Here is a 64,658-nt window from a genome sequence, read left to right as displayed (position 1 = left end):
ATTTCTGAGGTTTGTTTTAGAGTGAGAAGCTGGATATATTGGATCTCTGCAAGACAAGTTTTGTGAAGCACTTGGAAGGAAAAGGGATGGCCAACTTGATGATATGAAAGCAGAAACAGAGTAAAAATTCTTACCCTCAGTCCTTTGCTTTTCTGTGGCCTCTTTCCCTGGGATCTACCAGTGCTGGACAATTAGAAAGATCAGGCAAATCAGCCCAAGAAGAAATCAGGATGGGATTCAAACTGTATAGTTTTGATGGTGTGAGATCTATTATCGCACTGAGATGGGACCACATTCTGTTGATGATACAGAAGCTGAGTCTAAAGACTGAAAAATACTGCCCATATCTGAAATGAGCAAGACATTATTTCTGTAACTGGGAGGTAGCTGACAGACCAATGTGACATTAGCATCTTTCACTGGAAAGACAAATACAAACATGCGACCACAGTATTAAAAATCCCAGTAGCGCACAGGATGGCAGATCACCAGAAGAAGCAGCCTCTAAGATGATCACATGACCACTGAGGAGAACCAACTTACCATTTTTTAAGCATAATTCCCTGAAGAATATAGCAGGAATTTCTCCATACCTGACAGATAAAAATGTCTGTATCTTTATCTTCGCCTGCATTATATTCAAGCCGAAGAAAACTAGCAAATTAATTAACATCAGCAGCCTACCCAACAGGATCTATAAGACCCTTACATGGACTTCAGTGATGTAATTTGTAAAAACTTGCATTAGTGATGGTAATTTACACATATACAGTAACTCTTATTTGATAAGAGCAGACCATCTCCGGGGAATTAAAACTTTCAGAAATAACTCCTCTATGGAATATCAGAACTAGAATTGTCACAAAATTCATGCTTAATATGCACATTTGTTTATACAACAAGTGGCAGGACTGGTTTTGTTAACGGGAAAGCTGAACATTGAAGAACTTGAAAGACGCACAGCTTAAACAGCAGGATTTTGTACAGATAATTTTTCAGAGTTCTTTGGTGGCAACAGCTTATAGGAACTAAGAAACTCGAACCCATTCAAAGTTATAGCTTTAAAATGATCCATTATTTGAGAGCTTGACAGAGAGAACTATGAAGCACCATGCTCCAGAGGGAAGGCAAGGGTGCAACAACGTGCATTTTGTTCATTAGTCATACTGCAAGGACATAGTTCCTCCAAACAACCTGAATTTTGAATTGCCATTTTTGATAGTGAATTACAGCTGAACCTGTTCCTATGTTCACATCAGAATAGGCAGATGAACACACTGCAGATTACACTGGAGAAGATGGAAATTTATAATAAGCCTTCATTCATGTGGCAATTTATCCAACATTCTCAGGCAAGCATTTGTAAAATTTTTTGTCTTTTTACACAGAAAAGCTTAACCCACGCCAAGCAGAAATTCTTTTGTACCTTATTTCTGGACAAATTCTGCAGTCCCAGAATCTTTTCCTCATTATAAAAAGGGCTAATTTACAAACTTCATGAGGTTAACAGGGAAACTGTGATCATAGCTTCCTATTGATCAGAAAATTTTTATTAATGCTAGCCTCCAAAAAGCAGCAATAGAAAAAGAAAGCAAGCACTTGAAGAAAGTTTAAGTACGATTAAACTCTTGAGTATTGGTCAAGTGTAAAAACAAAGAGAAGGGAACTGTGATCAGGGAGTTAGTAATGAAATATTATCGAGCTTCAGGTTAAAATATGTGCAAAATACAGCATGGGTAATGGGGGTAAGAGGGAGGAGCTCAGAATCGCAACTGAAGCTGTAACTGATTCTTAGTACTTCTAGAACAGTAATGCCTTTATTCTCCCCATATCGCAAGTACGCACTAGAATAAGTTCTAGTGAACGAAGTACAAATGAGGCCTAAAAGAATGAAGACAAACTTCTTTTAAAAAGTTTCCTTGTGAATACAGGTAAAAAAATCGCAAGGAGCTGTAACCCCAGTTAAACAAGTTTCCACTTGTCAGCAAAGCAGTCAAATACATTCAGCTCCTAGCTCACTGCAAATGGAAAGTAAAGTCTGTTTAAATGCCTTCACGTTTACAAAAAAAATTGTAATTATTCCAGAACAACTATCAAAAAATGTTTTGTAAGATTACATTGTCAACACACTACTTTAAAATATAATTACCAAAAGCTGCAGCTGCATTTTGAAGTAGCATCTCAGAAATAGATCACCTTTTTAATTTTTCTTCTGCTTTCTTACTTGTGTAAACATGTAGGAGTATTACCTTCCAAATTTCTTATGAAGTCTGAGTTGTCCCCAGGTCACTACTCAAGACAACCGCAGGTCCTTGCAGCCAACAGATTTCCATCAGTGTGTGTGCACGGATAGGAGCGATAGAATCGGACATGGTGCAATATGGCTCAGGAGCATGCAGCTCTGTTACCTTTGAAGAGAACTCCGCTAGCCTGAGGAATCGTCGCAAAAGCGTCTTTCCTGCTTTTTAAAACTGGAGGCAACCCCCTTGCTTTAATGGAATCTATTTGTCTTCACTATACCCCTCTAGTTCAAAAGCTGAAGAGATGCAGCAAATGCTTCGCTCTTATGACTCAGCTAACTTATCACCACATTAAGTTTTGCTTTTTATTCATTTCCAGTTTCCTGACTGTAGTCACAGCATTCTAAGTTGTTGCAAGCAATGGTATCAGAGCTGCTTTTTAAAATTATGGTACATTTTTAGCCACACAAAGCGAGTGCTCACACACTGCTTTTGTCTCACCATTTCTCAGTTCTGTGGCATATGCACATTTACTCCATCCCATTTCATTCTTGAATTCTCATCCAATTTCCTTCCTTCAAACTGTTTTAAACTTTTTTTTTTTTTTTTTAAATAATGCCATGTTTGAAGCCCTGGTGATCTAGTGGAAATACAGCTGTCTGACCTGAAACTGAAGACTGCAACCTCAATGATCCATTTTCTTTACCTAGGCTTGGAAGGGGATGAATTCCTTCTAGAGATGCTCTGAAAATATGAGAACTAGAGACAGAAATGCACTAGTATCTCTTGAGGCATATTATTTGAAGCAGTCACCAAGTTTGTGGAGTCTGCAGTTGATCCCTTTACTTCTTTTGAGTTTCTCATATCCAAATATGTTTTAACATGATGCAAATTTAACATTAAAAAGTAGACCATTTTATTAGAGCTGATACCACTTTGGAACACTAGCTAGTTCAGGTGCCTGACACTGGTGCATTATTTAATCTTTTTAATCCTACCTTACTTTCTTTTAAAAAAGCTAGTGAAAGGATTCACACACCATATCCTTTCACTACAAGGAGTGTATAGTTTAGAGAAATGAGATGACAGGAAAGATTTACAATAAACAACATATCTCCCCACTTTCAGCTGGACTTTTAGCCTACCCAAATAACTTCTACAAGTGTGTGAAGATGCCATTTCTGCTCAGTGTTAGTCATAACACAGTCCTCCAGATTTTTTTCTATAATTTTTAAGATAGTCGTCTTCATTCTTGCACCAAACCAATATTCAGGGTTTAAACAATTTGTTTTCCCAAGTTTCCTTCATTTTCTTTCCATTGTTACTTCTGAGATTATAGTGTAAAAACCAATGCACCCCAACAAACCCCCAAACCCTCAATAAAGAACTGTGATTGCAGCTTGCTCATTATCATCCTCAAAGAGTTTGGGAAATAGTACTTCTTATACAGTACAGATTCTGGGCCTCAGAATGTATGCAGAAGTAAGGCAAGAAACGAGACAAAAGAACAAGTAACAGATCTTAAAATATTAGATAACTTTTCTGATGAATCTTCAAGCTAGGTTTTACTCATTATCCAAAAAGGTAATTCAGGGAGCCCCAAACCTGCACTGGTACTTTCCTGTGACGTGAGCCTCTTGGAAGTCTGTCAATGAATTTCAAACACTTAAGCTGTAACGTACTCTCTCAGAAGCATCTTCTTCCATCAAGGGAAGGATAACTAGAAGTTTCCTATCATCAAGTGGCAAGTGCTTTCTACCCATACTAATCCTAATTCTTTAAAGTCTGCAAGGAGGACAGAAAATATTACAGAATAAAACTTAATCCTTATCTACACTGTTTCATCAGTCTGGTAAGCTATCTACAAATGCGTCAAAGTTAAGTAACATTGTCCAATGCACACAGAATGGTCCCAAATTCAATTACTACAAGCAAGCCACATTAAAGTTGCCTAAAAGAAATTAAGATTTACCATACAGTAAACAAATGGGTGAAAAACTGTAATTTATTGAAACTCATAACTCAAAAAATATAAGATGCTGTAGTGTACAATATGTTACACAAAGCACCCTAGGGTGCACATTCAAGTCAAGTAATAACTCCATCACCCCCCAAACCCTGGTACCCTAGTACTTGTTCCATATACAATCATGCACATTTACTCTGCAAGAGGAAGCCCCCAGCATTCTGATGTGTTAAATAGCACCAAAATCAGCATAGTCCATTTAAAAAAAAATGGGGAGCTAAATTAACTTGGCCAGTACTTTTGACAGATATTATACATTCATGGAATTAAACAGTCTAAACTAACCTAAACAGCGTGTACTGTAACAGTTTCTGTTCTAATTTGAAGTTCTCCCCATATAGCAGTAGTAGAGGCAATCTGTTCTAAGCAAAACTACTTATGTACTTCCTACACAAAGCTCATCTGCCTTTTTTGTTGGAAATAAATCTATAAGGGGTGTGGAAAACTTGGATCTTTCAAGAACAACTACTGGTCTTAAGTAATGAAGCTGTTTTAAGGCAAGGTCTCCACAGTCTGTTAATGCCTTGTCCAAGATAGCCCTCAAGTTTTCTAAAGAAGGGGCAGATGATGACTCTGAAATCAAGGGCTGGATTTCTGTTAGCTGCCCATGATTATTTTGGGGTATGATTACATTTTTTTCATTCACAAAGTTGTTTACTGGCACATCCCTTTGAGAGTCTCCCTCTTTTTGTAATATTCCATCAACTGGAAACTGTTCAGGAGACTCCCATTCCACTATCTCATCAAAATCATCATCGTCGTCATCTTTTTCCTCACTTTCCTGAATAAATTTTAAAAATGAAGACTCAAATCCCATTGGTTTATATGTCTTTAAATCAAATGGCCTGGACACTGGATGCTTCTGTAATTTGTCTTTTGTAGTATAAAGTATATTTCTTTTTGCATTTTGGTTAACTGCACTATGTTCACATCCTTCTGCATCTTTCTCTCTTGACAACTCTAACTGTAAATTGGAGAAATAAGAGCCATTTTCTCTTTCACTACTTTCAGATAAATCTCCAGTTTTACACATAACAGACTCCCTTAAGTTATGCTCTTCAAAACAGCCAATTTTTGAACTGTGGTTATATTTTAAAGTGCCTGAATACATAAAGGCACTCCTATCAAAACTCACACTACTTGCTGGACATCTTTTTTGGTCTTCATTGCTTACATCTTGATGGTCATGATCAGTGTTTGGAACGGGAGATTTTTCACTTTCCTGCACGTACTCAGAATGAGCTGATTTCTCCTCTTTAACTTTTAGGCCTTTTTTATCCAAGCCTAAAGCTGTTTCAGAGCAGGACTGTTTTTCTATCATTATGCCACATTTAACACAAACAACAAGTTTCTGAATCTGTTGCTCTATATACATATTGGTCATCTGATGTGTGCGTTTATAATGCCTCACTATACTGCTTTCCAATTTCACAACAGACAGACATCCCTGAACCATGCAAGGGTACTGGGTCTGGTTAGACTTCTCTTTGCACATTTGTAGGGCTTCCTCTTTTGTTTTGAAATGAATCAAATGCTTTTCTTTACTTTTGCTAATTCTTTTAGGCTTTTCTTTTAACTGCTTCCCATTCTGCTTGTTTATGTCAAAATTGTCTTTCAAATAATTTTGTTCATTTTTATCCTTATCAAGATTATCCTGCTCCTCTTTCTGATTTCCAAAGAGACTATCATAATATTCACTATGTCGGAAATACACATGTTGAGAGTAGTGACTGTAATTTGTGAAAATTCGATCACAGCCATTAAGGTCACAATGGATTTCAAAATCTTTGTTTATTTTTTCTTCATTGGCATGTTCTTCTATCAGGTGCTGTTTTAGCTTATTAAAGGTATAAAATACAGCAGGGCACTGGGCTTGGTTACAAGCAAATCTTGCAGATTCAGTTTCAGAAAGCACTTTTTGATCCTCTATATGTTCATTGTGGAAGTCGCTACAATGCTTAGCAAGGGCTTTAGAACATAGAAAACGCTTACCACACTCTTTGTACTTGCATGCAAATATTTTTTTACATTTGACAAGTTCCCTTTTTGTTCTTGCTTTGTCTTTTTCTAAGCAGAGCTGTTCCTTGTTATACTGGTGAACGGTCCTATAATGGCGAATCAAACCTTTCTGGTTGGTAAAAGCAGAGTTGCAACTTTTATGAATACAATGAAATGGTTTGTGGTACTTATGCAATATGTAACATAAGTTTCCTTTAGCAACTGTTCTTTTGCTTCCTCTTCCTTCCCTTGCCTCCAGTTCTTCCCTATGACTGTCCAGAGAAGTGATGTTAGATGTTTTTCTTGTTACGTTATTGTCTGTCTCTTCACTGGACTCCAAATCAGTTTCAGAACTACAGTCTTCCTTTTTAGGATGATAAAGCTGTTCAGAGTGGTCCGAATGTTCAATGAATTCAACTTTGGTTGCAGAGACAGATGCTGGAACGGTATTATGTATATCCTCTGTACATAAACCTACGTGATCAAGTTTTTCATTAGAACATACCTTGTGTGTTATCCTCTCACAGCCAATTTGATGTTTGTTTCTATAGTGAATTCGAAGGTGTGTTTTTCTTGTAAATGATCTTTGGCAAATATGACACTTAAATGGTGAGTACCGATGCTGGAACATATTTAACTGAAGAACCATTTCCTTTGAATAGTTATGCTTTTTAACATAATGCATTAAGAGAGCTTCTCTGGTCACAAATTCACAAGTACATCCTTGACATTCACAGAAAAATGGTTTAGCTGCCAGCTGAGTAAGATACTGGCTAGGTAAGTTATCTTGTTGCTCTTGAAACTGAAATTTTGAGGTAGCTTCATCTACTACTGACTCAGGGCACTTGGCATCCCTAGATGAATAGGACTGTAAAGAGCCCAAAAAAGGCTTGTGTCTTGAAGAATTCTGAATGTTAGAATTTTTTAAGCTTAGATGTTTCAAGCCTAAAAGTAGTTCCAGCATATTGTCTTCAATATTTGATACTTTAGAACTGTCATAAAAAGATGTTTCTGGGGAAGAAGGACAATTTTCTTCTTTCAGGCCATTGTTTCCTTTAGCGTTTATACTACAATACAAGCTTCCTGGAGAATCAGCATTTGTATCTGAATTATGATCTATCTCTGTACCAATGTCTCTAGGGGATTTACTGTCCTGAGTGTCATTCAGCAAATTCAGAAAGTCTTTACTTTTCATCTCCATCTTTTTTTTACCTTTGAAGTTATATGGGTGGGCCCTACGAAGATGTTTTTGCATACCTCTGGCATTTTTGTGTGTTGCACAGCATCCTTCAAAACTACAGGAAAAATTTTTTCCATCAAAGCAAACTGCCACATCAGAACATTGTTCTTTCACATCTGCTGAATGGAAGACTCCTTCCTGGGACATGAGAAAACTTGGAACTGTTTGATTGTGAGCCATTGTTTCAATCAGTAAAGGAGACACCTGGTTTTGGTTTACAGCTGTGCTGTGGTTCCCACAATGAACACTGCAATTACTTTCACTGTCTAGATCTTCACTGTCAGAGAGCGCTTCTTCCTTTATCTGTGGAATTCCCTGAGAGCTCGTAGGATCCAGGTTTTCATTCAGATTGGAGTTTTCAGATTGTTCAACCAGTTGAGACTCTGGAAGATAACTGAATTTGTCTTTTGAAACAGACTCTTCAAGTTTTACTGTTTGCTTCACTTCTCCATTTGACACTGCAATATTATGCATTGCAAGGTGGTTCTGAAATTCAGTTTTTGAATAATAAAACTTTTTGCAACCAAAAAAGTTGCATGTGTATGATGCATCTCTGAAGTGCTGTGCCTCATGATGGTAAAGTTGCCCTAAGTCACTGAATACAATATTACAGCCGTTTAGTTCACATTTATAACGAAGATCATCATGTGTTTGTTTGTGATTAAGAAGCTCATTAACTGATCCAAATCTAGCATAACAATCCATTGACACACACATATAAGGTTGAGGACCACAGTGTACTCGTTCATGCTCCCGCAAATGAAAGGATGTCATGAAGTGTCGGCGACAGAAAGCACATTTCTCTCTCCTGTTTTTCATATCCAAGTAGTGTTTTGCATTCTCATCATTGTTTTGATGTTCAGCTTTCAGATGTACACTTAAGTATTTAAATTGTTTAAATACTCTAGAACAATCTGTTCCAGGACACGGATAGATGTCTCTGTCTTGTAGCTGGCAATTTTCCAATTGGCTAAATGTGACGTATTCATGTGTGTCATTTTCAAGTTTTTCAGACAGCTGTGGCTGATGCAGCTTTTCCTGAAGTGCTGGAGAGGGGCTGCTGGAAGCTGTTATCTTTTGTGGCGATCTCTCTTTTTTCAGTATTATTTTCTTTTTAGGTCTGTGTGTTCTACTAGGTGGCATTTTAACATGTTCCATTACATGTGGTACAAAAAATTCCTTTCTCTTGAACTTTTTTGTACACACTGGACACGTATAAATACCGTCTTCCATATGCATCTTAGAATGATGTAGTATTCTAGCCTCTATACACTCCCTTTTGCAGAGCACACAAAAAAATTTGTATTGAAGCCATCTCTGGTATCTTTCTGAAGAACCAATTGGTTTTTTTACTCTTGCTTTTTCTTTTGGGTGATTTACTGAATCTTTTCCATCATAATATTTATGTTCTTTTGTTTCATCATAGTCACTTAAGAAAGTATCTAAGATGTCAGTTTCATTGACTGACATATTACAACTTGCATCATCCTCAGAATCAGAAGCTACTTTCCCTAACAATTTAAGGCAATGTCGCTTTAAAGTCTTCCAGTCCCAAAATTCAGGATCAAATGGCCAATATGCTTTTAAAGCTAACAGGAGCTCACAACGGAGTGAGTTTGGAACCAATGCATTTTCTTCATCAAATTTTTGATCTGGTTGCATATACAGCTCTTCCAACACATTAAATCCACCCAAAGTTGGCTCAAGTAAAAATTCAGTGAGCTGACATGCTCTTCTAACTTCAAGGTCTTCTGGTAAAAGGCATGCAATTGTTTTACATACAGATGTCTTCATTTCATCACTTCCGTTCGATCTGATCTGGAGGGCTCTCACACATAACAAAACAGACACAGCAAGTCCTGCTTCTTCTGCCTGTTGGGGAAAAAAAAAAAAAAAAAAAAACACACAAAGCAAAAATTACTTCTCTTTGGTAAGTATATTCTTTCTAGAACTTCTCTCTGAAGGAACTACACCTACATTCTGGAGGCTTCCTGACGATAGGAAAGATTACGAGGATAGACAGTCTCCAAGATTTTGAATGAGATTCTAGCATCCAATAAACTAGAGCCTACTACATATTCAGAACATATTTATACTGTGTTAAGTGCCTGAGTCAATTACTATATTCCGAAAAGTTGAAAATTATTTTACACAAGGAAGTTGTTCTACTTTTTGAAAGTGAGGTGATCCACCTCACATTTAGTGCACTATGTGAAGGAGTCACACTGACTACTACAGGCATCGAACCTGGATGTTGTAAAACATCTTTCCATTTAACTCCTGTCTCCCTCCATGGACTGACTCTCAGTCATAACTAAGTCAGATGTCTAAGATGAATGGTGCAAATCTTCTGCATATGCTCTTCCTGCAGCATCCACACAGGATATTAATTCAGAACGTCTGGTATACTGTGAATAGGGAAATTAACGTAAATTCACACCCTGAAAAAAAACACCTTTAACAGTACAAGCAGTATGGTAGCAGAAAAGTTTCCTGATGAAGATAACCGACATTTAAATTCCAAACATTTTCTGAGAAGTCTATTCAACTTCTTGAAATACTGCTCAATTGTATCAGGAAAACACCTACAAACATTATCCATATGCTGATTTAAAAACAAAATATATTCCAGACTTTACATGGACAAAATTGAAAGCTACCTTGTTCCAAAAGTTGACAAAAGTAAACTTTGGGGAATACAGAATTTGAACTATTGAGTTATCATTTGTAAAGACAAGTAACAGTTAAGATTTATGAATAGTGTTGAGAGATGATAAAAGAACATTTTTAATTAGTATGCATGCATAAATATGTATGTGTTAGCGGATGATGAAACTCTGCAAAGAAAGGAAAACAAACATGAAAATTGACAAATCCCCAGTTTAAGACAGCACTACACACCCATTTTTTTCCTCATATGTACATATCTTAAGACAGTGCTTTGTATTCAAAAGCCTCCTACCTCATTCACCGGGCAGAGTCTGAATAGTGCTCAATGAAAGGGACATCTACTTAACACCTCTTTTCAAGCTTGTGAAGGGTATTGTCTCAAACACCATTCAAACTTTACATCAAATAAGGTGTTATTTCAACATGATTTTCTTTCCTGAGAGAAACACTGTATTTGGACTGTAGCGTATGAACTGTGCAGACCATAACGATTCCCTCCATGAACACCTATCAGTCTATGCAAAGGGAGTTACACAAGCAAAGTTATGCAGGTTTTTATAGCATAAAGGTATTTAAATTATTTGCAGCTATACTAGTCTCTAGTGGAGGAGTTTTTACTCTGTTGTCTCTTTCAGACTAGCTTAAATACCTTTCCAGGCAACAAATAATTTTATAATGGAACAGAAGTGTCCAGAGAAATGGTGGTTCCTGTATAGGTAATACAATCTTCTTAGGTAGATAAGGCTTTATACAGACCAGTTAATTCCAGCTTACTCTTAAAGTCCTAAATCAGACAATCTACTCAGTCCTATACTAAGTTTTTTGTGCTGAACTCAAGATGTCTATGGCTTGATTTCCAGGATGTGCTGAACATCTATATAGCCAAAGAGCTTAATGTTCAGGCTCACAGGCATCGGCAGTTGAACACCAAGCTGAAACTATCTTTCCATACTTTAAACCACTGGCTAACACAACTACACCCACACCAACTCGAATGGAAGAGGTCTGAAAGAACTAAAGATCAGTTAGAAGAATTAGCAAGCTCTTATCCTTACTGTGCACAAGCTATTGGAAGTCATGCCATACTTTTTAATTCAATGGCAGTGTTAATCTGCTATACAGCACTTAAAAAGCTGCTTTCCCAAAAGAAGAAATGTTCATAGGCTCTCGCAGAAAACAGAGAGAAAGAATTGGTACGTAATTCACAGTGTATCACAGTAATATAAACATACATTGCCACACATTTTGAAAGTAGAAATAAGCCCATTTTAGAGAAAGTGGAAACAAAGATTTCTCTGTACAAAGCACTATCATTAACTGAATGGAATTCATCTTTGTCAAATCAGAGTTCCAGAATCTCCTCTATGCTGTATCAAAAGGACTATCATGCAACCTTTTCTGACCTCTACTTCTTTTGACTCTGAAGCAGGGGTTTGATACTTGCTCCTCTCCTATCAAGCCTCCCTTGGTAACTCATTTGGTTCACAGAATTAACTCCTGAAAGAGACTATAATTTATAGAATTCTAACTTCCAGACAAACAAACCTGAAGCTGCAGAGAAGTTTAATTGAAAAAAGCAACCTCATCTGTTTTCTCTGTAATCCAGTTGATGCTTTAATTCTGAATTAACTCATGTTCATGCAATGATGCAAAAACAGTATACTCCCAAATTTGCTCAGCTTAATTGGAACATTCACAAAACTGAAGTTCCTGTAGCAAATTCTACTTTACATATGCAAAACTATGATGTTTTTCAGCAAGAAATATCTGGAATCTTCGAGAAACAATGACAGTCCTAAGGGGAAAAAACTTGTACGTAATTAAACTTCCATGATCTGAGTAATACAGTTATTAGAATAGTTAAAGTCTTCCCATTACCAGCTAGCGTATTTTTCCTCAGTTTATACTTATATTAAGGAGTGCCTGATTTATTTGCTTTCATAAATGCCCTCCCAAAAATCTAGTCCCATATAGTGACTAGGCACAAGATATTTGAGTTCAGCCAATTTAACACTCAAGAGCAGCCAAAGGAAAACAGAAACATTCTACTGAACAACCATCCAGATTAAACAGAGGAATAGGGATAGCTAGCTTATAAATAGCATCCTATATTTGCCTCCTGCTAGATGGATCAATTTCAGTGTTTCCATTTCTCCTCAAACAGAGCTTCCCAGGTTTTTAAAAATTGCTGTTGAGCATCTCTTGAATCTTGCTGTGCCTATTTAGAGATAGGGATAAGAACAGAAGGTAGAAGTCCATATGTGACTGCACCACAGATTTATAGGATGAGGATATATCCTCAAAGTACAAGAATCCTTCTTTTGCAAAACACAGTCATCCTGTATTTTAAGGATAAGAAACACCACTGTTTCACATTGATTGAAGGCCACTTGAATTTGTGTCAAACTGTCATAAAACTACAGTGGGTAGGCATTTTTCAGATACTTTTTATAAGTTATTAGGCACTTAATCAGAAAGCCAGAATAATGAAATAAGCTATATTTTTCATATCAGTTCAATGAAATTACTAACAAAGCAATAAATTCATTTCAATAGTTGTGGCTGTCTTCAAGGACTCCAGACTGCAGCTTACTTACTTCAGATTGTATGACTCTTATCAGGAAAAATAAATGCTGTAGTGTTTTGGCAATAATGCCAAACTGACGGCATCTCTCCAAGAAAGAATCCAAAGAAGGATCAATTCTTCTTTGCAATTTGCTCCAGAAAAGCGTCAGCTCCCTGCAAAAGGTTGAAAGCAGATTGTAAGCACATCACAGATATGCATAATTCTTCCAGAGTCTACACAGTTTAGCTCAGAGTTGACACCACAAGAATTTAAGTGTTGTTAAAAAGCAGCACACACTTGAATCAGGTCTCCATCTCCTAGAGATGCTGCAGAGAACTGTTTTGTTGTGCCTTACTTTTAAAGAGGCATGACATCAAAACACTCCTGATCAATAATCTCCTGTTATTTAATGGGAAGAGATGCTGGCAGTGGGATTCATTTCACTTTGTGCAGATATCTACAGATAAGCTTATTGCCTCGACTCCCTCCACAGTCAAGGGAGGGCGGGGGGGAAAGCATTTGCAGACAGAAATTTAAAATAGGTAAGATGATTCACAAAATAAAGTTGCCAGCTTTCCCCCACTAGGCAAGTAGCTTAGATGCTGACACCTGCCTTCAAATGATACAACTCCCACTCAGTGCTTTAAAAGACAGCTCTAACAGAACACACTTTACAAAAAAGTGATATATACAAGCCCAGGGCTTTGTCTACTGTCTTTTAGTAGTTACATGCTTTACTGTTTGTACAATTCAAATACAGAGCTGTTCTGCTAAGCAATTTATTACATCCAGGGCAACAGAGCTGTTGCACAGTGCAATCTGTCACTTTGCATCACTTTCCCATCACAGATGAAATGCCACAAAAAAGACAAAAGCAGCAGAGTAATAGAAACTGTATCTTTTATATTAAAAGAGTTTTTCTTCTGCTCCTTCACTAGAGTAAACTTCACCTTTGCTAACTCAAGCTCTCTATACATCAAATTATACACACTGGTTTCTAGACTATGAGGTTAATCATAGCTTCTAACACCAAAAATCAAAGAGAGACCTCTAGGCAGACTGTACAATGAATAATGGCAAAATTTTTTGCTTTGAGTTATTGCAATCCTAACCTCGAACCCTAAGTCGAGTGAAAGTGAGAAAGGCCTTGTTACAGACCTCTCTTGGGATACACTTACTGCATATAATTGCCTGCGTTTACTAGGAACATGGATTAAAAAAAAAAAAAGCCTAAAAAGATGGTAACAGCCTTTCACAGTCAGAAAGGGACAGCTGAGCAGCTGGGTAGGCCTACAAGAAACTAATCCAGGAACAGTGTAATTAAAAAAAAAAATTTTTTTTTAAATCCTAAAACAGAATCGGAGAGGGAAAAGATGAATAATTTTTGACATCTAGAATATTGGTAACCTTCACTATTGCTCTTTACCCCAAAGAAACTAACAAAATATATAGTTGAACATCAGAAGAGCTAACAGGTAGAAATGTATGACAAAGTCATCTCAAGAGAGGCACAGAATTAAAAGAAAAAATGTATTAAAACTTAATGCATTACTGCAACAGAAACAAAATACACAAGTTGAAAATAACTTAAAGACATCAGTCATTTTGCATGTGTGTTCAATATGTGTAGTGAGTTGCGAATTGGAAGAGTACTGAGAGAAGAGCTTTACTCTGGATAATCCCTTATTCCTAAGAGATTCTCGCAGGGCAAAAAGTTTTCAGTGCTGTCCTATTCCTTCTCTTATCCCACCCCTTCCTTCTGCAAAACTAGAATAGTTTGTGGAAAGGCGTCCTCAAGGATGGTGATGTAGAAACATTCTCTGTATTGTCTTCACACATATGGAAAGGAAAGAAAGGACAGTTCTCAGTATTCAGGTAATTTTCTATTTCAAATTGATTTGAGGCAGGGAAGAGGGATGGGGAAGAGAAGGCACTCCAGCCACGCAGATATCAAGAAACAGTCTTATTAGTATAGCAGATCAGAGAAGTTTTTTTTTTTTTTTTTTTTTTTTAAGTTGTGCTTAGCTGAAGTTCACATTTAATATCACTTGGGTTACCCTTAAAAATTACATTATTTTATGGATGATAAATTTTCTGACTACTTGAGGGTAAGACAATCAGCTAATTCAGAGCTACTACTCAAAACATCACTTCCTAGATATAGTCCTAAAGATGGTAGATATCCCCAATGGAAAGGGAAATCTTAGAAGTAGCATTAGTATTATTTTATGATCATAAGCAGCAGTCATTGGAGAAATTTCCCGTTTTCATGAGGAGGAACGTCTACAAACTAAAGTTTGCCTTCATCTCCAGCTACAAAATGAAGCTTCACACCAGCAAAACTAGTTCATAAACATATGTATGTTTTGCTAATCTTTTCTTGCAGGTACAGATTTGAGGCTACAGGATGGGCTAAGCTAATGAAATAGATTAACCACTCCAAATACGTGAGAATAATAATAAAAGATTTAGGATAGGGTGGAGAGTTAGCACTGTGCCATCAGGCAGGTGCTACAGCAGTGAAGAGGAGAGGTAGGAAGAGAAGGAAGACTTGCCCTTTTCTAGAGTAAGAGAGTGATGTTACTGCTGAACAGAGTAGCAGCTCACCACTTGCAGAAGCATCAGCCTTGCGCTTCTCTGGTACTTGTCTGACCAGCTGGTAAGCCAATCTAGCACTAGTCTGTAGAAAGCTATACAGAGTTTTGGCTGGGTTAACTGAATGTGCTCATTACAGGTCAGATGGACCCAGATCCAAAACAAAAGAGGCAGACTTGTGCAACCAATACCACAGGAGGGGAAGAATTTTTTCCCCCTTTTTGGCAGCAAATTGTTAGGACTGGCCATTCTGCACCCAAGCTCCATCCTCATTCACAGTTAACAGTCTCAAAAGCATTCCCATTTTTCCGTTTTTCAGAGGTCTTTTCCTTTTTTGTTTAAACCAGAATACTCTATCTTAACTAGTTAAGCTAGTTCTCTTTGAAGCTGCATAAACCAAGACCTGGAGAAGGACAATGGGAATGGATGGCTAACAGTGAGCAGGACTGCATTCAACAATACTGCTTCCTTACAGCACCTGTGAAAGCTTAGCTAGGGGCTAGCTTATCAGAAAATATTTCATTGATGTATTGTGCACTTTGTCAAGTTAAGGAGAAGGAAACATTCCAAGTAATTCTGCAGGAAACAATTTTATTTCTGGATCCTACACATGGAACATTTTCAAGTACACACACTACGGCTCATCTGTTGAGCTGAATCCATAACAACATGGGCTACTGTGTAAAGGGAAGCTGACCTGCAAGCCACACTGTACCAAAGGGTCTCTGCTTTTCCTATTCCCTGCTCTCCTCCCTTAAAGACCTTTATTAAATGTTTGAGTCATCAACACTCAGTTCTGGCCTGTCAAATTACATAATGTACCAGCAGCACACCATAAGAACTGATTAAAACTTTAATCATTTATTGAATTGAAACACCATCATGCACAATTATGACTGAATATACACAAGTTACATTTTATTGTTATGAAAAAGCAAAACCAAAATGGCGTTAATGACATTGCTAGAAAAGTTAAGTAGATTCCAAATTATCAGTAGATGAAACAGCACCCTGAGTTAAATAAGCTTTCAACAGCCACCCCTGTTTTTCTAAACTAGACAGGACCTTCTTTGAAGTGAACTACCTAAAACATTGCTGTCCCTTAAAAACTGCAGCTGGTCACAGAGAGGAGATTTCTCAGCTTATGTACTCAATTTAACCAAGTATTTTAGTACATCTTTAATGCTATACCTAAACTTATTTAATGCCTGGCAAAGCTACCTCTAACATGTGATCCTCCTACATTACATTCAGCTATAGAGTGAAGCTAAATATGCATATTACAGTGGGTCCATCTAACATTTGCTGTCCTCCACATTGCCTCCTCTCAGCCAGTTCTGATGTTTATCACATTTGTGACTGAGCTTATTGAAATTACTGATGCAGAGAAAGCAACATTGCCTTAACTCTATTCCAGGCCACGCATTCAAATCAAGTCTGCAATGATTCCAGTGACCAGAGTCTGCACAGGGCTGAAGCCTCATTTTTGAGGAGATGACTGTATCTGTAGTGTGTAACCTCACCCCTAACCAGTTTGGCTGGCTGTCTGACAGAAAATCAATCCTCTAAATTAAGTTTTCTGCCATATCAGCCAGCTGAATTCATCCATCTTGTGCCTAAATAATCACTAGATCTGCATCTGCCACAAGGAAAGGGGGTGAGGATCAATACAATAAGGCCAACATATACAATAGCATTTCACCATCAGATCAGCACAACGTCCTTATTTTCAAACAACAGTACTTTTAAAGGGGGTTAGAGGCACAGCCTAGAAGTGAAAAAGTAATCTGTTGAAGGGTTCCAGATGATCAAGAAGCATTACAGCAGTTTCGTAAGAACAGAGTCCATCAGAAGATTAACTTCTCTACAGGTTCCAATGTCCTGGAGGCTTTGCTCTTAAGTGGATCAGGCCACATCAGTTATGCAGAATCCTATTGTACATAGAGTGCTATGTACAATACTAGATTTTGAATTCATACTCCTACACAATTTCAGTGTTACACAGAAGACCTCATTCTCCTTTCTGACTCCTGGGGGAAAGCAGATGGAACTGGAGCCTTGTGAAGTATGCCCACACAACAGCAGAGGTGGCAGTTGTGGCAAGGCTGGACATACCAGCACTTTAGTTTGAACCAGAACCTTAATCTGAACAACCACTAACAGTAGAAGACAATAATATGGCTTCAGTGAGAGTGACACAAGCCTGCTAACAACTTCAGTAACTAGGAACCTACTTGTGTCACTAGACTATGCTAACATTTGCACCTTTAAGCCTTCACTACTTGTCACTTATGCAAACCAATTTTAAAACTGGACATATCTATTCATCTTACAGTCACACCATGTCCTGTATAGACAGTCTTAGGTCAGGCACATCATGGACCAAACTGGCATGGAAATAAGAAACCTTCATCTCTCACGGATTTCTCCTGACCCATTACTCAGGAGAAAGTACAAGTTAGACTGAATTATGGGACATGAAAGTTTCATTAAAATTCTAACCAGTTTCAGTTCAGACTTGGTACTGCAAGCCAAAAATGTACTCTGTGGTTGTTGTCAAAGAAGAGTTATTTCTTAACTCTAAAATGCTATGTCACTGAAGTATTTTTCCCCTCATATCAACAGTTTAAAAGTCTCAGCTGCACCTGAACTCTGATTCCCTTCACTTGCACCCTAGGGATACAGCTCTTAAATAGAACTCCTTAACAAGTCTCCTTGGACAACAGCAGATCATTTAGTTCACCCTTAAGGAATGTTAGGTTTGTTTTTCGAAAAAGAACGCAATATGGATTTCAGCCTTGTATCTGTGTTGGCTTAATGAGAATCATCGCTATATGCTTTGGACATGGCTCCATTCCCTACTCTAGCCATCTCTGAAAACACATTTCAGTGGTAAAGCACAGTCAGCCTCTAAAACTTGTGTTTGGTGGACTCTCCACTGTCTGGACTCTTCCAAGAGCTCATTTCTCTCTACAAGGCATGCTTTTGCTTAAACAGTCATCCTTGGCCTGATGTAGAAGTAAATATGTAATACCCTCTGGTCTTTTTGTACAAATGACTGGACCAGGCTAAACTATCAATCATTCCTGCTGACACTTAAGTGCTATGAAAACTTTCCTTCATAGCATTAAAATGTGAAGTGAGTGAATGAACTATGCCACAGATGACAATGCAGATTTCCAAGATATATTTGAGATGTCTGATAAATTAAAGCATTACCCAGATCAGACTAAGGAAGAAACTGCACACTAGCCATGGTTCCAAGGCCACGACTACCAATCTACTCTATAAAGACCAGAAAACAGCTTCCCCAATTTCACTCTACCAGTTTGCCACCGCTGTAACAGAGATACAAAATTTACTTATCTCCAACTAGTTAAGAGGGTGGAGAAGTTTTATAGCCACAGTTTGGCTAACACATAATCCTAGCATTCTCAGGATTACAGAAGTTCCACATTCCAATCAATTGAAGTATAAAAAGACTCTCTGGAGGAAAAGAGGTTGTTATGGTAAAGAGTTTAAGGGTGCTGCCTCTGTACATTCCTACTACTTCTCTGTTAAAGAACTGAAAAAAGGGATCAAACTCTTATGGGTCTAAGTATTCAAGAGGGAAAAACCTGAGCTAAATTACAATGCACTTTGTAGATTCACAAAAGCTTAGGTGTTTAGTATCAAGAACAGGAACCCAGACCTATAGGAACTACTATATTATTGAAGCATTACCATTAATGTCATTCATACAAGTGCAGTTTGATTTAAAAAAAATTAGACAAATATGTCTGACATTCATTTGCTGACTTTAACTGCTGTATTACTGCAGCAGCTATAATGTAAGAAGGTTACAAATGAGTCCTTACTCATTTCCTCATAAGTTATTTCTCTAGAAGTACTTCAGCTTGATGTATTTCAACTTAAGGATATATCCACCACATATCCACCATAGAACTGAGCTATTCTATTTTAGTGCATAAAAGCCAGTAGGCAGTGAAGAAGAGAACAATTACAAGAAGTGGTGATACTTATTACTTACCAAGAGCAATACACATTCGCTGTTTGAAGCTGATGAGTAAGGTAGGTTGTACAAAGGATAAATGCAGTGTTTTCCTGTCCTTCAGATTCCAGATTACATATGATGTCTAGTACTTCCTTGCAATCCACCTTCGCAATCTAAAAAAGGAAGAAAAAAGGAAAGAAAAAAGGCACTTTCTTCTGAGCATTTGTACAAAAACATTTATCACATCAAAGAAAATAGCGTCAAAAAACACATTAACAAAACACTACTACTCCTTTTAATACCCAGAGTTCCTATCACAGCTTTTGGCTACAGAAGGCACTAGAAGTTCAGACCAGTTAGTTCTGATACTTCTCAGTATTACTCTTCTTTAGGACCATCTTCCATTTTGGATAGTTAAGCAAAATACATAAGGACAACACTCCAACTAAAACTACCCATTCCCCCTCTGTGATTGCAGGGCATTCCTGATTTCCTGTTGACCAGTAAAACCTAGGTCTAAAAACAGTCAGGAGGTCTCCTGAAAAAGCCAGTTTCTTGGCCTCTTTGTCCATAAGGGTTAATTTTCAACAATCACATTCCAAAGCACAAAGTTAAAAACAGAAATATTTAGAAGAGATACAGAAGTCTACGGAAGCTCTGGGAAGCCTACCTAAAGGTAAGGCTCTACATTTAACCTAAAGATTAAGAGTTTGGAGATGTACCTATCTGCGTACCAGAAGGAAGCAATAACTTGCTTATAAGCCAAGTATTCTAGACCACAAGCAGTAATTATGAAGTGCTTTTATTATCAAAACCACAGTATTTTTAGTATATATTTTCATAGGATCTATTCTACTTCACAAAATAGACTGCACTCAAGGAACATTTGCTTTAATCAGCTGTTATTACTATAATTCAAACCTCTCATTAATCATGAAAAATGATACAGAAAGAACAAGGGGAAGTTTAAAATATAGCAAATTAATTTTTTACAAACATTAATTAAACAGGGAAAACAGAAGCAGGTATATTATCCCATTTTCCATACAGGCTTTGGATTGGATTTCACTGCACAAAGTCAACATTTTCTAGGGTCCACTGACTCTTGACTTTCAACTTGAGACCTATAATGACCTTTTGCAGCAGATATTTTTAGGGCACTTCACAAGCCACAACTGCTGCAGATGTGAAAACCAGTCAGTTTATTTAGATGATTTTGGTCAGGGCTTTGTCACTGAGTCACCTCTAACAAGAGAAACTTCAAGCTTTGATTTAAAGTGACAGCACTTTGCTAACTAAGGAAACAGATGTCATCACTCCTATGTATGTTAGAGGCAGTAAGCACTTACAGTATCTGCAAATCAAGTGCCACCTCTGTCAGGCTAGGGAAGATGGAAAAATAAGCATATACCAGTGGCTACACAAAAAATTTGAGTGATGTGTTCACCACTGCACACACAGGAGAGAGCAGAACAGGCTGTCCTAGCTTGCAGATTTAAAAAAAAAAAAAAAAAAAAAAAAGGGATACAGTTGCATACCATCTCCCTCCAAAATCCTTTGCATCTTTTAACTTCCAGGGACTCAGCAAGAGCAGATTTACAGACACTCTTACAATTACACTACCCAGATTTCTCCCTGGAACAGAATTCATTTCACATATTGACTAGGATGTTTCCATTCCCTTGAACTGGGCTGACAAATAAACCATGTGATGCATTTCCCAAAGCCTGTACTCTACTTCAGATGTACCAACTCTTCCTAGTCTACCCAAGATTTCAAATCCCATCAACTCCAGAGTTACCCATCCCCACAGTTCTTAAAACTTCATTCTCTCCCCACCTCTACTTCCAAATCTTCTCCTCACAAACTATTTCCTTCTCTACCAGGGTCCTTTCCGCTTCCTCTCCTATTGACAATCCTGGTCCCAGATGAAATCTCTCTTTAACCAAGCCTCAGTCCCACAGTTACCTTGCAGTTTTCTACCCTAAGCCTATCTCCAAACTTGGAGCACTACAAGAACCTGCTCCTCACCTCAGATCTCGCTGCTTTGTTCAAATAGAGACCTGAACTGAAGAGGAAGGAACAATTATCTCCTAGACTGCTAAAAATGCAGTCACAGAGCAAATGGGGGGAAAAAAACAAAACAAACCAAACACACCACACTGCAAACTGCACTTTATGCTACAGCTATACTAGCTACCACCGTTAAACACTCTTGCCCTGTACTAACACCATACCTCACTCTTTCTTCCAGTAGGAATTTCAAGAACAGATTGCATTCAAAACTGTGTGGGTAGCACTGTAGGAGCAGAAAAAGGACTTTCAGAAAAGTCACAGCTCCAGTCTGTTAAATTTGTTGTAGGGTACTGGAATGTACTGTGTGTCTTGAAACACAGGAGATGACAGTTAATTAAGAAACTACACTCATGTAATCTCTTCAAGTTGCAGGCAATACCTTTCTTTCTTATAATCTGACCTACATTAGGTACTTACAGACATGTTCTTTCAACTTGTGCGGGAAATCTAGTTGCATACACTCCTCAAATGCATAACCAAAGCCTTTTCACAGTGTACTTTACCACTTCTCTTCATTCAATTATTCCTGTTCTATATAAACTACAAGTTGCATCAGTGCAACTTGCAACACAAATTAGGAAAACAAAAGTTAAGCGATCCCAACTTTTCTCTTTAATAACTTCCACATTTGTGCCCTGCTATCTCCTCAAATACGGCAGCAAACATTAAATAATGCAAGAAGCTGCAGGGGTCTGTTACAAGCCTGTTCTTCCAAGTCTACAACAATCTTTGTTTTTAGAAAAAAAATATCAGTGCATGCAAATATGGGATACATTTCCTCCATAGATCTCAACAAGACTTCATATTACCTCACTTATGATCTGCTTGGCCAGGCATACCATTTGACATAGGTCCACCTGCCTTAGAGAGTAGACTCAGTTTCTATAAAGTCATTAAAGAAAGTTACTCAACTTAGGCAGTATGATCAGGAGACTACTATCTACAAACTTAAAGCCTACTAACTAGGGTTTATCAGGCTACATAATGATGCAAACCCCCCTTTCAATAACCAGTTCCTCCTGGCTTAGACTTATTCTGTAACAACATCTGCGACATCTGCTATTTTGCCAGTGCACTGGTAGGGGACTGGACCAGCAGGTGCAGCAGTTAAGAACTCCAATAATTGGCACAGATGGAGCACTTAAAGCAGCCTGCAGTCACAGCAAGTTGGATTCTCTCTCCTTCCCACCTACAAATTTGATTTTTTTGACCAAACTCACTCATGTTCAGGATGGTAACTTCTGAGAAACTAACTAGGCAATTTATTCCTCTGCATTTCAAATTTGGTCTATGATCTGGCTCTTTTTAGACCTAAAGTTTTTTTTTTTTTTTTTAAACTAAAACATAAGACAAGAAATTCTAAACACACACAGCTCCAAATCAACCAACAGTATCCACAGTCAGTCACCAAGTGACAAATCAGAAACATTACTAAATTACAATGTATTTACTAAATCTGGAATTGTGTTTGGTTAGGTTCTCTATCAGAAACCTAACTGGACTGACATCTGAATAGAAGTTTAGACAAAACAGAATAAACACTAAGATATTTTAAATTCGAATTGTTGAAAAATGCTGTCATCCTCCCTATATTCTAGCGTCAAAAAGGATAACAGTTTACTCTTCAAAGTTACTTGTTTGGAACATATGACTGTAAGAGATTGATCTTGGTTTTGTCTTTCCAGTCATTTTAATTTAAATTAAAAATAAAACCAAAAACAATTAAATCATTAAATAAGAACAAGTTTTTAGGCTATAAGAATATTTCATTTCTTACATCATAACAGTTCTCCCACTGCTAACCTAAACCTTCTAGCAATTTTTAGTAGGATGTTATGTTAGTACACCTTAAAAAGGGGATACCAAACCCTACTTATCTAGGGAGACTTCCCTTCCTTTCAGGAGCTAAAAAATACACCATCAAGTGACTAAAAGCAATTTAGTTTCAGCTCAGAGACTAAGTTTCCTCTAGATGAGTTGGGACAACATGCCCTTGGGTCAGTTTGAGGCTATCAGGAAATAAATGGCCCCCAAAATGGTATAGTTACAGTTCATTGGCTTAACTTGCCAGACCATTTATGTCCATTTCAACCATCTGCTTTGTTCCTCTGTAAAAGAGGGCTACTTTCTTTTAGCGTACTACCTCATTTAGGGTAAATAATGTTACCATACCTGCAAAAATTTGAGAGTTGCTGCCTAGCTAGAAATTTAATAATAATAATAAAACATGTTTTATACCAAAAATATTTCATTAAGAATAAAGAGCTTGCAGGGCAGGGAATATACACACTAAGTTCTTGTCATCTTCCAGTCAAATTGGAAGTTAGGGAGGGAAGGGAACACTTGGTTTAACTTGACTGCAGAAACTCAACACAAATCTAGGAACACTTTTGCAAACGAACTCATGAGAAGCACCTATCCTTCTTCAGTGTTTTAACAAGCTTCACTACCATTCCTCTTTCACTCTTCTCAGTCACACAACCCAAGAATACATCCTTATTCCTCTCCTGACATTGTCTGTAGAATCTAAGAGATGACTGTTTTTAAGTTTGAGGTGTACTCGTGTGAGTGGGATTATGGGCATTAGCCTAAACTCAGACTTACTCAGGATGTTTACTCACAGATTTTTGAATGGTCTTTCCCCAAGAAAGCAGACCAGCTAATCACCTTAATATTCTAGAAGTGACCAGTTATGATTAAAACATTCAATTTTCAATTCATTGTTTTACTTTTAACTGATTGTTTCATTTGAAAATCCTTTTTATTGCTACCTTTAGCCAGCATTTGCCTTGCAGAGAAAGCCATTTGAAATTACAGAACATTCTGGGCTTCATGATTTTTGCAATAGTAAAGGATGCTATTAACTACTTATTAACTACTGTGCAGGAGAACTGCTTTAAGGAGCACTTTAATTGGCTCCAAAAAACTGGCAGATTCAAGCCAAGCTTTGTAATCAGTAAACCACAGAGCACTTCTCAGCTTTGTTACTTTGTTTCTTACAGAGGAACAGGAGATTCTTGTAAACATAGATCTTTAATTACATAGTTATATTATTATACATGTGCACTAAGATCAAGTCAAGGTACAAGAAGGTTCTAAAAAGTCCAAGAAATAACTTTTCAATATATTTAACAGAAATAGTTCACCAGCCTTAACTCTTAGGAGAACAGAAATCTGACTTCAAGTCTAACCTAGTCTTTGTAAGCTCCTTCTACAGTAGGCATTTTCAGAAGGGTTAGATGGTTGCCATTCTGGATGCCTGCTTAGGATGCAATGAATTGTATAATTCTCCTTACTCATTATAAAGACCCTCTGATGTCCAGTTCAGATAAGTGTCCTGCAGAGACCTGAAGTTAAATTGGAATATATCTGCCCCCTATATATGAAAAACATTTAAAAGTGATTGAGAGATCATCTACTTTTTTCTTTTTTTAATAACTGAAAGGCAAGTAACAGAGGAAAGGTTACAGCATCCTCTACAGAGGCCCTGGATTAATATGTAATTGCCAGTATTAATATAACTTTACTTCACATGAGCCAGGTATGGAAGGGGATGAACATACATTGTCTATTCTTCAACAAATTATTTCTCTTCAATCCTCTCCAAGCTATCTTCACTTATATTCATCCTTTTTGTAATATTTAGTTTCTTTGCTAAGCCCTGTTACACCACCTACACCATCCTACTCTGAACTTCAAATTTCACTCAATCTTGTTTCCTTTATTACAGTTAATTCGCTCTTCCCCACAGGTTTTCAGTCATGTCCATCTCCCATTCTCCAGAGCTGCCATTCTTTGAGTTCTTCATCTTTCTCCAATCTCTCTCTTCCCCCCTTTTCATTAGGCCCAACAACTCTGAGGAAGATGACAAGCAACAAAAATATTACACAAGTCTCCCCCTTCTCAAAACAGTGGTGTGTTTAAGAGTCTGTTTTCACCAATTCTGTGCAAACGATGCAATACCTCTGATCAAGCAAGTAAAGGAACCATAAAACACTAATCCCCCTATTGCCGATTATTCATGCCAGCATTCTGGCACTGTAACTCCACTGAGCTTATACTTTTATCAGTTTTGGTTACAGGTGAAGTTAACTCAATAAGCCACACTGTCCTAAGACACTGCTTTGATACCCAATGCCTTCCTTTTCCCATAAGTAGTTCGATTAAATGATCACCACAATTTGATTCAATTTATCAATCTTCATTCTAGCTTTTATACTTGAAGTAAAAACTGAAGTGTCTTCTTCTGTGTATCTAGATACAACAGATAATTGCACCTTACAATTGTTAAATGAAACTAAAAACTGAGGAGGTTGTAACTTTGATTTCTAAGCAATTGAACATTAGTATCCAACCTTGCAGCCAATAAAATCGCAGAACATGCTGCAAGTTAACCATATATCCCTAAAGAACAAGTATATCCCTCTAGTACAAGTACAACACAGACCGAGTCTGCAGTGAGCAATTAAATGCATTCATTGATCCTTCAGTGCAGCAAACTGAAGGGAATCTGGCTCAAATTGAAGAGCTTATCTGATGGTGCAGTTATCCAGATACTTATTTTTCAAAATAAGTATTTTTAAAGGGAGTTCTTTTCTTTAGTTTACATGTGAACTGCTTAAAAACACTGTAAACCAGTCTTCCAGTAACTCACTGGGAAGCACAGATATCCGAGTTGCTTTTTTTAGTATACATTATCATCCCACAGTTTCACTGAGGCTTACTCAAAATGTTCAAGTCTAACATTTAAAAGGACACCAAACACATTTAATTCTAACCTTGAGGTTAATAAAATAAGAGGTGTGAGAGATCAGGAGGCAACAGAGGCAAGAGCTGTATGACCACTGTTACGACTAATGTATTAATACAAGTCATTATTATGCAACAGAGCAAGAATGATTTGTTCAGACTGCTAAGAATGAGTTTAGGATTCTAGAGCAACTGGTTCCAAAGATTTTCAGCTCTTCTTTCTCAAGTTAGAAAGATTTGACCACTTGAAGTACTAGTATTTCTGAGTCAGAAAGGACAGCTTTCCATTTATACTTTGCTTACGAGGGGAACTTAAGTTACAAGCCTTATTTTATGTTTTCAGGCACATCTAAACTTGGATGCAAGCAATGTAATACATACTTATCTACAACAGCAGTTAATACAAAATGTTCTTTCCTACTGTAGCCTGCAGATAGGACATTTTCTCTTTTGGAACTCTGCTGCAACCGTTCTACTCTTCAGATTCAGTTCTTAGTATTGCAGAAATAAATTCCAAAATGCTTGATAAACACACATTAAAAAGGGACTATGAATTACTAACCTCCTTAATGGAGTCTTCATTAGGCAGCATAGAACACACACATGTGATGTAGGCTTGGCGAAAAGATGAAACATTTGCAATTTCTGAAGAATCTGCACACAATTTTGACAAGAAAGTAGCTTGTGGGATGCAGTTTGACTTCATCAAATGTTTTATTCGCATCTGCAGAAAGGAAGGCCCTTCTCGTGTAATCAATTTATTAGCTAGGAAAAGAAAACAGCCTTTGAGAATATACCCATTTACAGCTGACACTTAACCGAAATTGTCTCACTGTATTCACACTTTATTTCATAATAAACTCATTTAAGTATGGTCAGCTTTCTTATGAAACTCTAGGTGGGATAAAAAAATAACAGCAATAATTAGAAAATTTTCTCCCATACGAATTCAGTACAACCGAGTAGGGAGAGAACGCTAGGCTATAGAAGACAGTCACATCAAAAAATAGCATCTTTTAAAGGCAATAGGGAATTATGCCACAGCAGTGGCTAAAGGACAATGCTTACACCACATAGTGTTTTGAATAGGATACCAGTAGTTGAGCTGAACTGTATCCAAGGTTCAGTATCTTCATTTTTAATTATAGCTTCATATTCTAAAGAACCAAAACGCATTTCAAACAAAGCATTGTGTACTAATTCCAACCAAAGATTTTTCACCCAAGGTGTTAAAAACCCAAGTACTGCCAAAATATGCAAAATGAAGTTCAGAGTGAAAAATGTTCCTTTTGTGGTACTTTGAAGGAATAGTGTATGAGACATACTAGGCTTATGATCTAGATCAACCAAATACAACTAATCATTACGAGAGATGGTCAGCTAATTGAATATTACCAATATAACTTCAGAGTATTTTTTATTAGTAGCGGCAAAATTTACTTAATGAAATTCAAACACCTGGGAGCTCCTTGAGTTAGGAAATTGGAACTATCTTTATTTTAGGTCAAAAGCCAACTGAGTTAAAAATCACAGATTTAGTTTCTCTTTCTAGGTACTCAGCATGTACTTTGTCTTACTTGAAGAAATAGTATGCTTCAAGAAAGCTATGGTGCCGTTTTCTGCTTAACAAACATCTACAAAAAGGCAGCTTGATAGTAGTCTCCAGATTTGTATGCATTTCAAAAAGACAATAAAAAATTAAGGGGAAAAAGAGCTAATACATTCTTACTTATACTGGATGTAATATATCTACCAAGAAATAAACTGTCTGACAATTTGTATAAAAAATTACAAAAATTCCTGAGACATTCTGATACACACTAGAACCACTGTTCTGCAGCAGCTGTAGTCAAACAGCTACCTGTAAAGCCTGCAAGAGTCTGTATTAGTCAAAAAAGGAACGTCTACTTTGGAATGACTGTTTACTGAAAGAGCTATTGCAGAAAAAGTGATTTTCCCTATGTTACAGTATCTTGCTCCTGGATGTGAGGTGGGTAGCTGAGGAACCAGTAGTATACAAACTTTTGGAAGAGGGGATTGCATATAATACAAAACAAGAAAATTCTCAAGCTTTCTGTACTTAAGTTTTTCTCCAAACTGAAGAATGCATGTTCAAAAATACACAGCACTAGTTGGCAAAAGGCTTACAATGCACACCTAAACAGAAAAATTATTTCAGAGGCCAAGTACATACTATGCGACTGTAGTGAAGTTTACTGGTATTCTGCAGAATTTTTCTTAGTGGCCCATTAAATGTCCTTTTAAGGTTAAAATCTGTGGTACTGGTCCACACTTCACAGAAAAACTTCAGAGCAGTAAACTCTTGGCATACATGACACTGACACTTCATGTTAAAGGAACTTCAAGGGAGAAGGTTTAAAAAAAAAAGCTGTCTGACCAAGAGATAATCTGCAATAAGATCTCCAGTTGCTAGGAAACAAGCCTTCTCTCTTCCTTAAAAATTATATCCATATATCGCATTGTGCCTGAAATTTTAGTAAGGAAAACTAACAATGCTTAACTATATATTCTACTTGATGCAAGAGACTACTACCAGAACAAACCGGCCAAGAGATCACTGTTAAGGAAAAAACTATGAAAAGTCTTGCCTACTCAAAATTGAAACAGAGCAATCTATTCAGGCAAAGTATACTATTTAAGAGCATGTCAGCAGCAGTTTTTAGTGGCCGCAAGTGCTCAAAGAAGTTCTGTAATCCCAGTTTCTACAGCTCCTGACTCACAAAATAATTTTTTTTTCCAGAAAATTTTTTCAAATCACAAGAAATAGGAGAAATTGACATCTCTTATTCACCTGCTCTAAGAATGATTCAGATTCTTCTCCACCCCCATTACACAGCTAGACAAATACTCAGCAATAGCTCAAATGAAGTTTCTACCAACATGTTGGGGCAAACCAGTCAAGACATGGGAAGTGTTTTAAGAATACCTGTATGTACATGCAAACTTTTGTTTCAACACTCACACCTTTATTTTTAAAGCACAGATATGAGACTTACTAATGAAATATAGAAGGTGTACTCACTGCTGGTATGGACAAGAGGGTTCCGCTTGCTGAAACCTTCAGGAGTGACTAGTAAGCACTTTTCCCCTCATACCCCTGCATTGAGAAAACTGCTCCTCCATGCCTAAGGAAGTGTGTACAGAATGTTGCAAGAGACAGACAAGCTCTAGTCCCCAGTCAAGCAAGATGCAAGTGAGTTAGGTAGGAGGAAAGCTCATGTATCAGGCTCTAGGAGTTCATTTTATCTTAGCAACTAGTTTTCCTCTAAACTGTCTACTCATCCAGCAATCTGCTTGCACCAGCCTTCCCTTCCCTGAAAACACAACAAAAGCTGATTTTGCTGGCTATTCCTCAGAACAGCTGTTCTTCCCTTCTTACTTAATTTTGTACCCATCCGTACCGTTAGTTTCCAAACATGCCCATGAACAGATTTTTTTGCCTCTTGGAGACCTATGACTGTGCTTTATTTCTGTTGAATGTTCTGTCCCATTGCTCTACTGAGCATCTCAGTACTGAAATAGCTTACTATAAAATTAATGCCAAGAAACCTAGCAACACGTCCCTCTACCAAATCCTTTGGAATGGTAAAAAGTCAGCACAGTTTCAGGTTCTAAAAGGCTCTCTAATCGCAAGACTAGACAGTAAGGATATAAGAATTCCCTCCACCCAAAACTCCTGGAGCATAAGATGAATTTGAGAGACAATATTACAAGTACCAACTACATAAAGTCTGAATGGCACTAAGACATGAAGACACTCCATAGTCACTTCAAAAACTGCTCAAGAAAGAAACAGCATCTTGGGTGAGCATTTCCACTGAGAGTACCTCTGGAATAGGAAAACCCTCTTCTAAGTGCAATGAAGTATGCTAAATATGCCCAAATGGCACTGAGAAGCTGGAAAAGCTCTCAGCCAAAATCTGCCTAGTTTGTGTACTGTACAATAGCAATGTGGTAGAAAGATATCCCAACTCTCCTATAAACCAACAATAGGTCAGTTCCTTTTCAGGGTCATACATATGTGTGTGTATACACACACATACGTTGTATGTATACACACACAACTTTTAATCTAACCAAGACAGACTTTAACATTTCAAGTTTTCAAGATCTTTGATCAAACTGAGCATTTGATCATCATTAGCATGAGCTACCCTTTCTCAAGGTCTGGTGGGCACATTGAACTATTCTCAGATTTGGTTTACCAGTGGCCCATGGCAGCAGAAACAGTTTTTAAACATACACCATACATAAAAGCCAAAAGATAGTTTCTTTGAATAGTTCCTAAGTTTTAGAGGACTGAAGTAGCTTTCATTTACAATACTTCAGAAGATATTCTGTGAAAGTTTTTTGTTCTACTGAAGGGTAAAATGGTAGTTGGATTAAAACTGAGAAACCATTGTGCTAGAGCTCCTTTTTGAACCCCTTTCTCAACATAACCTCAACCTAACAGCAAAACTTTCATCCCTGCTATCTGCAGAAAGCGCATTTTGATTCCTACTGTCTATATCAAATGGAGGCCGGAAGTCAGAAGAGACTAAATCTCCATGTAACTGGCTATAAGAGCATCACACAGATCAAAGTGACAGAATTAAACACCCCCCCCCCCCCAAAAAAACCCCTACAAACATACACGCCCCCAAACCCATACAACCACACATACACAAGCAGCTTGGTAACTAATCAGTGACTTAAAATAATCTGTTACAGCTACAAGTATTTAGCTGATGAGAACATATTTTATGATTCTTGAGGAAGAAAAGGATCAAGTTAATCCAGCAGACATCTAGAGACAGTTCCTTAATCCAGGCTCCAATCATGTTTACACAAGGCCAAAAGAATAATTTCAGCTAACCAGAAAAATAAGACTTTCCACAGGTCAAATAACATCACAGCAACACCTGCCTTTCTGGTACAGAGAAAGGAGACTGAAGGAAAAAGTGGAAGTGAAAAGACAATCAAAAAGTTTTTACTAATTGTAACACATAGTATGATACAGCTTCATGGATCAGTTGATATTTCAGTGGTAACATATGCAGTCACTGAATTATACCAATCTGATGATGTAAGGAAGATATAAAAGTTACATTAATAGCATAATCTAGAGGTCAAAAGACTTTCTTCATGATATGTTAGCATGGATTTTTTTATTTTTCATTTTGTCGTGCTCCACAGTACAAGATATGCAAATTTAGTTTGACGAATACACTATTGTCAGAAAAATTAGATGAAAGCTTTATATATGTCCTCAATCTATTTTTCTCTCTTCCTGTAACATTTTAGAGTTCTATGACTCACAGTGACTCATGATGTGTTATGGGGATTCTTCTGAAACATTATTTAATAGTTGGCTACAATTACAGGAGACCAAACCCTCTGGCCTACACAGTCCTTCCTGGCCATATGGTCTCTCCTTTGACAATCCTCTGCATCTCCTCAATACCTGTTCAACATGTTCTTTAATAAGAACAAACCCCCCCTCCCCCTCGCTTCCATGTAAGGGCATGAAATTATATTATTGAAAGACAGAAGCATTACTTTATAGTATTTATAGCCACTAAGAATATTCATTTTCCCTCTCAGTTACTAGTTTCTCCTCTCCATTACTAATAACGCTACTATTTTCATCTACTATTATGACAACATTTGTAGCAAAACAGAATAACGGAAACAAAACAGCACTATCCTGTCACACTCTCACTGTCTTTCTACATGTGGACACTACCACCGAAGTTCTCCTACTACTTACTGTTTCCTACACTGTCTGCTGAAAGCACTGAACCAATATCTAATGCATCTTGCTTGGATACTAAGATAACACATTCAGGTGCTTTGGAAAGCTCATAGAAAGATGTCTTAGATATGCCTTAGCGACAATGTTGAATGTTGAACATGAATAAGTCACGAGGATGACACTTTTCTCGGTTTATCTGCTCTTAGATATCCTGAGACTGAGAAGAGGGAAGAAAAAACCTAACCAAACTAAAACAAACACCACAGAGAACCATGAAGTTCTTCAAGATTGCCACAAAAGAAAGGCACTCAGTAAGAACATCTTAGGCAGATCTTGGGTTCTTAGAACTGCCTTTTGTTTAAACTGTCCAACTCTTTGCCTTATCTGATTTACTTCAGAAATCTTCTTTTAACAGACTGGTCTAATATGGGATTCAGAGGCCCCCATTTAAGACCGGTTAAGCATGTCTGAGACTATTCCAGACTAAGTGAGAATGCGCTTGCACAGTTGCAGAAGCTAGTATTTTCAGAATAGGTCTGATGAATGTCCTGTTACATCTGCTTGCATCATGTGAAAGAAACACCAGCAAGGAAGACTTGCATCTGTTGTACCTCTGTTGGGCATGTATTCAGATCTAGCTAAACAGACAAATGTGAATTGAAGTACTCTAAGGAATTAATAGTTTCAAAGTTGCCAAGTGATCTCAGAAATGGGAACCTACACAGGTCTAAGTCAACATGGTCAGAGGAGTCATGTGTCATTGAATCAGTTTCTCACCTGCAGAAACTCAAACCCAAATTAAAAGCCAGGGGACTGAACAAACAAGCTCAACCCTATTATTGCAGAAGACAAGGGGCAGTGTGAACCACCATCACAAGAAGTAACAAGGACCTCCTATACAGGAATGAAGAAATGCAGCAGGATCTTCTAACAGTTCAGTAATACAGCCATTGATAAAACTAGTTGTGCATAAGAAGCAAATTAACATATAATGGAATCCATACAGATGCACATGAGGAAATCCTTCTACTGAAATTCACATCAGTTCTCCAGAACAAACCTTGGCTTGATAAATGGAGTTTGCAAGCCTAAGCAACTGGGCCATTAAGTATCATTGGTACACCACTCCAAGAAAAGGGTTCCTCAATACAGCTGAAGACTTTTAGGAAGCACTCCTTTCCAGTAAGACCGTCAAGTTTTGAACTGCAACTCCTTTTCAGCAGAAATGCACTAAAACAGCAACTGTGCAACTGGATGACTTAATACTACACATGCATACCTCAGAGACATTGCAGGTTCAGTTCCAGACCACTGCAACAAAGCGAATATCGCAACAAAGCGAATATCGCAACAAAGCGAATATCGCAACAAAGCGAATATCGCAACAAAGCGAATATCGCAACAAAGCGAGTCACATGAATTTTCTGGTTTCCCAGTGCATATAAAAGTTATGTTTACACTGCACTGTAGTCTATTAAGTGTGCAATAGCATTATGTCTAAAAAAACAATGTACATACCTTAATTAAAAAATACTTTATTGCTAAAAAATGCTAACCATCATCTGAGCCTTCAGCAAGTTGTAATCTTTTTGTTCATCGAGGGTCTTGCCTCAATGTTCATGGCTGCTGACTGATCAGGGTGGTGGTTGCTCAAGGTTGCAGCGGCTGTGGCAATTTCTTAAAATAAGTCAGCAATGAAGTTTGCCGCACCGACTGACTCTTCCTTTCACAAAGGATTTCTCTGCACCATGTGATGCTGTTTGATAGCATTTTACCCACAAGAGAACTTCTTTCAAAACTGGAGTCAAGCCTCTCAAACCCTGCCACTGCTTTATCAACTAAGTTCATGTAACATTCTAAAACCTGTGTTGTCATTTCAGCAACGTTCACAGCAATCGTCACCAGGAGTAAATTCCATCTCAAGAAACCACTTTCTTTGCCCACCCATAAGAGGCAACTCCTCATCTGTTACAGTTTTGTCATGAGATTGCAGCAATTCAGTCACACCTTCAGGCTCCACTTTGAATTCTAGTTCTCTTGCTATTTCCATCACAGCTGCAGTTACTTCCTCCACTGAAGTCCTGAACCCCTCAGAGTCATCCATGAGGGCTGGAATCAACTTCTGCCAAACTCCTGTTAATGTTGATATTTTGACCTCCTCCCACAAATCACAAGTGTCCTTAATGGCATCTAGAATGCTGAACCCTTTCCAGAAGGTTTTCAATTTACTTTGCCCAGATCCATCAGAGGAATCACCATCTATGGCAGCTGTAGCCTTATTCTGTAAGAAAAACATTTCATAAGACTTGAAAGTCAAAATTACTCCCTGATCCATAGGCTGCAGAATGGATGTTGCGTTAGCAGGCATGAAAAACGCCATTAATCTCGTTGTACATCTCCATCAGAGCTCTTGGGTGACCAGGTGCACTGTCAATGAGCAGTAATATTTTGAAAGGAATCTTTTCTTCTGAGCAGTAGGCCTCAACAGTGGGCTTAAAATATTCAGTAAACCATGTCGTAAGCAGACGTGCTGTCATCCAAGCTTTGCTGTTCCATTTATAGAGCACAGGCAGAGTAGATTCAGCATAGTCCTTAAGGGCCCTAGGATTTTCAGAATGGTAAATGAGCATTGGCTTCAACTTAAAGTCACCGGCTGCATTAGCCCCTAACAAGAGAGTCAGCCTGTCCTTTGAAGCTTTGAAGCCAGGCATTGACTTCTCCTCTCTAGCTGTGAAAATCCTAGATGGCATCTTCTTCCAACAGAAGGCTGTGACGTGTACGTTAAAAATCTGTGTTTTAGGGTAGCCACCTTCATCAATTCTCTTAGCTAGATCTTCTGGATAACTTGCTGCAGCTTCTACATCAGCACTTGCTGCTTCACCTTGCACTTCTGGGTTATGGAGATGGCTTCTTTCCTTAAACCTCATGAACCAGCCTCTACTAGCTTCAAACTTTTCTTCTGCAGCTTCCTCACCCCTCTCAGCCTTCATAGAATTGAAGGGAGTTAGGGCCTTGCTCTGCATTAGGCTTTGGCTTAAGGGAATGTCGTGGCTGGTTTGGTCTTCTATCCAGACCACTAAAACTTTCTCCAAATCAGCAGCAATAAGGCTGTTTCACTTTCTTATCATTCGTGTGTTCACTAGAGTAGCACTCTGAATTTCCTTCAAGAACTCTTCCTTTGCATTCACAGCTTGGCTAACTGTTTGGCGCAAGAGGCCTAGCTTTCAGCCTATCTCAGCTGTCAACATGCCTTCCTCACTAAGCTTCATCATTTCTAGCTTTTGATTTAAAGTGATAGACGTGCGACTCTTCCTTTCGCTTGAACACTTAGAGGCCATTGTAGGATTATTAACTGGCCTAATTTCAATATCGCTGTGTCTCAGGGAATAGGGAGGCCTGAAGAGAGGGAGAGAGATGGGGGAACGGCCAGTCGAGGGAGCAGTCAGAACACACACGACATTTATCGATTAAGTTTGCCGCCTTCTATGGGTGCGGTTCATGGCGCCCCAAAACAATTACAAGAGTAACAAAGATCACTGATCACAGATCACCATAACAGATATTAATGAAAAAGTTTGAAATATTGTGAGAATTACCAAAATGTGACACAGAGACACGAAGTGAGCACATGCTGTGGGAAAAATGGCGCCAATAGACTTGCTCAACACAGAGTTGCCGCAAACCTTCAATTTGTAAAAAACACAATATCTGCAAAGCGCAATAAAGCAAGCTATGCCTGTAAATGAAAAGCTTCAAGACAGGACACTAGTATGATACAGCATTATTTCAGGGCATGCTGGAGATGGGCCTAATGTTGTTTGGAGTAAGAACACTTTTACCATACTACTGAATATCGTAGGTGAACACTGGCAAAGATTGCAGCCCTACCTTAGTGGGTTTTTTTTTTTTTTTAGTGCTTTCTAAGCACACAAAGATAACACATCCTGTGAAATAACTGTAATCTGTTTCTCTTTTAGTTTATTCAATACTACAAACTTAATACACCTCAGTGAGAGGCTTCTCAAAGCCAGAAGGATTATGCTAAGGAGAAGAGTTTGACTTAAAACCCCTTTTTGTGCTGCTTTAGTTCTAAAGAAAATATTTTATGCTCTTTTCCCTCTCAATTTTTAAAAGTACATGATAGCACAGGTTTAACTCATCAGTTATTTAACAAGGCAACTAAAAGGAACATCTGCAAGTACTTAGCAATACCACTAATAGATAGGAAAAAAATTAGTGAGTAAAGTAAGAGAGTTTAAGGGAAGACTTAAAAATTATGTAAAAATCAGGCTAGAGATTCCTTTTCCTCACCTCTCAATAAGTTCTGATTCAAACCCTCATTTCAGAAGGCTAGTCACAATGAGCTTCTCAGCCCAGAGTTTAAAAAAGGAAACCTTCACTCTCCACAGTCATAGCCCCTATATATACACACACACACGCCCTTATATGCATTTTCTGTGCTTTTGAAAAGATGTGTGCATACATAATTCCTCCCCACCAGCCATTTAGGACTAACAAATCATTTAAAAGCAGAGTTATGCAAGACAAACCACTTCAGGGAGCAAAACTCTGTATTTTTTATGGAAAAAGAAATACTTCTTTTCAAAGATGGAGTTTGAAAAATATTGAATCGATGGTGATAAAAGTATAGCCCAAGTGGAGCCGCATTAGTGATGACACATTATTCAAGAGTGCCAGTGAGACAGTTTCATCATAAATATCATTTAGTAGCAGATGAATACTACCACACAAAGCAATTTGAAATCCCACTTCCCTTCTGATTTCAAATCACTGTTTCCCCACCACAACTACATCAAGTTCCTTCTTAATAACCCCTTCTCACTACTAAAAATCACATTCTTACCTTCCTCTGTTTCTACTGGTTGCTGGGATAGAATTTTAAGAAGAACTGGATTTTTCCATACTCCTTCCCTTGTGATATCCACCAGTATTTGAAGATTGTTATTCCCAAATTCCAATAAAGCATCATGTGAATCCTACAAAATGAAGGGGGAAAAACAAAAAACAAGAAAAAACACATCCATTAGAAGTTTCTGCTAAACATTAGAACAACGCAGCTTTGAATTATCTGCCCTATTTTATTGTATTCTAATAATTTCACACCATTTTTCTATATCATTACAATTTTGACATGTTTGTCTTAGGATTTTAAGAGTACCAAAGTCCCTACACTTGTCTAATCCTACAGCAAAGCTTCCTAATTTCAATCTGCTAAAATTTAACCGAAATGGCTTCTTAAACTGAAAAGCCTAATCTGCAGTGGTAGCCCTTCAGCATTCATGACACAAGTATGACATGGTAACATTCATGACAAGTATGCAGAGAAACAGTTCCCTCATTTTTAAGCCTCCTACTAACTTCTAGATTCCTAACAAAATTATAGAAGTTACTACAGAAAAGATGAAGACTTTAAGGCATAGATAAAAGATGACTTTAATACCAAAGTGTTTAGTGCCACATAGGAAACAGAAATTAAGATTAAACAGTTCTCAAAATGAATCAAAAAAGACGAGTGCCAAATTTTATGTTTACTGCCAACACTATAGTAACAAGCTGGTCAATTCACTTCTCTGAGAAGTCTAACATTAAAGTGCATTGTTTGGTATGCAGTCCATGTGCACAGATGTACCTTTTTCTAATCAGTACCCACTGGTTCATGTGTAGTTGTGTGCCTTTTTGCATTGTCATATGATCCACATTCTTCCTTGCGCTTCAGTACTCTTTGTTCAGCACCCATGATAGCTGATACACCAGTGACAAAGTGCCATGATATGGCCTACGCTGACTCCTTATCATAGCCAGCTTGGTCCTTTTAGAGCAGTTTTCTTTTGAACTCATATCAGTATGGATTCTCCTGCCTGCCTGTCACATATTTGATTACTTCAGAAGAGTTGAGGTGAGGGAAACAGCAGCTAAATTAAGCAGAGATTGTATCTTGGACTGCCACATCTGATTTGATAAAGTGCAGAACTTCACCAAAAGCGGTGGATTATCTATCCCCATCTTAACTCAAATACAGACAGATTTAGCACAGGCAGCTCTCATTCAAACAAGCTCATGCCATGGGACTTTACAAGCCCAGTTAACAAGCTGGTATTAGATTATTTACACGAAAATAATCTCTGTGAGTTAGCAGCCTCCTGATAGCTAGCTACTGCTGAGAAGAAATGAGCAGCCAGCAAGAATGGCTCACAGCTAAAAAAAAAAAATACTACTCCAGAAACATCTAGTACATTTATTTTCCAAGCATAAGGAGGGTTTTGAGAACATGGCAGACAAACTGCAGGTGATCTGACCTGAACAGACATTGAAGTCTGCATTGTCAAAACACATCCTAAAATTTCATACAAGAAGGATGAGCTGCTAATGCTCAGATCTCACTTGCTATTCTGACAAAGTGAGGGAAGGAAAAACCATCCTTGAATTAGTAAGAAAACAGTTCTGAGCCTTTCTCATTGCAAGGACTCTCATATATGTTAATAGGGTGAGGCTGAGGATACATGAAGATGCAAGTTTCCTGATGGTCACAGTTGTAAGAGGTCTCAAAATTTGAGGGGAGGGAAGCAGAGCATGAATATACTGTTTCCTAAAAAGCAATCCTTGCCCAGTGCATTCACTCTTTAAGATCCAGGAATTTCAGATCCAGACAGTCAATGCTGTGAAGATTGACTCTGAGACCTTGCACACTGAACTGGCTTCTAACTGAAGTTCAATCATCAAGCCTGTTTACATAGTATGATACTCAAAGTGATCATGGCCCTACCACTTTTAATTTCTGAAAACTGAGGAGTGAAGGAAAAAAGCAAAAAGTAATATGGGAAAAGTCGTCCAGATTCTATCTCAGAAGGAAAAAGCAACTGGAATCAGATTCCAGCACTTAACATCATCTGTAGGAGGAAAACTGATCTATCATATGACTCGCACCCAAAATATTAATATCACAATGCCAAATCTCCTGAGACTGACAAACCAAAACCAATTAACTGTAGTCATGATTCCATCATTACTGACATTTGTAGCTAAATGTTCAATACAGGTGCCTCTTGTCATATGGTATTTTGAGTTTGAGAGTTAGTTTGTTACATGACAAGGTACCCCCAGTTCTAGCAAGCTACATTTTAAGTTGGCAGTACCTTGAAAACTATTATTAAACTCAGGTTTGCTTTGGATAGCATCGTTATAGCCTATGCTGTCTATACTGGGATCAAATCTGTGTTCTCTGACAGAAATTCAGTCTTTATTTTCCTTTAGCTCTTCCTTCTTCACTCTTGCCACTCTCCAGATTTCAGAATTAAAATAAGCTGGGGGCTATGACTGCTCGGAGTACTAGACTAACCAAGTACCCTCTTATTATTGATTGTCAAGAGATATTGATAAACTGCATTCCACATTGCAACATACAAGATGTGTTTTTCAAATTACTAACTTATCTGCTATAATAAAGTGAAACTGCTATGAAAATATAAAAGAGTTTCCCATTAGCCATTCACAGTTAAAAGGCACCTTTTCATTCTATGGTTTGGTGACCTTCAATAAGTCAAATATTGACGTTTAACAGTTCCCAGTATCAGGTGCTGATTTTAGACCAACTTCAATATTTTGAGGTAACTATCAATTTTCTTTCTAATATTGCAGCAAATTGTGTTCAAATTTCTCCTGTCCAGAGATCTACAGATTTAAATCTTGGCTGATGCATTATCCACTAAGTAGGAAAGCTTTATCTCCAGTAAAAGACTCCTGAGCAGAAAATCATATCCTTGCAGAGGTTTCATTTATATGGATCAACAGCTATCTTAATTAAGAGTCTTAGAAATTTCTTAAAGAATTTCTCTAATAACTGTAAAACTATACTAGCAGACATGCTACTTAGAAGATACCTAATTAAATTGAAGTGTAGCTAACACAAGGTTCCTTCCCCTCCTCACCGATTATTTGCATCTGTTCCAAGTATACTGTAGCATACTTGCAAGGTAGGAAATAAACTTGAATTTTACTTCACCAATAAAATCTTTGTCTAGCGTTAAGTTTACACTGGTCTATCACCTGGATCATTTCATTTTCTAGAGACTAACAGAGTCAGTGCACCAGACTCTTCAAGGAGTCTATGCATCTAGGTGGCTTTGGAGTACTCCTTCACTAAACTGAGAACAGACAAGTTTAGAAGAAAATCATTCCTAACAATGGCCAAATGAAGAGGATAAAAAAATGCACACACTCCTACAATTATAGCATCCGTGTTCCTGCTTGCTCATGTAGCACAAAATGAGTTGTGAACTTTTAGAGGATAAGCAAGCACTCCTACTGGTGTAATACAGCTGTCAGGTATCTGTAGGAGATCTTGCTGTCACTAGAGGCACAGTAAGCCAAGGAAAAGCAATGCATATTTTCCCATGCCTCCATGTAAGTTGATAAGATAGCACAAAACGTATGCCTGACTTCAGAGACTAGTGCTAGTGCACGTATACTGGGGAGGTAGTTGGGTAACCTCAAACAATAGTTTTGAGAACTTTTCATCATTTCAGGCAGAAAACACTAAAAACATTTAAAATTGGGTTAAACTAAAACTCTAATTTTTCAGTTACAGCATAAGTTTTATATTTGTGCGTTCTACAGTTAGATTAATCCTCTTTCCTAAACTCCACTCATGAAGTTAAAGAAATACAATATCCTAAGTAACCTTCAAATAAACAGGCTTTCCAGTTATAGTATCTCCCTATCAAGATGAGAAAAGAGAAAAGAAAATAAGGCAAGCTATTGGTAACTCATTAATAACAACTCTATGTACCAGCAGAGGCTGGTGGCCAACTGCCTGGCTGCAGTGTGGCATAAAAGGTCTTTGTGTTCCAGGTAGACAAGATAAGTGCAGACAAGATAAAGGTAGGCCAGCAGTGTCTCCTTCCAGCAAACAAGGCAAACTACATACTGAGCAGTCTTAGCAGAAGCGTAGTCAGCAGGTTGACAGAAGTGTTTGTTCCCCTCTACTGGGGTATCAAAAAAAACCCAATAGATTTACTGTGTCCAGTTTGAAGCTCTCCAGTATAAGATCTTTGATGGAGCGAGTCAAGCAAAGGCCTTCAACTAGGGCCTATTAAGTCTTAGGAAGAGAGGGCAAAGGGGGAAATTTTAGGGCTGTCTTCATCTTTGCTATAATTCCCAGCAGGTAGTTGGAGCCAGACTCTTGGTGTATGGTGAGAAGGTGAGTCAGTAGACACAAGTTACATAAAGGGAAGTACCTGATAAAGTATCAGGAAAAAAAAAAAAGAGTATTCCAGTGTTTGAATACCCTCATTTGTGAAAAGGTTACCCAAAGTGTGTAACCTCCATTCTTGGAGATGCTTAAAATTTGATGGGGCAGGGGCCTGAGCAACCTGACTCAAAATAGCTCTACTCTGAGGAGGAAGGTGAACCAGATAACTTCAAATCTCACTTTCAACTCAAACTAGTTGATGACACTTCCCCAACAGATACTTGTCAAAGGCTGCATATTTAGTGCATTTACTAGATGTACTAAACACACACTTACTGTGTAGTCAGTGCTTCCACCCTACACTAGTTCTCCTGACTACAGCAACAAAACCAAACTAACAAAGTGAGTGAAAAAGCACAGGTTAGTTCTTCCCAAACCCAGAACTATAGTGCAGATTTCCAACCTCTAAGAGGCACCAAAATTAAAAGTCTAACAGTTGAATGCCACATTCTATCAGTTTTGATAATCTGAACTGCTTCATCTTCCTTAGAGTACCCAAGACCTTCTGTAAGTATTGTTCCAATAGTGATTTTTTTGGTAACTACTATAATTGTTCTCAGCTCTTAGCTTCTAGCATGCTTGCTAAATAAAATCCTCAGTTAAAGTTACTTCTAAAAATTATTATTACTAAGCTAACTAGCAAGACCACCTTAATATCAGCTGAGATCAGCAGAACAGTTAGTGCTAATTTGCAGATACAAGCTCCCAAAGGTAGCCAAGTATAGCGTTTGCAACTGGTTTCTGTTTTCCTCGAGTTTTACAATTCAAGGTTTAAATGAGCCCTTGAGCCTGAAACTGTACTCAAAGGAATCAAATGCTACAGACTCTACAGAAACAAAACAAAAAAATCCAGAGTGTCACAGCTGCATCCTGAAGACTCAAGTGACTTCACATGCTCTTAACCAATGCTTAAACTGCTCTTAACCAACTGCATTGAGAGCCTAAAAATGAGTTACAACACAAAGGTTTCAGGGTGTATTTATGCATTTGGAAACATCACTTAAGCAACCCTCATGCCCACATACTTGTTCCTGCTCAAGTCTTTCCTTCCTGTGTATGGCAAGCCAGATCAGGAAACCAAATTCAGTTGAAAGCCTCAGGTTAGGAGTGATTCCCCCCCGCCTGAAGCTAGATCAATTCCTGACCCCACACACAGCTAGATGGTTTGTCAGTAGAGTCAGACAGGTGAATGACAGACAATGCTCCAATTAACACTGTGGTCAAGAAATGCTGAAGTTATAGCCTCAGGACAGCTTTAAAAATGCCAGTGGTTTACAATAAACAGACCTATATTTGTATTTATAAGTGTGCAACCACAAGCCAGGAGTTCAGAGCTCCTACACATGCCAGTGCTGGGATCACATAGGAAATCTATGTATAGCATTTTATCATCGGACTTTGGTGATTAAAAAAAGATTACAGGTATGTAGGTAGGTGGACTCCCTTACCTTACCAACAAATACATGTATTTTGATCACAAACCAAAAGCAAACCAAGTCCGTTCTTTTTCAACTGTACATCACCATGTAATAAGAGTCTTTTCACTCGACTAGGTTGCCATAGCATCCATTCTGCATTCCCCTCACACACGCTAACATTACAGCTTTAAACTTTATCCTTCCCAAGCATTCATGCATAGATCAGGTCAAAGACTAAGTCTAAAAATTATCAGCATTTAAGAGCCTGCGAGTTAGAATTTTACCCTGAAGACTGAACCCAATAAGCTTTTACTGAGCTACAGCATTATGTGAAGAAATTCAGCACACATTCAAGAGCTTGGAAAGAAGAGGTGGAATTAACCAGCAAAGCCCTTCTGATCAATTTGTATACAGTAAAGGCATGAAGTGTTAGCCTCCTCACAATTATGACTTTTCTAAGAGAAAGGACACTACTTTTAAACAGCATGTTTCCTTGAAGGAAAAAAAAAAAGTGGCTGAAGCAGAAGAGTTCTTATCACTGGGCTTCTGAACCTGAAAGAAGCCTACATTTCCTTTGAAGGTATCATCCATATCTTCAGATTCTTTGCAGAGAACTTTAATAAAAGCATTCATAAAATATTTAGCAGTTTTATTGCAAGTCTTGAGAATTTATGCTCCAATTCTTGGCATCATTTGAGTAAAAGCATATAAATCACAAGTTTCTAGCTCCTACTGTTGAGAAAAAGTTTAACAACAAACAAGATGAAGGAACCTCCCAAATTACAAGTGCTTTAAGGTAGCAGTGCTTCTGCAAGATACACAGCTGTAAGAAGCCAGTGGAAGCCTTCAGCACACATTACATACAGCAATGTTACCCAAATATCTGTTCCAGCATCCGTAAGATATAATCCAGTCTTATTCACTGGTGAATAAGTAGGATTTTCAGCTGTGCACAGTTCTGTAAAGAAAGGGAAACACCAATTCCTGGTTACATGAACTCACCCTCTGTATTCACAGGGGAGGCCCTTGCGAACACTTGTCAACCAACAGCAAGTGCCAAAGAGCATACAAGTGGGTTTCTGAACAATACACTGCAAACACAGTAGCTGAGATTTGCTGCCTCTCAGCGTTACTTATCTCAAATTTCTCTGCTATCAAGTTGTATGTTCTACAGGTGCTAGAAGCTACTGCCTCACAGAGAAGTACATGGAGTGGTATATTCACATCACTTTTCTGTTGGTGCCTTTGAAGCAAAACGTAGCTGACAAAAAACAGAAAAAGTATTTATCATAAAACCATCAGTTTGGACAAGAGTGATGTGCTACTACAAAGATTGCTATCCCTCAGATTATGACAATCTGTGGTCCAGACATCCAGTGCAAACAGTTGGAATTTTATTCCAACAGAAGCTTTTCCCTACCTGAGGGCATGTGGACAAAGTACAGAGCTAGTAGAGCTCAATTCAACTATGAAGATCATTCAAGTTTCAGCCCCTTTGCATTAAACACACCAGACCAAAACAAACAAAACATAGTGGGTAAGAAAGAAGGGATCTGTTTCAACAAATCAGTTGATCTGTGTATCAGCAATGAGTTTATGAAATTCAGCATATATATATATGAATTCAGAGGAAATCCAATGCAAATTTAAGCATATAAAATCCATATATTAGGACAATGAAACTGTAAAGGGGCTCTGAAGAGAGCCACACAGTAAGGCATTTTATTCTGTGTGAAATCAGGAAAAGTGCAGCAGTGAGACTTAATCTGTCTGCAAGTGCCCACCTGGGAACAGAAACGGGATATAAAGCCCTTTAACTTAGTAAGCATAAGAGTCCCCAGACAGAATTAAAGAGAAAATACAGTCTTTGGAACAGTTTACCGAAGATACCTGGATTCCTCAGCATTGGGAATTTAATGAGATCAGTAACTACTACGGCGTCACAAAAATTTTAGTTTTATACTCACCCTCAGTACACAACGTCTCTAAAGAAAGCATTTATACTCTTTTAAGGTTTGAAGGGAATCCTGTTTTACAGTTCATATTCAATTCCCAATACTAATGGAACTCTACTCCCACTAAGACCATCTTTGACAGTGTTGTCTCATTTTCCTCATCTGATCTTATTAAATCCATCCCCACATTACCTCTCACTGATTTTCCCCCCCAACTTAATTGAGCTTACCTGTATCAAGGGCCCTGTTGTAAACTGTCCCAACCTATGGTGTCCCTTTTGCTCCTGTTTTACAACATACATTTGCTTTTCCCCATTCCTGCCCACACCCTTTTGCATGCTACCACTGTATAAAACTCATGCTTAGTCTTCTGCTATACAAGCTCACATCCTGGTTTTATTTCACACAGGCTGCTACTGATCTTGCTTAGAGGCAAGAAAAACTGGAGTCATAGGGGCAGGAGAGGAGGCAGGGAAGGGCATGGCTACTGTTATGGAAGAATGAACAGGTTCAATCTATCAAACACAAAAAGCTTTCAAAAGGTTTAAGCTGGACATTAGTGACACTCCATTTTCAGCTTCAGGACAGTCCTTTGTCTTGCTGCTTTGAAACACAAGCCATAACCTTCTTCAGTCCTGAGCTGAAAACTTAATTGAAATTTCACCGATTCCCAGTATCTATAACAACTTGTTATAGAGCAGGAACAAATGCAGTTAGGTCCAAAAGAAACACCTTTTTCCCCACATTTGCCACAACCACCATAGAAGACTTGGAATTATATTCACCAGCCACATCCACTCTTTTTGTTAAGGAAGTAATAAACACATTATCACCAATCTGGGTCATACAAGGTTGTGGTGCTTTGGGCAACTGGATTTGCCTGGAGATTAGCACATTAATGGTCACAGGCCATATGAAAACCCATGAGTTCTCCTATCAGGACCTATGACTGACTGCTATCCAAAGGTCTATACTGTCTTCTGTATCACTGCATGCTCCTACTGTTACTCATTTCTGCTCTAATAAAGTGAGGGGTGCTGTGTTAGATGGCAGGTTGCAAATATTCCCATTCTCAAACTTGTGCAGGAGTGCTACTTCAAAACATTAGAAGCATCTGTTTGCAAAAGCCCACAAGCCTCTTCTGCAAGGTCCATGTTTCAGAGTACTAACAAGGCACGTAAGCTTTCCCCAGAACTTTTAGTATCTTACTGATGTGGAGCATCAGTTAAGTGTTAACACTCTGAAGCTACATGCATGAAGCTACATGCCCCATTTCAAAAGGTCTGTATAAAAATCAATTATATCACTACACCTGCCAAAAGCACATCTTGAACCTTCCGTTATTTCTGCAAATTGAAATGATAGATCTGGGCCTGTGTCACTTTTCTGCCAGTGCAAAGTAATAGTTTGCCTCCAACATGTTCAGCCTCAAAGTCCTCCCACTTGACTAAAAATTTACTTTCTGCTGACAGAAATATCATAGCTTGATCACTTGCTTCAGAAACCTAGAAATACACACACATGCTTGTTAACTCCTGGAAATTGTTCTCCTTGGCAACAAGAATTCTCCTTGCAGATCCCTCCAGTTTCTTAGAACTGTCTTATACCTCTGCTAGAATGGGTAAAAGCCTGTATATTCACTCCTGTGGTCTGAACAGGAGAACCTTTTTCCTGTTCTGGGATACCGTAGTTATAAATGGTTAGGACATTCCTTTCAGGATGTAGTAAGCCCACTCTTTATCCACAGGTTAGTGGATTAGTGAAGTTAAGTGTTATCTTGGAAACAGTAAGTTTCAAACATCTTCCATCAGCTCTAATGCAAAAGATGAACTCCTGCTGAGCAGTCCAATTGTGGCATCCACACTAACCTGAATGTATTGGGGAATGTAGGCTTGTTATTCGCAACACCACAACTTACAGGTATAGACTATGGGTAGTAGATGGCGTAGTTCAGTGTTGTCAAAATAAACCAGTATACCCCTAAACTTGGGTTTAGGGTGCTGCAAGATCTACAGAGATCTGCAAGAGTCACCAAGGAAGTCTTAGGAGCAAGTTCTGGGCTTACACACCAGCACTCAAAATAGGAGACAAATCTTTGACATCAATAAAACCTTAGAACTTTGATTTTAACTACTGCACTTTCTCTACTGCCAAATGCCTGCCACCCCAGCCCCATCTGTTTTTAGGGTTACCACAATAGTGTTTTCCATGGTGTAACAGGAAAAGAAGGTCTGTCCACTCCTGAAGCCACCAGTCACAAACCACCTCTGTCCCTTTCACTATTGGCAGGACTATACAACTTTACCAGTCCACTTCTTTCAGTTTGAAGCGTAAGGTTTACTCATTCCTATTGAAGGAAGATTTTCTGTACCAACGATTTCCCTGACTGCAGGCAAAACAAATCAGAAGCTCCTTCAGAGCCTCCACACATACAGCTCCAGAACAACTACAGCAGCATCCAAGCCTCACGGACTGACAAGATCCCAAATCAACTGTGATTAGTTCTGCACAAGGACAGTTTCAAGACCTACATTCATTTCCTTTCAACTACTGCCAAGCTGTTCATTGTGATAACTTATAATTGTGATAACTTACAACTACTATCAGCTTCAAAGTTAGATTTTCATCAGTTATAGTTAGATCCAAAATAGGCACTAGCATCAGCAGATCACTCCCTGGGCCAGGAAGGCCCAGTGCTAAAAAACACAGCAAAACTACTATTCCTATCTTTCAGTTCCATGAGGAATGGAAATCCTTTCAGGCAGCTAGCTGCTACCCTCAGACTAAAGCCTGGAACACATCTCTTCCTCCTACATAGCCTACAGTAACCACCTTCGAGTTTAGGAAAGGCGTAGTAATATTATGAGCTTGTTTTAGCAGCACCTCACAAGCTACTCTACTAGGGACTACACGGAGTCCTAGTCTTTGCACCCCTCCTCAAACCAGGAATAGATACTAACTTGCCACTCAGATCTCTACAAAAGCTTTTTCAGTCATTTTCAAAGTAATACCTCATAGCTCTTACATCATTCCATCTAACTCATGTCTGTTTCTCATACAATCCATTAGACAAATCAAGACATGCTATGGTTCTCTTGCTGGAGTTACCATTAGCTCTGTAGCTACAAGTCTTTTATTGGACCTTAGGCTGCCAGTACTGCTGTTGGGGACAGTCTTCTGCTGCCCCTAGAGAGATTCTTGCCGCCTAGATAACAGCAAGCACAGGACAGAGTTTGGAGGAGGAAGGGGACAGAAGAAAGGAGAAACACAGCAGTAGTCTATTTTTTTTCCCAGACCTAAAGATTCACAGCTTCTCCTCATTCTGGTCTTACTACTGTCTGTCATGCACAGGCCTTCTGACAACTCGGGATAATGGGGGCCTACAGCTACTTCAGCAAGTCTTTTGATGATTATTTCTAACTGAAGTACAAAGAACACAGCAATCAGCTCAGTGAATCTCCTTTCATGCTGTCAGCAGTGATTTTCAATCACTCAACTTGTATAGACTCCCTAGCCCCTGTGTAGCCTCCCTTTGAGAAATCCCTTCCTGTGGGGCACACTAGCTATTCCACCCAGGCTGGAACCTTTTTCAGTCCATCAGCTGGCAGTCAGGTCACTGGGCTGATACTTAGCACCTGTCAATGATTTCAATACACAATCAGCTGTCCTTTGATGTTCAAAAAAACACCTCTACTTACATCTCAGATTGCAAGCTAAACCTGATTTAAAAAAAAAAAGTGCTGCATATGTTTTATATAAAAATAACATATTTGATACAAAACTTGAGTAAGGATTGAATACAGATCTTTAAAAACAAGATTGTAATTTGAAAAAAAAAAAAAAAAAAAAACCACCCCAAAACACTAACCTGTATAGATTGATGGAATCCTAACCATACTTCATGTGGCAATTCACTTTCAGGAATCGAAAGCAGCAGCTCAAAACAGCTCCTGGAAAAGTAAGAGACAAGTAAACAAGCTACTCGGAAACATTCTACTGTTATGATAAAATAACATTTGTGGCATGTATTGCTTAACATTCAGATAAGAAATGACAGTGACACTGAATCATCTTTGACTGCACAAATCTGTTAGAAGCCAGAAACAGTCCCAAAGTCAGGGATCAATCATAACACAGAAAATTACTCCTTTCTACTATGCACCATCTCACTAGGTTAAGACTGCTGCTATTCTTATAATCAAAATCAGCCAGTTCAGTATAGCTCAGCAACTTTGCACCACAGAATTTCTCCTTTTTCCTCTTTGCAAAGCAATCATAATATCTGTTCTGAATAAAGTTCACTTGACCCCCAGCAAGGTCTGTTTGCCTAGACAGAGTGAAAGCCAGTTTCACCCAACCTGGAGTTATCAGTACACACAGAAAATAAGACCACGGAAGAATGCAGGAGGAGCAGTGGTCTGGCAGAAGATATGTTAATGCCGATGCATCAGTACAGAAATGGACCTGCAGAATAGATACCTAGAAGTACCCTATGATTCTTTGATAGCACGAATAAAGGGCAGGGAAGGATCCAAATTCCTACAATCCAATCTGCAGGAAATGCGGGAGCTTAATCAAACCCCCTCCTTCCCCCCCCCCCCATACACAGATCAAAGATGCCCACATTACCAAAGTCAGAGAAAACATTCCAGATCAGACTAATATTCCCAGTGCCAATTCAGAGGGCTGCTGTATTTGTGCAGCTCAGTTACCTGTACAACACTGGTTGAGAGAATCACCTTATTTCTTCATTTGACCAAGCCCCTGCCTAAAAATAGGACACTTTAGTCATCCAATCTTGATTTAATAAAAAGGAAAATTTGCTATATCTCCTGTTCTATGTCAACAATTAATGTTAGTATTTGAATCAGCCTCATCACATTTAATAACAATGGCATGTTAATTTTTGCATGCATGCATAACAATGGCACATGAATGTGAATTCAAATACTTGAATATATCAGGTTTTCCAAATGAAAACTTGAGAAAATGGAAAGGGTTCAGAAAGTTTTAGCATCTTTGAAATATCCAGCAAATTTGAGATCTACATGTCCCCAAAACAACAGTGGGGAAAAAAGGTGAGACCTGCCTGATATTCCTTCAGTTAGACTTTCAGGCCAATGCTTATCTCTTTTCAGGAAGAAGGAAACAGTTGCCTGCATTTAACATGCCTGCCTTTTTTAGAGGAAAGTCTTGGAGAATAAAAATCATATTTTCTAGGAGACAAGATAATGACAAAGCTATTGCCTATATTTTTCTCAAATGTGGACTATCTAATCCTGTATTGGGCATATTAAAATGGATTATTTAAAATCTAGTTCCTGTATAGAAAGATTTTGCCTAATCAATTTAGGCAAGTTTACGATGACTCTTTCAAGCTTAGAGATATCACAAGATTTATGTGCAACAAAAACGCTCCCACAAGTCATAATACTACAAGGCCCTGGAAAGAAAACTGGTCTAAGACTCCACATAAAATAAATGCACTGCATAATTGCTGTAAAATAGACCTAGGTTGCTAGACAGTTCTAAAACACATTAGACTTTGTTCACACCTCCACTCCTGAACACTAAAATGCAAGACATGACAGGACAACACATTTAGTCTTCCCATAGCTAGAAGGGCAAAGCTTGGGGACAGGAAGTTGCAGAGATGACCAGGAGGCAAATATGAGTTTCAAGACTACTTAGTCTGCAAGAACAATGACTTTCCTTTTCTCCTCCTTCCTGGCTTCTGACAAATACATTACACACGTTATCTGCAAAAAAGTGTTATGCTTAATCAGTTTTCAGCAAGAATCAGCAGTCATTTAGGTGGACTAGATCAGAAAGACAAATACTGAATTAACATCTGGCTATTTTTTTTTTTTCCCTCATTTCAGAAGCTCACCTCCACCGTCAAACGTGTTCCTTTAAACAGAGTTTTAGTCCTGTGAAGGCCCCCAAACACTATCAGAAAGGTACAAGATCGGATAACCTTCATCACTATCATTTGGCAATTACTTAAACATCAGCCACTAGAACCTCAATCATTGCTATGTCCATGAGAAAATGGGCAAGCAGATTGCCAGATGTTCCAACTCTGTCATTGGTCTCAACATTCTTATAAGAATGTATATATTTTATAAAATAACCAGGACTGATTTTCTGTTGTACCCAAGTCTGGCAATAAAATCTTCACTCGCCAACTCCAGATGTGTAGACCCAAGTGCCTGCCACTTGACAATCAAAGAAAACATTACCAAGTCTCATAGGAGCTGAGCTTGATTTTAACAGATTCAAAGCTAACACACACAAAAAACCCAACCACCACTAACAAAAAAACACAACTAGATATGTGATCTTTTGTGGTGTCCAGTTTTCATGCATGTTACCCAGAAATGCATTTATTTGCAAACTTTGTGGTTAATCTGCTAAAACAAACAAACAAAAAAAACCCCAAAAAACCCAACAACTTTTGATACACATCTCAATTTCAGAGCATAAGGAAAAAAAAGCAGTCATCAATCCTGTCCCAGCCACTATTTTAACTTGTAGATATAATTTCTCTGGAATATTACTTTTTATGCATGATTTTGGTTACATAAAAATAACAGGCTTAAACAAAATAGTAAAGGAAGATTTTACAAGTAATTTCATTTTTCTGCAATTATAGTTTTCTTACTATATTACAGATTTTAATTATGGCATGACTTTTTAAAGTATGTAGTATCTTGAATTTATTATCATTCTGACATTTCAAAGCACTAATACAATTAATCCAGTACGTCTACACAAACAGCCTTCTAAAGGTACATAGTAACTAGGTAAATTTCCATTGAAGTGTCAGACATTCAAAAGAATCCTTTTTCTACTAAGCTCTGGTTTTAAAGTTCTCCTCTCCTTATGGTCTTCATTTAACAAGCATTCAACAATGAGCAAAGAAAACGACCTCTGAAAGTCATAGGCTAGAACAGGTCAATAATTTATCATGTTATAGCAACATTAAGATTTAACTGTCATAAAATGAGTAATATAAAGGCTGAGAAGCGGTATGTTCTTTCTATTTTGCAGTAGAGATGAAGTATTTATTGCAGAAGTTCTCTGGCACACAATTTTATTTAATATATTATGTTTATAGAGATACTTCAAAACAACTTACAGTGAGACCTCAGAGATAAAGCAAGAATTATTAGGAAGCGTTGTATTTATCTACTACAGCAGATTACTGCACATCTGAAAATGCAAATATGACTAAAAACAGAATTATGTAAGTCACGGGTATCCTTGTGGTACTGTGTATATTATACTTTCATAGGTGCCACTTGGACAGTGGAAAAAATTCAAAACTAGATTTTCAAAGCATTGTGTATACAGAATGAGCTGACAGCCCATAAAGACATGAGGGCTGAATTTATGACTCAGTCCTTATCTGTTATGGATATATAGGACTGATAGTTGAAGATGAAAGCTCTCTCAGTTCTTAATTCAACATCCTAAGCCTTTATTAGAATTCCAAAGTCAAGCACTCAAGAAATTACTCAGTAAGAGAATCCTGGCATTCTAGATGTACCCGTTCAGCCATCAGGTAAGACAACTTACAGCACAGCTGCAAAAAGCAATATACAGATCTTCCAATTATCACTTTCTTGGCAGAAAAGTGAAATGAGAAATCTAAGCTCTTATAGCAAAAGGGGGGCATACAGCTGCCTAAAGACCAGCCAGCCTTCCCTACTGGCAAAAGGGAGAAATCACTTTACCCTAAAATTCTTCCTTTGGGTAATCTTTCCCTTCTGTGTTCTCAACCGCTCTCCACAACAACAACAACAACAACAAAAAAAAAAAAAAAAAAAACCACACACACACACACACCAACTGCTGCTGAACAATACAGCTTTGGCTTTAAAGAGAACCAGCACCATTCTTTCAAGCTAACATTACTCTCTCTACAATTCAAAGGCTCAACTTCATCTAGTAACTCTACCAAAGATCAGAGACCTTCCTGTTCATTGGCATTTTTAAAGAGCTAGAGCTTTGGGGTTCTCCTCCCTAACTTCCTTCCATTCTCTGTCCCAAAATGGGACAACAGTAGATCCTTATTATACTCTATTTCAACATTCATCTGTATTCTTGAAAATCCGTTCCCTTATTGTATGCACCTAAACAGAACTTAGGTGTCGCAGTTAAGACCCCAAATCAAAATACCAAGATCACTTCATAAAGGTAAGCCTTTCTACCCCACTCTGTCAATACCACCACAATATCTATATGCAACTCAGTTCCAAACTGTAATCATATTTTATTTGCAAAAATTGCAACTGCTGCTGGAATGCTTCCATTACTAAAAACAACAACAAAAAATCCTGTCTCAAACACTCAACTTCAAAGTGTCTTTTAGGAGAAACCCTCCTGGACTTAAATTTCTTTTCTGAACACTGGAAAGCAAAACTCTAAGCAAATATCAACACTTATTATTTGCATACAATTATTCTGTAACATTTCGTTCACTGTTATTAAGAGAGAAATTTTGAAAAGTAAATCATTTCACAGCTTTCAGAATTGTGGTTATCTTTAAGCAGTACTGAAAAACTTTTCCTATCCCAAGCTTCTTGGAGTTAAAAAGAAAAGTAGTTACACATCAGATGATCAACAGGAACAGCTCACCTGTAGCCTGAAATTATCCTACATTTGCTGAGACCTGAGTTAGCTCCTAATGAAAGGGTAGGAAATTCAAGTTAGTGAATCAGATTACAGGTTTTTATTAAGTTGAGAATGCTTTGTTAGATACACAAAGATGTCAACTATCACACGTGCCTCCTCACAAGGTGTTATGAAAAGCAAGCACTCTCTTCCCAGAAGCAACCTGTCTGAGATTCACAAGGTTCAGTTGATTAGGTGAAGTACAGCTCAAGATGTTTGAGACAGACTAGTCTAACCAGTTGAATCCAATTCTGTTACTTAGACCAGAAGATATTCAGATCTCCTTTTGCTTTATAGTTCAAAGAAAGCATATGAACAATCTCTCAAAGACATGAAAATGGTAGTTAAACTCCCCTTCAGACCAGTGCTGTCACAGTAAACAGTAGAAAGTGGTCAAATGAATAGCTGAAAAACACCGTATGCGAACTAGAAACAATTCCTTCAACTTTGTTAACTTTAATCTATTAATCTTAGGTATTATAAACTGTTTGCAAAGGAAAATACAATTTTCACACAGAGTAACATGAATGCTATCTTTTCCTTTGCACAGTATCCTAACATAAACAGCACCCACACAGATGCCTGGGCAAATGAGTAGACAGCCTCAAGGGTGACTTAAGATTAACTGAAATAGTCACCTAACCAAAAGTCCATCCACTCCTGAAAGACATTTTTGATATGGCTAATTCTTCATGATGATCTTTAAGATAGAGGCAATACTTTTTGTATAATATTAGGGAGAAAAATCTTTTATTGTGCTTTGTGGATGTGAAAGCAAGCATCTAATTCTGTTAGGACAGAATATTCCTCCTCACCCCTCCCCAAGCATTTGTCTAATCTCCTAAACCACAAGGATAGATGATATGACCACCCCAAGCTGTTCTTTTACTACCTAAGGTTAGCTGTCAGACCAGAAAGTTCTCATGCTGCATCAGCATCATATTTTTATGGGGTCCACAGTCTCTATCATCATGTCAGAGTTTCTGTGAACACACAGAAGACCTGATCAGGTGGCAGGGAAAGCCTCTACTCAGCTAGGTGAGCCAGCAGCAAAGAGATGAGCACTATTTGTCAGTAAGAAAAGGTTATCTCCCCTTCTCCAGGAGGGAGGACAGGAAGGGAAGGGGGCTTTCAATAGTGGGTAGAGCACTTTTATTTTAAAAGGAAGATTATGTTTCAGAGTTGAACACTGATGAGAAATGAAAACACATAGCTTGTATGACAGAAGAGGCTAACCCAGTTCCCTACAAAAAAATCCCAGTAACATTGTAACAGTAGGTCTTCAGGTCCCTGACCAGGTAATATTCTTCCTCCCATACTGAACCGAATTTTAATCTTTAATTCTTTGCCTTAAGTTCTCTCTCACTCCCTGGAAAACTCTTAAAAAGGCCAAAAAGAGATCACAATTAGTCATGGCATTTACCTCACTCTGATCTCACTCCCATTGCCTTTTTCATTCTTTAGTTTCCCTCTCAAATGCAATCATAACAAGAGTAGCGGAGATTCCAGCAAGTCACCACTCCACCACCCTCTATGACCAAGTTTCCTGAATATACAAACTACAGCAAACAATGTATTCCCTCACGCTGGAAGATGGAAGAAATAGTATCAGTGGAAGCAGAATTTTCTGATTTTTTCTCTCATCTGTTAAGCAATTCTGATGCAGAATTAGGATTTTTTTCTTCTTCCACACTTCAAAGTATTTAACAGTAACAGAAGATATAGAAAGAGTTAGGAACTATTCCACACACGAGACCTGCATATCAAGACAGTGAAAGACAAGAGTTTTTGATGAGGAACCAGCAGAACACACAAGCTAATTAGCGATAATATAATCCCTTCGAACCTCAACCCTTCTGTGACCTCTGGAGATCATCTAGTCCAACTCCCCTGCTCAAGCAGGGTCAACTAGAGCACGTTGCACAGAATCACATCTACGCAGGTTTTGAACATCTCCAGGGAAGGAGAATCCACAACCTCTCTGGGCAACCTGTTCCAGTGCTCTATCACCCTCACAGTGAAGAAGTTTTTCCTCATATTCAGACTTCCTGTGTTTCAGTTTGTGCCCACTGCCTCTTGTCCTGTCGCTGGGCACCACTGAAAGGAGTCTGGCCCCATCCTCTCAACACCCCCTGTTTAGATATTTGTATACATTGATAAGATCCCCTCTTCAGTCTTCTCTTCTCCAGGCTAAACAGGCCCAGCACTCTCAGCCTTTCCACCTAAGAGAGATGCTTCAGTCCCCTAATCATCTTTGTAGCCCTCCGCTAGACTCGCTCCAGTAATTCCATGTCTCTCTTGTCCTGGGGAGCCCAGGATTGGACACAGTACTCATTTTTTGTGTATGTATATGTATAAATAAAATGAAGATAAGAATATCCTATCCATAAGAAAAGAGTTTGTAAGGATTAACACAAGCATTTGACCAAACAGCACATGGCAAAATCCTTCCTGAGAAGTCTAGAGATATGCAAGGGAAGAATACTTGACTTCAGACCACAAAACAAGGAAGTTACTAACCCATTGAAAGACTGTCCCAAAATTAGTTTTATTCTATGATGTTCTTTATATTCAAGGTTCCAGACCTTCACCCTGCCCCCTTGAAAGAAACCTTACAAGCTAGGAAGAACCAGTGCATTAAGCTACCCTTCTCAGGTTTAGGATAGTAACTGAGCATACTCCAATGCCCTTGAAAGCCTTTAGGCTAAATTGTTCCTCTTCACCACCAAAAATAGCTTCTTTGCATTTAAACAGATTATGAGCAGCTACAAGTTATTCCAGTTCGACTGACAGACAGTAAAATACTTTGTTCTGTTTTAATCACTATCTATATATAAATATTTGTCAAAGAGCTCAGGTAAAATTACATTTGGCTGCCCTATAACAGCAGCTTACATGCACAACTCTGTCTGCCGTAAACAAAAAAAATAGCTTATTCTTTTCAGAAAGGGACTTGCTCAGAAGTACCTTGCATTTACCATAGGAGACAGCACACACAAAGCCAGCTACTGCAGAGCAACTGATGCAAGTTAATTAATCCATACATGAAGATTTAACATTATAGCTTCTGTTTAATGAAAACCAGATTAAGGTTTTTCTGTAGAAAAATAATTTTCAAAATGTTCAAGAAGGAACAGAACCTCCCTAATATCTGTACATTTATCCAAATACAGAAGAGCAAAGCCTTATCACTGGTTGAGGCTGGGCAACAAAATGCTCAAGTACAGTTTTGTGATATTATTAAAAAATGAGCACTAGAGACATTTACTAGATAACAATAACAACAAACATTAAATACAGTTGTCAAATTAAATATCGCATTGTATTTTAACAAGTTGCCTATTCATTTGTGAAGTTTGTGTATTCTTTCAGAAAGATTAGTGTATCAACTTATAACTTACAGCACTAGCCTGCCAAGTACCAAAAGAACATCTTCACATTCTGTAGTCAAGTAAGGTCGTGCATTAGCAAAGCTTTGGATGGAGATTCGGTACACTTCCAAAAAAGGTAAAACATGTTCCGATGCACCCCGACTGCCAGCATACTGAAGCAGTGTCTGAAAGAAAATGAGTTTTATTATTAAAAGTTCTCATAATAAACTTTTATCTAAAAACATAAATATTAATATGTAATATCAAGCATATACAGTGGAAGAATTCTGGAAGTGAGAAGCTTCCACTCTAAAGATCAAAAATGGCAGTTTTTCTCCTTAACAGAAGTTCTCCCTTTTGTTCCAAAATATTTTTATTCTGTTTGAATACTTGATAAATTTAGCAGAATTTCTACTGGGAAGCAAGTTAGAGCCAATAGACACAAATGTGAACCACTAAGTCAAAAATTCAGGGAGAAGTTCTGTTCTCCCCTTCCTTTATACAACTCCCATGAAAACAGAAGCACACGTGTAAGACTGGAATCTATTACTAGTGAGAATGCAGAAAAAAAAAGGCAAGAAGCTCAAGATTAAGGACAATATTTCAGCAGTATTTTAAAGATATATATATTACCCATACAACAATCTTAAAGCCACTAAAGTAGAAATATTAAGCCCAAGTCATGCCATTACGCAGTCACTTTTCAAATGTAAAGTTACCCTAGATTTTAGTACTTGACCACAGCAATCCTACCTTTTGCAGGCACAGTACTGAAGAAGCAACCTGAAATACAGTCCGTTCCAGAAGGAATAAAAATAGGTTTCAAATGTCAGCGGAGGGATGACAGTAGTAATACTTCCCCACCTTTTTCTTTTTAAAATCTCCCAATGCTATTATGTTATTTTGCTACAGCTTACGAAGTAATATTGAGAGCAAGTAGGGCACTGAATTAAAGATACCTTAGCTCTACCAATAACTTCCTTCACAAGTAACATCCCTGCGATGTAGGCATGACATCCTACACTCTGGACTATTTAGCTTGTGTTCTTACCAGTTACAATCCATCTCTCACCATACACCCTCCCTAGCCCAAACAAGGCACAATCTTGATTGAAGGAAGGAAGGAAGGAAGGAAAAAAAAGACTGTGCTCTGTAGAACCGTTAGGGCCAAGGCTATATACTATAAGTTTCAAGTGCCCAACCCTATACTTCAAGTCAAATTGTCACAAGAGGGTGGACGGTCAGGTCATATTAGACCCTATTAAGTCATTTTAAGTCAAGCACTGGAAACAACCAATTTACTGTTGATGCTGAATAAATTTCTCTTTGTATCAGATTATGATTAGAAGGTAGACACTAGTGAACAGACCGACCCTACAACCAGCTTACTGGAACTAAATGGAGTCATTAAGATGGCCAGAAACAAAAGTTAACTTTCAACACAATAAGGAATAAGGGGCAGGCCACACACTATTTTATAGTCCATCCAATGTTTGTCAGTGATCTAAATATACAGTACAAGCCCTAGGGTTTAAAAAAAAATTGCAGACATCCACTGGACTGGTACAACCTCGTGTGATCTTTAACAAAAAAAGTTTTAAGAATACAAATCAGTAAAAGTCAAGATTACTTTGTAGGTTATTCTCCTAGAATTCCGCAGGAGTTATATTGCCGATAACTGAGTTACAGTTGCAGGCTCCCCAAAAGACAAATATTAACAGTTTTAAAGAGACAAGGGTGAGGGGAAAGAACAGAGACAGGCTGCAAAACAAGCCACAGGTTGGAAGTTTACAGACACCATCCTTAAACACAGCACAAAGATCATTAACAGAAGCTCTCAATGACCAGTAACTAAATAGCCTTAGCACTTCCCTATAGCAGGCGTGTCAAGGATTTGACAGTATAATTTAAATTACACATGACATTAGAAGCAATAAATTATGTTCAAAGGCTGTCAAGATATAATCCCTAGAGATATTCAAGTAATAGATGACTATCATAAAGTCATCTATTTAGTACACCACAGCAGTAAGTCTACCATTACAGTGAACACAGCAACAGAAGACCAAACACACTAATGAATGCATTTTTCAAGAAAATACATCCATTATAAACACTCTTTAATGAGCCAAATTTAATACTCAATTGCTTTGACAGACACTTGTACCACATACACAGATCAGATGGAGAATATTCTGTTTTATGCATTAAACTAAGATTAAATATTAGAAAACACTGTACCCTTGTGTGCAATCTTAGCATTGAGATCAAAGTCTTACAGTTAATATTAGCAATTTGTGAGCAGCCAATTACCAGAAACTGTTCCCCAAATATACATACATTGAAGCTAAGATTGCTCAAGACAGATAAGAAGAGACAAGTAAGAGACTTATTGAACTTCAAGATAACAATCTATTTAAGTTAGGTTAATCCCGAACATTAACAACAACATACTAACAAGTAAGCAGAACACAGTAACTATACAGTAGGGGCTAGCGCCCTTCTGCTATCTGACAAACAATAGAAATTTTAATGGTTCACTATGGAAGCTCCTTGGAAGTCTATATATAAGATTAAATATTTCTGACAAAATAATAATTCTCTAGTTTTAGTTAGTCACTAACAGATCAGTAACAGTTTTATAGCAATTACTGCCTTTCTAGTTTTAGGATTTGAAGACAATAGTCAAATATTTGAAGTCTGGTTAATGCACATTCACTTATACTTCATCCTGTCTCTCTTCCTTCCTTTGACTGCAATTACATGGTGTGGGGGGGAAGTGGGCAGAAGATGCACACATCCACCTACAGCACAGTCTTAGAGACCTGGCTAGGTCCTCAGCACTGCATGGCTTCTCATGTCCTGCGCTACTAGAATGCCTACTTAGCTACACTTCTTCTGAGCAAGAATTTTTTTGCTCAGTACTGATTTAAACATCTCCAGGCTGGCTGACCAGATTTAACATACCCGGGGGGGGGGGGGGGGAATTGTCATCTCTTCCTGAAGGTATTCAATTGCAATTGACCTAGTCCTCAACTGTGTCACCTTCAAGAATTTCGGTAAGATAGGAGTCACTGCGTATCTGCAGAGGAGATACTTTGATGTCTTTAGTTTGTTCTATAAGCTCTGTTTTACTGATAGCTCTACTGTAAATATGGAGAACAGTTATCTCAAACACATACAAACTGTTCATACCAGTTGGCTGTTTATGTACACATTGAGCTCCTCGACAGACATGTTTTCCATTAGCTGAATATGCAAAGTATCACACTTGTACAATGTAAAGTTTCTGAGTCAGCCCACTGTTTAGGCTTCAGGAGTTTTTGTATTATCCTGGACACCAATCTTATGCTTTCCTTTAAGGTATCTATTTTTAAGCAAGGCAATATCATCCAGCATCGCTCCAGGGAAGACCTACTGGAAGCTAGTATGTATTTGGCACTGCATGCTCTAGTAAAACACAGTGTCCAGACAGCTCAGAACATAGAGATTTAATCTGTTCATAATTTGTCGTGCAGTTCAGTTTCAGTAATTTCCACAGGCAGACAGAGCACCTTTCTGGACTATGACATAGGTGTGAACACTGGATGGCAAATCCATCACTGGCTAAAACATTCTAACTACCCTCACCTCAGCTACCTCCTCAGATCATATTTAAACCCACTTAAATTTAGCTTCTGCCTAGGCATGTTCTACTGTAGCTTGAGAAGTTTATGACAGGGTATCAATGGTACCCTCCAAGTCATTAACACAAAATTAAATTGAGATTCTTGAATCTCATTTAGAGACAGACTGTGAGTTATTCTGAAAATTCCTATTCAAAGGATTTTCAGCAATTTACGTTTTATCATTAGAATTCTGTGCAACATCCACAAACATCCCAAGCTAGAAGGAGAAACCAACAGGTAAACTTGCATCCAGTTCACAGTGGTCTGACTGTGCAGTGACATCACAAATTCATACTTCACTGAAATTGCTAGCTTGTCATCCAACCACTTCGTATTTTCCACTGAATCTTAGAGTACTGTTAATCCTGTTGATTAGAAATACCCCAACTGATGGCAATCCAGGATAAGTCTATTTCATTTTTATCTGTATTATCTATCATGATGTTCTAAAATGAGACTCTCACTTGATATTAGCACAATGACCTTAAGAGGGTTCGTTTCACATTTTTTGCTGGACAGTTCTTACCTTTTTTGAAAACAAAACAAAAACAAGAACACCCACAGAACTGTCTTCTATAAAACTCCATTGATCAAGGGCCTCTAAGTCTTCATCTATAACCAGTCAAAATAGTCTGGATAAACAGACCTTTATATATATGAATTATCTCAACAACCTCTAGTAAGTGTTAGCTGCATATTTGTTTGCATATTTGTTTCCACGCTCTGATGCAGTAAATGGTACTGGAAATCATTTTAGCAAATCCTGAAACACAGAAAAGAGTAATACACACCATATAGGGTTCCAGGCAAATATGAGGTCACATATCTTAAAAAGGTACATACGACTTGGGACATACAAAAAGGCAGTGGCAGCATTTTGCAGTTTGAGAAGTAACAGTTCCAAAAAATAACAAACAAAACTTTTCTGTGGTGTGGTAAAGTGACAAGATAAACATTCTCCCAACAGAACAGTATGGCAAAGTACCCAACCTGTGGATGTAAAATGAAAGACCATGAGAAGAAATCATTTATATATAAGGCACCAGAAAGATTGTTTGTCTTGTTTAGCATCCAGTTTTGCCACTCACTCATCAAAAAGAGAAACATCAAGTAGGTGTATCAGTTAATGTGTGGGTATATTGGCTTGTAAATTGTGAAGTATAATTGTAAGTCTTTAGAACACAGTGTCTTCAGATTCAACTTGGAAGGCTCTCTATACAGCAAATAAATGAAGATTATTTAACCTCAGAGCTCATAGTAAGTGAGGCTGTGGGGGAAGCAAAACTAACGAACCACCAAAAGAATTTTTTAAAGACAAGTTGAGATCTCCATCACTAAGACCTTAACCAAGCTCAAGTACTCTTCTAAAAGTTATTGGCTTGATTCAAAGATTTCTGACTACTAGTCTGAGCTGCACTAAACAAAGATTCAGACTAGATCCTCTGGGTATCAAACATAAACTTATCTAGTGACCTAAATTAACCACACTCCTGCATAAATCAGGAAACATTGTTTATTCCACGGTGGATCTCAATCAAGCCTGGACATGCTACTTTAATTCTGAGGTAGGTAAGGACCAGAAAGTCTGAGGTCTAGGTCCCAAGCCAAAACCCCAATGAGAAAATGCCGTGTGGCCTGCCTACTCCACAGACCCCTCCAGCTCCCACAGGACCCCGAGTGCTACGGGACGCCCAGGTCCAAAGCACTATAAGAGCCCAAGGCCGGCAGCTCCCCAAAACACCACGCCCGGCCAGGCCAGGCTCAGGAGAACAGCAGCCCGCCCGCGGGAGCGGCCCGCGCCATCGGCCAAGCGCGCACGTCCCCCGTCGGCTGCAGCGCACGCCGCAGCCGGCCCCGCGCCACAGCAGCCCCGGAGGAGCGGGCGGAGCCCGGGGCGGCAGCCCCATTGGCCGCCGGGCAGGGCCGGGCGCGCACTGCGGCTGCGGAGGCCCGCCGCGGCGCGCGCCGGCCCCAGCCCCCGCCGCCCCAGAGCCGGCCTGCAGCCCGCGCCGCGGCCCGCCCCTGCCCGGCCCGTACCTGGCAGAAGCCCCGGCAGTACGCCCGGGACGAAGCCTCGGACACCTCCTGCTCACGCAGCTCCGCCTGCAGCTGCCAGAGGCGGGCACGGAGCGCCGCCACCAGCCGCTGCATCTCGGGCCGCGGAGCCGCCTCAGCCTCAGCGTCCGCCATCTGCACCCGGCCCTACTGCGCGTAGGCAAGGATCACGTGACTCGCAGCCACTGACCTCATCGTCCCGGGACGGCGTCACGTGACTCGCACGTGACACGGCGCGCGTTTCGGTGTCCACGTGACCTAAAATCTGGGGCAGCCGACAAGGTAGCGAGCGGGAGTTTCCTGCCGAGTGACGTCACATGACGCGGCGTGAGCCCGCCTCATGCCCGGCGCGCACGCGCCAGTCGCTTTCGGAGGGTGTAGGGGAAGGGGGAGGGGAAGGGGGAGGAGGGAGCTTGCGGCGACTTTGCCGCGCCCCGCACTCCTTAGGGCTCGTGCGCGCGGGCTAACGGCTGCCTGCTGGCATCGTCCGCGCCTCAGAGCTGCCCGAGCGCTTCCTCCTCTCCCCACTGCCTCGGGGAGTAGCCTCACACAACCGGAACAGGCTGCGTTTCCCTTCCAGGGTGCAGCCTGGCACACACTGGCGCTGTCCTGGCTCTTTGGAGCTCAGCCTGAGGGGAAAGATGGGGCAATGCCTGCCTCCCTCTGGTTCAGCACGATTCCACTGCCTTCCCTGGCAGTGTGGCAGAGTCCACAGCAAGGTTTACCCCTGGTGTGGTGGTAGCGTCGCAGATGTGTGGGCTCCTGTGGGTGATTTTCCACAGGGTGGGGCACTGGAAGCAAGAAGTTTGGTTTGTCAGGAGATTTTTCCCCAAGCAGAGTGCCATTCCCATCTGTTTTCCCCACACCCTTGCCAGACACTGAATAACACTGGCAGGGCTGCACCATAATGAAGACCCAAAACCCTCCCCATATATCAGAAATGGTTCTTGGAGAGCCCATCCTCGTGGTTAAACATAAAGACTCCTAACAAGAGAGAGAGAGGAAACTTAAGTGTCCAGGAGTGAAGCACAGGCTGCTTCCTGAGGTGAATGCCAGCACCATCCTCAGTGCAGTGTCCGGCTCCACCACTGTTATAGCTTATCTGCAGTTCAGTCTCAGTAGCCACAGTAGTCTCTTCCAACAGAAGGGGTACTGTCCCATGTGTGCTCATAGCATGGATACACAGGCATGGATAATTTTTGTTCCAAGCGTTAATAAAGCTACTTTCTTAATACCCATGAATATATGGGAGCCGATAACAGGGAAGTGAAGCACTGGAACAGATTTCCTAGGGAAGTTGTAGATGTTGTATCATTGGAGATTTTAAAGAACAGTGTAGACAAATGTGCCTCAGGAAAGTCTGGACTGTTCTTTTGAACCTGACTAGCTGATCTCTTGGACTAGTGTTTTTCATAGCATAATATCACCAGTTGATTCTCCTTTCACTTAGACATACAAATGCAACACCACCCCATTTCATATTGGCGATCTTAACTCATACTGATATTCCTCTGGCATATTTGGAGAAAAGTTAGGTCTACTGAGATGCAATGGGCTCTAAATTCTCAGTCCACTGCTGGTTCCAGAATTAGCACAAATAAGCATCCAAGTATTATAAAGGTAACTTCAGAGAAAGATTACCTGAAAGATAATGATGAACACCAGTGACAGCCAAGTTTTTAACCTAGGTTTCAACCTAGTCTGTGCCCTGGAAGGGCTGTTCTATAAGGGTATTAATTTGAGGAGTTCAGAGAAATCATGTGACTTCATGGAATGTATGGGAAAATATAAAGGTTTTAATAGAAATTAATGATGAAGAATTAGTGAAACACCTGACAGAAACAAAGCCCAACATTTTAAAAGGGAATGGCTAAAAGCAGCTAGCCATGTACTTATGAGTCATAGTACAAATTCAATTCTTATGTTTTTGGTTAGGCAAATAGATTTGATCAATACCACATGAGAAAGCCTTCATTTCTGAGGTGAATGTAGCAAGAATTATATTAGTTATACGAGAGCTCTCTTCTAATGCTATGGCCAGTTGTTTAGAACTGGGAGTTGTTTCAGCCATTTTTGTGTAATTGATCTCCTGGGCTATATTTAAAAGTGTTTTTAGCAAAAGAGCATGAGTTTGGACAAATTTTGCAATGGAAAAGTTCATATAAATTGTATTCAAACTGGAAGCCTTAGCATTTCCTTGGCAAGATAGGAAGGAAAAAGTCAGAACATTGGGGAAAATAGGAAATTACCTAACTTAAGATTTGGAGGTACATCTGATAATGTTCAGAGAGCTCAGAGATCATGGCCACCATTATGGAAGGTAGGATCACACATC

General features: G+C 38.7%; 1 protein-coding gene across 4 annotated transcripts; it reads right to left on the bottom strand.

The window, feature by feature from the left end:
• Positions 1-3,973: 3,973 nt before the first annotated feature.
• Positions 3,974-62,468, bottom strand: RLF (RLF zinc finger). Of its 4 annotated transcripts, XR_010886463.1 has the most exons (9): positions 62,306-62,468; positions 56,631-56,785; positions 48,419-48,500; positions 36,774-36,906; positions 26,717-26,919; positions 19,366-19,502; positions 12,772-12,913; positions 9,752-9,912; positions 9,340-9,376 (listed from the first exon to the last, which is right to left on the bottom strand). XR_010886463.1 is itself a non-coding variant. In XM_067311739.1 (8 exons), the coding sequence occupies exons 1-8, from the start codon at positions 62,456-62,458 to the stop codon at positions 4,643-4,645; spliced, it is 5,739 nt and encodes a 1,912-aa protein (XP_067167840.1). In that variant the 5' UTR covers positions 62,459-62,468; the 3' UTR covers positions 3,974-4,642. The 4 variants fall into 4 exon arrangements, 3 of the variants coding, with proteins under 3 accessions (XP_067167840.1, XP_067167841.1, XP_067167843.1); XM_067311739.1 differs by lacking the exon at positions 9,752-9,912 and having other exon boundaries at positions 3,974-9,376; XM_067311742.1 differs by lacking the exons at positions 9,340-9,376; positions 9,752-9,912 and adding an exon at positions 10,874-12,392.
• Between the last annotated feature and the right edge of the window lie 2,190 nt (positions 62,469-64,658).

Source organism: Apteryx mantelli, chromosome 27 (genome assembly GCF_036417845.1).
Source record: "Apteryx mantelli isolate bAptMan1 chromosome 27, bAptMan1.hap1, whole genome shotgun sequence".
NCBI classification, from domain to species: Eukaryota; Metazoa; Chordata; class Aves; order Apterygiformes; family Apterygidae; genus Apteryx; species Apteryx mantelli.
The sequence above is the reverse complement of the archived record's forward strand: the minus strand, read 5'-3'. Positions and strand labels throughout refer to the sequence as shown.

Bases quoted from the DNA above. Each gene is read 5' to 3' on its own strand.
- RLF (XM_067311739.1), bottom strand. From the start codon at position 62,458: ATGGCGGACGCTGAGGCTGAGGCGGCTCCGCGGCCCGAGATGCAGCGG. The intron at 48,501-56,630 runs GTAAGTTATAAG...TTACTTTTCCAG, and splicing joins GTACTTGGCAGGCTAGTGCT to GAGCTGTTTTGAGCTGCTGC. The intron at 26,920-36,773 runs GTAAGAATGTGA...TTCTTTTCCTAG, and splicing joins ACCAGTAGAAACAGAGGAAG to CTAATAAATTGATTACACGA.